At 35.2% G+C, this 72,089-nt stretch overlaps 6 protein-coding genes across 6 annotated transcripts; 4 read left to right on the top strand and 2 right to left on the bottom strand.

Annotated features, from left to right (window-relative positions):
- Window positions 1-31,267: 31,267 nt before the first annotated feature.
- LOC109158331 (glycerophosphodiester phosphodiesterase GDPD1, chloroplastic-like) lies at window positions 31,268-33,917 on the top strand. Its single transcript, XM_019306272.1, has 5 exons — window positions 31,268-31,523; window positions 31,620-31,804; window positions 32,458-32,517; window positions 32,625-33,202; window positions 33,510-33,917. The coding sequence occupies exons 1-5, from the start codon at window positions 31,442-31,444 to the stop codon at window positions 33,730-33,732; spliced, it is 1,128 nt and encodes a 375-aa protein (XP_019161817.1). The 5' UTR covers window positions 31,268-31,441; the 3' UTR covers window positions 33,733-33,917.
- Window positions 33,918-36,335: 2,418 nt separating this feature from the next.
- On the top strand, window positions 36,336-38,139 carry LOC109158070. Its single transcript, XM_019305888.1, has 3 exons — window positions 36,336-37,184; window positions 37,578-38,067; window positions 38,123-38,139. Exons 1-3 carry the CDS (start codon window positions 36,336-36,338, stop codon window positions 38,137-38,139), a joined length of 1,356 nt encoding a protein of 451 aa, XP_019161433.1.
- Window positions 38,140-40,934: 2,795 nt separating this feature from the next.
- LOC109158069 (protein FAR1-RELATED SEQUENCE 9-like) lies at window positions 40,935-42,508 on the bottom strand. Its single transcript, XM_019305887.1, has 2 exons — window positions 42,427-42,508; window positions 40,935-42,042 (listed from the first exon to the last, which is right to left on the bottom strand). Exons 1-2 carry the CDS (start codon window positions 42,486-42,488, stop codon window positions 40,935-40,937), a joined length of 1,170 nt encoding a protein of 389 aa, XP_019161432.1. The 5' UTR covers window positions 42,489-42,508.
- A 3,637-nt stretch (window positions 42,509-46,145) lies between these two features.
- LOC109157956 lies at window positions 46,146-50,189 on the top strand. Its single transcript, XM_019305755.1, has 7 exons — window positions 46,146-46,558; window positions 46,724-46,886; window positions 47,515-47,715; window positions 48,329-48,574; window positions 48,970-49,117; window positions 49,234-49,468; window positions 49,558-50,189. Exons 1-7 carry the CDS (start codon window positions 46,228-46,230, stop codon window positions 49,896-49,898), a joined length of 1,665 nt encoding a protein of 554 aa, XP_019161300.1. The 5' UTR covers window positions 46,146-46,227; the 3' UTR covers window positions 49,899-50,189.
- Window positions 50,190-51,222: 1,033 nt separating this feature from the next.
- Window positions 51,223-52,026, bottom strand: LOC109158068 (fasciclin-like arabinogalactan protein 17). Its single transcript, XM_019305886.1, has one exon. The coding sequence runs from the start codon at window positions 52,024-52,026 to the stop codon at window positions 51,223-51,225; it is 804 nt and encodes a 267-aa protein (XP_019161431.1).
- A 5,073-nt stretch (window positions 52,027-57,099) lies between these two features.
- On the top strand, window positions 57,100-62,478 carry LOC109158312 (protein ABC transporter 1, mitochondrial). The gene is made up of 8 exons (XM_019306238.1): window positions 57,100-57,888; window positions 58,439-58,664; window positions 59,400-59,552; window positions 59,955-60,113; window positions 60,230-60,389; window positions 60,560-60,669; window positions 61,001-61,117; window positions 61,907-62,478. The coding sequence occupies exons 1-8, from the start codon at window positions 57,380-57,382 to the stop codon at window positions 62,312-62,314; spliced, it is 1,842 nt and encodes a 613-aa protein (XP_019161783.1). The 5' UTR covers window positions 57,100-57,379; the 3' UTR covers window positions 62,315-62,478.
- Window positions 62,479-72,089: the final 9,611 nt, after the last annotated feature.

Raw genomic sequence — 72,089 nt, 5'->3', positions numbered from 1 at the left:
TTAACTTACACTTTGGTAAATCCATATCAGAATTGAAGCACTGATTTGCACTTGTAAATAAGATTAAAGCTGCTGCATGCTAATGACTAACAGAAATGAAATAAAGTTCCTAACTTTGATCATATAATATAATCCCTTTTCATCATCTACGTAGTATACCTAATGATCAGATTATATTCCATGCATGAATGATCATTCAGAGATGAAGGGATAGATCAATACTGTCGTTGTCATCCATGTTGTGCGGAACAGATCCATTGGCGGCCATGGCGGAACTGCTGGGACCCAGAACAAGGCCTTCGAGATCGCAAGGTGGAGGAGGAGGAACGGCGGCGGCGGCGGCGGCAAAATAGTGGTCGCCCAGGGAGTGGAAGGCGGTGGCGGTGGCGGTGGGATGGAGGAGAAGCGGTGTTTGGAGCCAGTAATAGCTGCTGGCGGCCGGGTTGGAGTAACTAGGAACCGATGGCGGCGCAGTTGGGGGGACGACGAGACAAGAGGAGGAGGAGGAGGCGGCGGCGGCGGCGGCCGGGTACAAGCTACGACGGGTGGCAGCTCTTTCCCGCTTGTGGGCGTTCTGGTGGCCGCCGAGAGCCTGGGAAGTGTAGAACTTGCGGGAGCAGTAGAGGCAAGGGAACGTTCTAGAAGAAGAAGAAGACGACGACGGTCGTCGAGGAGGCGTCGTCTCCTTCATAAACGGATTGGGCTGTGTAGTGTCGCCGCCGTCCGCGGCGTCTTCCGGCAGATCGGCGCCAAAATGGTGATGGACTCCGCCGCGTAGCGCCGCCGCAGCCGGAAGAGGAGGCGGAGGCGAGTGATGACGATGATCATTGATGGAGATCGAAGGCGGGGAAGATTGGATGCTCCAGAAGTCATAAAGCATCCCAAGATTGTTTGGGTCTTGATCCGCCATTGTTGTAATAAGCTAAGTTTATATAAATGTATTGAGTTAGAAAGCAAGAGAAAAAGACATTGAAGAGAGATTTGGTAGCTAGAGGAGAGTGGATCGGAGTTATATATGGATAATGAAACAGAGCTGCATATATATATATATATATATATGTGTGTGTGTGCGCGAGATTTTTGTATGTATATACAGCTCTGTAAAAAAGAAAAAAAAAAAAAAGTGGTAAGCTAAATGCCAAAAAGTACCCTCTCTCTCTGTCTCTCTGTGATTTGTGTCTCCATTTGAGGATAGGAGGAGGTGGAGTAGTGGTGGAAGTTACATACTTCAACACCATGTTTATATATTACCGACACCTGTCATCTCCTCCCCAGGCCACTTCCTAAGCTTTGGATTCTAGCTTGTGTGTGTTATATATTAATATATATACTCTCCTATAATCTGATATTTATACAACAAATTTCACCTTTTTACTTTTTATATTTTTAATCATTATATCCTAAGTTTTATTTTAACTTTTGTAACATTACATCATTAATTTTTATTTACTTGCCACAATTAGTCATCTATTTAAATTTTTATCATTTCACAATTTAATAAAGATGACTAACATGTAATTTTATTATTTGAGTCTTATGGCAACATGTAATTTCTCTTCCTCTCTTGTAAACTTTTTTAATTGAGTGATTAAATTATATATTGTTCATATTTATTAAATAATTAAATAACAAAGTTTTAAAATGAGACTAATTATGATAAACAAATGAAAATTAAAGATGTAATGTGACGAAATTAAAAAAATAATAATAAAACTAAATGTAATAATATTAATAACTAAAAATACAATTTGCTCAAAGTAAAATTTACTCATATTTAAAATAATTTTTCATTTCTTCTTTCAGTTTTCTTCCATAAAAAACCACGTATCTTTTTTTTTTCTTTCTTTCTTTTTTTCTCTTTCTCCAAACCCAAAGTTACGATGCTCAGCTCCTCAGAGTAAATGACTGATACTATTTTGTCACAAGTAATCTTTGTTTTGCGTACCACTATGAAATGAGTCATCAAATTATAGTAATTTAATTGAATGGAGGGAAATTGATAGACAAAATTAGAATTTATGAAAAACTATATTCTAAAAAATTCTACACAAACATCATCCAACAGCATATATGGGCAAAGATAATAAAATTATTGTCCTCACAAGTTTAGCTTACTGGTTCAGTAGGTAATATTTGGGAGAAAAAAATGATGTTTAAACTTCGACAGCGACAATATAGTGATTATGCCCAATTCAAAGTGGGCAGATCTCTCGCGAGCACCGATATGTAGTCATGTCTGTTGAATCATTAAATCACCGTGATTTGAGTTAGAATTCAACTTTTTGGGAGAAGAAAATTAAATGCTCTATGGGGTCAAAGTGTGGGGATCTTTGGAGTTGAAATTCAACCTTTTGGGAGAAGAAAGGAGAATAAAATTAGAAGGAAAAATATTACATGTAACAGATTATTCGATAAAAATGTAATTTGTCCATGCATAGAGTTATTATATTGGTATTACCGGTGTGGTGAGTAAAATTGTTATACTAATGGTATACATTTAAAATATTATGTTTTGTAATTAACATGTTATATATATATATGTAGTTAGCATGTTATGTATTTTAATTTATTTACAGATATATAATTGTTTATTGTAGATATAAGTACACATATAATCTGATGATTATTTTGAACTAAAATTTATAACTAATGTAAGGTAAACACTGCTTCATCATGCCATAATTTGGGTGTGAGTAGTACGTAGAATATTCCTTTTTCTCCGTCAGATAGACAGAGACAGATAGATTTAGCGTCGCAAGATCGAATGGCAAAGCTATTAGCTATACATGTCTTAATTCTTAAAAGAATCACACTATTATTATCTTTGATTTGATGAATCAGATCAAACTCCCCTCAGTTACGTTGGTGACATGGCTACCTACCTACCTTAGATGGTTGCGTCATCCTTCCATCGTCACCGTTCACGCAATCACGCAGCCCTGCATGCATATTCATTTTTATACAAATATATTAATATATGGTCACACTTGTGTGAGACGTGTCAGGTCGGGTTACACTCCGGCCCGCTGAGAGGATGTAAATCATGGTAACTGGTAAGGATGATCATGAACCGGTGATCGAGACTCGATCCCTGATCGTTCTTTCCAACTTTCACCTCTATGACCAGTTGAGCTGCCCATGCGGACATGCAAATGTCATACTTATTTGTACAAATGTCATATTTATATGCTCAAATTTAATATTAATCAGAAATAAAGTGTTGGTTAGAAAATACATGTCATCATAAGTGAGAGGGTTAATTGCATAGTTGGACTTAAGGTGTGTTTGGAACCTCATAAAATAATTTCTGGAAATCATTTTTCGAGTTTCAGTACGATGGTGGAAAAATTGAAGTCAACGGAAAATGATTTACGGTCAAAGGGAAAAAAGCTTGATTTTTATGAAAAATGATTTCTCCTTTTTTGGGGAAGTTATTTTTCGGATCCAACCGCTTCTTCTTTCTAGCTTCTTCCGAGAATGCTTCCTCAGCTTTCTTTCGTCATCCTTTGCTTTAATTTATATATACCTTAACTATTTTCGTCGGAAACCAGTAGAAACCAATACTCTTTTTTTTTTTTTTAATATTTTGTTTGTTATTTAGGAATTAATAGCTCAACAGTACAAAACATAGTTGTTGTCAAATCTTTTTTAGTTAACAACAATTAAAATTTTAATTATACAATTCTACTTATTTTTCAGAAAATGAACCAAACACACAAAGACAAATATACACAATTTACATACTAAATGTTCATATACCTTTAAAAAAATTTCACAATTTGTAGTGATCCTATATTGTTTTCATAAATTTTCAAAATTAGAAACACAATTTATATTCTAGATATTCACAATTTCAATACTAAAAATACACAATTTAGGACCAGGGTGCACCTTTCAAGGTGAACCCTAGTCCATGGTATAACAACTAACATTTATCAATGTCTAATTAAATATGAATCAGGTCAAACCGAACCAAACAATAAAAACCTTGGTCTGGCCCAACTCAGATCCCAAAAAGATAATAAACTTTTCTTCAATTCTTTAGTTTAGAATTGTTATATTTATCAAAATTTATTTACAAATTTTTATATTATATATTATTAATCTTTATAACTATTATAAAGTTTATTTATAATTTTATTTTATTATAAATACTTATTATCATCATCATTAAAATAATTAATATTCTATAATGAATAACTTTGCAATAAAATTATGTTCATTTTTTTTATTAAAAAATAAATAAATAAATCTTCTGGCCATACACCAAAAAATAGAAGAGTAACACTTGTGTGAGACTGTCTCACAGGTCTCACTCTGTGAGACGCGTCGGATCTTTAATTAATGGGTCACAATTTTAATTAATAGGTCGGATCTTTGACCTCATTAATCAACGATCCGACTCGTCTCATGTATTATGACCCGTGAAACGGTCTCACACAAGTTTTTATCAAAATATAAATTTTTCCATAAACTGTTCATTTTCAGATATTTATGTATTTTCGAACCAAAATTAAATGATTAAATAAATATACACAAGTATAAGTAAACGACTAAAAATAATATTATTTTTTTAAAAAAAAATCAAAATTTCCTTGTTCAATCGCCCACAAAACCTCTATAGCGCAACCTGACAAGATAGTGAAGGGTTAAAAATATTAGAGTTAAATACCCAATTTGATTCCTTGACTACTAAAATTTTATCACTTTTATCATCAATTTCTAAACCAAATTGGTCCTAATTAGGGTTATTTTGGTTTGAATAAAAGACTATTTTACATAAAAATTACACAATTGAAGATGAAATTGAACAGATTTACAAGAAGATAACTAAAGAGGTAAAATCTTAATGATCGAGAGACCAAATCAGGTATTAACTCAAAAATATTATTATTATGAGTATATTTATAAGTAGAGAAATGATGAAAACATCTGGCCTACCTGGTGAATGCATGATTTATGATTTTCCATGCATCAAGTACCCTAATACCTGTTTTTTGTTTTAAAGTACCCTAATAGGTTAATACCTACCTACCCCAAAACCCCTGCATGCCTTTCCTTTAATGGCACCTATTACTGTGCACTGCAACCCCTATCCCACTGCTTCCCAATTCAGTTCCTCTAATCAGAATCCCACTGCAACCTCAGTCCTCAGCTCTCTTTCTCCATCCTCAGCCTCTACGAGTTTTTTTTTTTTTTTTTTTTTTTTTTTTTTTTTAATATTACAAATCTACAATCTAACCCTAATTATAATATATGCTCAACATGATAATGACAACATTCTTAATTGAGATAGGACTCGAACCTATGGCCTTCCATTTCGAATGAAAAATGTCTCTACAAGTTAAACAACTTCACATCTCTATTGCCCATATCTCAATATAAATCATATTAAGCAGCAGCAACACCAACAACAACAACAACTATATATATATATATATATATATATATATATATATTCCAATCTGGTGAGAACAAGGTGTTAGGTGAGAATGTGCGGTCAAATTTACACCATTGAATGTTTGATTTTGCACGATCATGATTATATCTGTAAAATTCATTATATATAACCAATCAGAAAATCCCTATAGGCTATAACCTTATTCAACAGCTCTAAACCCGGCCATTAGCTTTAGCCAAAATGAAGATATATGATCATATAAGTAACTTAGTATCCCAATGAATCAAACGTAACACTTCATTGATTTTTCATAGAGAGAAAAAGATCAATTGACTAAATGAATATTGACATTTTTTTTCTCTCCTCACTTAATCTTTAATTTAGCTAATAGATCTTTTTCTGATCTATTTAATAATGAATAACAAATTTACCTATGAATTGAAAGTGTTAATGAAATAGTGTGAGTCGATTTCAATTTAATCAGAAGTTTCGGATTGGAGCCCTAAGTGCAGGGCCGTTTCAATAAAAATTGGGGTCCTGCGCAATATCTTAATTTGAGACCTTTTTTCAAGTAATTTCTATATATAAATAATATTTGTTCAAAAAATTGTATCAAAATATAAATATTGTATAAAATATACATCTAAAATTTCATTTAAAAATGACATGTGTTGTGCACATTTGGACGCAAAATCATCCACTAAACTTTTGATATCAAACTTCCTCCAAAAACTCATTTTCAATGGAGATTAAAGCTATTCTATTGAGTCTCTCTTGCAACACACTCAATCATAATTAAGATTTCAACAATTTCAATTTTCAAAAACTCCTTTCTGCAGAGACAACAGTTATTGGGATAGTCAATAATATTCGATATGGAATAGTAGCATTTGGAAAACAACACATATGTTTCAATGACTTCAATATACTCACGGTCTCTATCTTTTCTTTCAATAAAATCTCTCTAAGCAATTTTAGCTCAATATACAATTCATTTCCATCAATATCACCACATTGTTCATCTCTCTTAAGAGCTGCTAATTGATGTTTGGGAATCGAATTAAAAAATAAAAATAATGGTAATTGCTAATTAGCAGAAGTTCCCGGTCGAAGATGCTTAATTGTTATTTGAGATTTTGAATTGAGAATTGTCATTCTTAATTAACAAGGGTACTTGTCAAATGAGATTTAGGAATTAGAAACCGCCAAAAGTAGGAAACGGAATCAAAGGATTATGATTTTTATTTTTTTTTTTTTGGATTTTTAAAGCAATTGCCAATTGGGCTCAATTTCACCTTATCACAAATTGGTTCAATCTTCTTGCACTTAGTCTGAAATTATGTACATTATATATACATATAATTTTTTGTTTTTTGAATATGGGACCCCCAAAAATTGGGGGCCCTGTACGGTCACACATGTTAGACATGCTCAGAACCAGCCCTGCCTATGTGTAATAAGATTAGTCTAATTAACTAGTTGAGGAAATATGTAATTAGACTATAAAAATTGAAATATTAAAATGTAATTAATTAGTTGGATATCAATACAATTGGAGTAGACACCAATTCTTTTGCCAATAGTTATGCCATGGTGCATGTAGTACCTTGAACTCAAGTCATCCCTAAAAAAATTTTCCCTATTTTTTCAACTTAAATATATTTTTTCCCCTTTTTCCCTTTGTGCACAAATAAAGTTAATGCATAACAAATATATATCATTAAAAAAATTTAATTGAACTAAGGACCTTGTTGTCCAATGGTATTTGGTTGCTCCCTTAAGTGGGAGGTGAATAGGTTTGAGCTTGAGTGGAGGTGTTTAGTAATTTGGGTATCGCGCACAAATTGCCAACAATTCCTCTCCTTCTTTCTCGTTGGGGCTCACAAAAACCTTACCTTTGCATGAGATCAAAATTGCTTCGTCTCTCCTCCTCTATCATCCACCTCACCTTGGACCGCACAAAAAAAAATAACAAAAAGTCACTAGTGTGGATACTCTTATGCAAGGTGGACTTTAGTCCACATACAAATTGTAACTTTGGGGCTTGGGCTTGCATCTAGTAATTAATCTCTTTGCTGGAGAGTTTTTTGAATGAATAGTTAACTTAGATCGCAAATTATTCTGTGGATCCGGGTCCACCTTGGTTTAAATGTTTACAATTTACATACAGAATAAGGGTCAAATAGGCCACTGAACTGCACACCAAAGTGCAATTAGGCTATCAAACTCAAAAACAATGCAATTGAGTCCCTGAGCAACACAAAATCATGCAATTAGGTCCAAAATGACCTCTTTACCTGAAATGTCGGTTACTAATTTTAAAAATATATTCTAAATATATTTTTAAATTAATTAATTAATTAAATTTAAAATTTAAAAAAAAACCTAGATCTGCGAGAGACGAATCGTCTCCGGCAGTCTTCGTCTCCATGGCCAGAGATAAAGGCTTCGTCTCCATGGCCAGGAAGACGAACCTGCATCTCCTGGCCATGGAGACGAAGGTCTTCGTCTCCGGCCATGGAGATGAAGACTGCCGGAGACGATTAGTCTCCGACAATTTTAGTTTTTTTTTTTAAAAAAAAATTAATTATTTTATTTAAAATTATATTTAAAATTTATTTTTAAAATTGGTAACCGTCACGTCAGCACAATTTTAGGTCAACAAGTCATTTTAGACCTAATTGCATAATTTTGTGTTGTTCAGTGACCCAATTGCATTATTTTTGAGTTCGATGGCCTAATTGCACTTTGGTGTGCAGGTCAGTGACTTATTTGACCCTTATTCCTTTACATACTAATGTTCACAATTTACTTTTTAAAAATTCACAATTTGTATAGTAAGAACACACAATGTTAACATATATGTAATTGATTACCTTGTATTGTATTCACAAGTTCATTTCAAATAATGCAGTCACACAATATTAACAAGATTTGATAACATTCTACAGTTGTTATGTATTTTGACATAGAAACGCAATTTATATTCTAGAAGTTCATAATTTCAATACTAAAAATATACAAATTATACGTCATTTATGACCAAGGTTCACCTTGCAAGGTGAACCCTGTCCATGGTAACAACTCAACTTAAATCGATTGTTATATCGTGCACCAGGGCGTACAATGCATTGTGCGCCCTAAAAATCCACTGTTTCGTATGTACATAATTGTATAGTAGAATACACATAAACTTCTAACATAATACACATAATCTAACATACTACATAATATACATAAACTTTTAACATAATACAGATAAACTTTTAACATAATACACATGAATTCTTAACATAATACACATAGACTTTTAGGGCGCACAATGCAATGTGCATCCTGGTGCACGGTATAACAATTGTTATGTTATGCAACCGTGTGCACCATGCATGGTTCACACGGTTGCGAATGACGCTGTTTCACTATGGTGGAGTAACAGTGCCGTTAGTGGCACCGTTTAACTCCACGAATCAAATTTTCTTTTTAAATTCCAATATGTCATAAGCCAAAACAAAGTACCGGTAACCAGTGTGAATATACAGTTCACTAATTCTGGATATATAGTTCATTAATTCTGGATATATAGTTCACTAATTCTGGATATATAGTTCATTAATTTCGGATATATAGTTCACTAATTCTGAATTTATAGTTCATTAATTTTGAATATATAGTTCATTAATTCTGAATATATAGTTCATTCATTCTGAATACACAGACGTAGCGAACTGCCATAAGCTAAAACAGAGTACTAGTAACCGGTGTAGATATATAATTTCTTAATTCTGGATATATAGTTTATTAATTCTAGATATATGAAAAATGATATTTTTTAAAAAGTCGAATGACGTCGTTTTTAATCAAAACGACACGGTTGTTGCAACCGTGGTATAACAATCGTTATACCCTACACCACGGCGCACATAGCACTGTGCGCCGCGCGCCTCCTAAAACGACGTCGTTTTGGGAGGCGCGGTAGGAAGTTGCTAGGATTATGTGTATTTGTTCACAAAGTTATGTGTATTTGTTCATACAGTTATGTGTATTGGTTCATACAGTTATGTACATTTTTTATACAATTATGTACATTCTTTTTATACAATTATGTACATCCGAATCAGAAAATTTGTGTGTATTATGTTAAGAGTTGATGTGTATTATGTTAAAAGTTTATGTTTATTATGTATTATGTTAGATTATGTGTATTATCTTTTAAAAAGAGTATGTATATTTTGTTATATAATTATGTACATTTATGTATACAATTATGTGTATTCTAGTATAACATTATGTACATTCTTGAACAGCGGGTTTTTTTTTAAAGAAAAAACTACTGCCATTCACTGGGGCGGGAATTTTCAAAAATAAAAAAAGATTAAAACGACGTCGTTTTGCATCTGGGCGCATAGTGTAACGCGCGCCGTGGTGTAGGATATAAATTGCCGTGGTATAATTTGCCAACTTAAATACTATGGGCCAACCAATGTGATGGGCCAATCTCTATTACGGAGTATAACTTTTCCGTACATGATTTGCCTTCAATTAGGTTTTGATGTTTAACTGATTGAGACTAATAAAATATTTGAAAGTGATGTATTATTCAAGGAATAAGGTTCAAATTGGCCACTGAACGTAACTTGAAAATGCAATTAGGCCACTGAACGAAAAAAAAAGTGCAATTAGGCCATTGAACACTCAAAAAATGTGCAATTAGGCCACTGAACTCTCCAAACGTATGCAATTTTACCGGATAGCAGGTTACCATCAATTTTAGCAGGTTACCTGCTTACGTGGCAGCTTAGTTGGCATTTTTAATAATTTTTAATAATTAATTTTAATAATAAATTTTATAAAAAATTGGAAAAAATTAAATAAAAAATAAAATAAAGTCGTTTTTATTTTAAAAAAAAAAATTTTAATAAAAAGTTATTATTAAAAATTAATTAAAATTTATTAAAAATGCCAACTCAGCTGCCACGTAAGCAGATAATCTGCTAAAATTGAGGGTAACCTGCTATCAGGTGAAATTGCACATTTTTGGAGTGTTCAATGGCCTAATTGCACTTTTTTTTTCGTTCAGTGGCCTAATTGCATTTTCAGGTTACGTTCAGTGACCAATTTGAACCTTATTCCGTTATTTAATTTTGCAACCACTATTATAAGATGTAAAAGAGGTAAATTTTAATAAAATAATCACAAAACTCAAATAATCGTGGTCATTAGTACAATCCACCTAAATAATGCATTTAAATTGTGGTCATCCATTCTAGTCTCAACATATCGACACATGTTACTTTTAAAACATCATGTCAAGAATATTTTTTTTCTTTCTTTTTTACATATTTCAATTTACCCGACATCTAATTTTATCACAATAGTTTATTTAATTTGTATTTTAATTTTAAACTTCATCAACTTGAAAATGTGAAAATTTTAATTTAATTTATTCAAATTCAAAGTAGGGTTACACTAAGAATCAATGTGTACAAATTTCTGTATAAAAAATAATATGATTCTTCAATGAATCGTCTTGAACACTCCATTATATATATATACTAGTTTTTTACGCGCATTGCGCGATTGGGATAATGCTCAATGTTTTTTTTTTTTTTAAATAAGTACTTTAAAGTATATCAATGCAAGATTATATTGGAATTGTTCATGCATAGATAATTGTCAAGATTGATTATAATTGTATAGGTATGGTTGAAACCAAATACGGGATATAAGGGAGAGCAAATAAAAATTATGGCATAAAATATTAAATCTATATATATATAAAAGTAAAATCCTCCTTCCCAAATTTTCCCCCCAAAACTTAGGGGCATTTGTGTAATTTCTAAATTTAATTAATTAAAAAAATTATATACAAATCATATAAGAATATAGAAAAGGAATATTTAATTATGGTAGCAATATTATGGTAGACTGATTTTATTATGGTCAATATTATGGTAGCAATAATATGGTAGAGTGTAATATACAGTCTCTTTTAGATTCCCTTTTTCTTTTAATTACGGTAGAGTCATTTTATTATGGTAAAAATATGCACTAATTATTTATGGTAATATTATTATGCTAATATTAAATCATTATATATTTACACCAATAATAACACAATAATTTACTATTTAAATCCATCATTGTGCTAAACTCAAAGCTGTAAGCTTCTAATGTACTCTCCATTGGAATAACATCATATTTAGAATTCTCCGTGTTGTTCGTCCTCCAGAGACAAGAGGTTCATTCTTAAATTTTTTTTTTAAATATAATCGTAATCTTAATATTTTGTATTTCTAAAATTTTAGTTGATGCATATTGATTTTTTTACAATTTCAGGGAACTTTTATACATATGCATATTCCTCGAGTGTATGTTGAAAAGTGGTTCAACAAATTTAAAGAAGGTAAAGTTTATCGAATTCATAGATTTATAGTGGTTTATAATGAGTATAGAAACAAAACTACTAATCACAGATATATGTTGAAGTTTTGTGACAGAACTACTGTGGGAATATTGAAAGATGCAGATTTTCCAACACATGATTATGACCGAGAAGATTATGATTTTTCTGAAGAGATAGTCTATTGCTTACTTACATTGTTTTGTTTTTTTGTATAACTTTATTGAGATTTTAAATTTTTCTAACTTTCACGATTCTCTGGATGGACAGGTGCATGAACCTTCGATTGAAAATTCAGATTCTACCAAAGGAGATTCAAATAATGAGGAGTCTGTTTAGAGATGAATAATGAAGAATATGTCAACACTTTAATCTATTAACATCATGCTTTAGTTATGTTATTCGTTTTTGATATTTCTCAGTTTTTAAAATATTCTTAATATATTCTTAGTCTAATTTATTCTTAATTTACTCCTAACGTAATTTACTTCTTTTATATGTTTGGAATCCACTTTTATAACATTCGATGTTCACAGTAGTCTGAGACTAATTCAGTACATACAAAAATCAACTTCGAATTTGTTGCCGTGTTTAAATTATCAAAATTTAAAAGTGGATCAAATGCTCTAATTAACATTCTCTAATGATGATAATTTATTTTTCTAGGTGAGAGTCAGACAAATAATTAAGACAATTATTTAAAGAAGGTAGGTACGTTGTAAATAAATTATAAATGAAGAAATTTATATATTTTGATCTTGGAAATAGTACGTGTTTCTAGGTGGGATTCAAACAAATAATTAAGGTGAAGACATATGTCAAAAACAATATAATTAATTATGGTAATACTTCACGATCCAAAAAAAAAAACAATATTTATAATTACAAATTCACTCCGAAATTTGAAAATTAAATTAAATTAAATGGGTTAGAAATTTAATTTTAAGTATGTAGTTCCGGATAAATTTAAATAAGTCAATTGAATAAAAATATTTAGACTAAGAAATAATTAATATGATAATTGAAATTATAGAAGAATATGACAGAATATAAACTAATTAATGAATTAGGTATTAAATTTTACCTTTCTTGAATTAATGTGAAAAATACATGAAATATTGGTCAAAGTAATATTACTAATAATTAATTTTAACGTGTAATTCATGGAATATTGCAGTTCATGAAATATTGTGGTAAAATTATAAATTTTAATTATGGTAGGCTAATTAAAATTACGGTCAAAATATACACTAATTAAGAATAATTAATTATGGTAATAGAAATTCTACAAGTATATGACAGTACATGGAATATTAATAAATTAGCTATTAAATTTTACCTTTTTTGAATTAACGTGTAATCCTTAAATATTGCAGTACATGGAATATTATTGCTGTAAAATATTAAATTTTAATTATATATAGATGGTAATCCTTAATTACCATCTATATTACGTATGGTATTAAATAATTTTAATTAGGTATTGCCATGCATATTAGGTATGATTATTTAATTTACTGTGTACACCTATGTATGCAAATCATATATATACATACTTTTTTTGAATTAACATATAAAATTAATTAGATATTAACATTTAAAATCAGATTTAATTAGATATTACCATCTATATTAGGTATGGTATTAAATAATTTTAATTAGGTATTACCATGCATAGTAGGTATTATTATTTAATTTGTCGTGTATACCGATGTATGCTAATCATATACATACCTTTTTTGAATTAACGTATAAAATCAATTAGGTATTAACGTTTAAAATCAAATTTAATTAGATATTACCATCTATATTAGGTATGATATTAAATAATTTTAATTAGGTATTACCATGCATATTAGGTATGATTATTTAATTTACCGTGTACTGTGTACACCTATGTATGCTAATCATATACATACCTTTTATGAATTAACGTATAAAATCAATTAGGTATTAATGTTTAAAATCAAATTTAATTGTATATTATCATCTATATTAGATATGGTATTAAATAATTTTAATTATGTATTACCGTTCATATTAGGTGTGAATATTTAATTTATCGTGTACTGTGTACACCTATGTATGCTAATCATATACATATATTTTTTGAATTAACGTATAAAATCAATTATGTATTAACGTTAAAATCAAATTTAATTGGATATTACCATCTATATTATAGATGGTATTAAATAATTCTAATTACATATTACCATTCATATTAGGTATGATTATTTAATAGATTAATATTTGATGCACTGGCACTGTATAATATCTATGCACTGGTGATTAACCACAAAGTGACACCTCATTAAAAAGCAATTACAAAGTTAAGGAAGCCTTTTTTGTAAATGAATCATAACATTTAATTAAATATATTTTAACTAAAATTAAACATAATGTAACCTTCTTTTTTTTTTTTTTTTTAACGCAACCATTAAAACTTTCACTGTATTGCAACTCCCACAAAGCTTCATGTGGTTATAGAAATCAACAAAGTGTATTTAAAATACTATATTTAATTGAACTCCTAAATTTTACTTCCAATTTTTACTCATTAGACATTTTTCTTAGGAAGAACAAGATGAAAATAACTTATCATAAAAATGAGGGAATAGAGATTTAGAGTCTATGTAGTAAAACTATTTAATTTTAATTTACGCTTTACTTTCTAAGCTTCTTCCTGGTATTTTTGCTCCAACATCATCTTTGTTATTTTGATTTCAAATCTATTAAAGGACATCAATGGTTAAAGCATTATTAACAATTACACAAAATAAAAATAAATATACAAAGGTTGCAAACATGGCTGCATTGCTTCAGTGGGAATCACAATTATGTATATTTGTTTTCATAATAATTATCCAAAAGTGGCCAAGTTTTTTTTTTTTTTTCTTTTTTTACATCCAAAAGTGGCCAAGGTTTAATTTATCAAAGATGCAGAGTTTTGATGAGAGGTTTTTACAAGACGAAGGAGAGGTTCTGTTAACTTGGGTTTAATTAATAAATATATTTAATTTCAAATTATGATTTATTTGTGAATAAATGTTTCCTTATTTTTAATTTATAATTGTTGTTGAATGATGTGTCACTTTGTAGTTAACCGTCGGTGTAAATTTATATTAATAAATGATTATTATAAATTTATATTAATACAATGTAATAGAGTCAGTAGCATTAAAAAATGATTATTAAGACAAGTATAATTTATTTTATATTGTGGATACATTACTTTTAATAATTTTGATTTAATAATATTATACCTTAATTATAAAAATTCTACCTAATAATTTTAGTATTAAATATCATACAATAATTACCATAAACAATGTTTAATAATTGACAAATTCTATTAGGCAATAAAAATTACTATTATAAAATCTTTTGTAATATGGTCACATTATTTTTAATCATTTCGGTTTAATAATATTATATCTTATGTATAAAAATTCAAAATAATACTTTTAGTACTATTGAATATTGATTGACTAACAATTATCTTAATTATTAAGGCAATTAATAGATATTTAGATTTAAAAAGTTTTCAAATATACGAATTATACATAGTAACATGGAATCAATTAGTAAGACAATTATATTAGGTAATCTAATTAATAATTTACTTTTTAAATTATATCTCTTTTTTTTTTTTTAATAATGAATATTTTCTTAAAATTTTGACGAGTTTAACAAATAATCAAATTACAATAACAACAACAACAATAATAATAACAACAATAACAACAACAACAACACAACAACAACAACAATAATAGTAATAATAATAATAATAATAATAATAATAATAATAATAATAATAATAATAATAATAATAATAATAATAATAATAATAATAATAATAATCCAAACAAAACTATATACAAAATAAAATTAAAATTAACAAAAAAAAAAAAAAAAAAAGAGAGCAATGTAAATGATGTGGGATCATTTTGATCCCACATTGAAAATGTTTGAAAAGAGAGAGCTCCTCTATATAAGAGGAGCAATGATCCTCTTATAAACATAATTGCGTGCCCATCAATGTGGGCAAGTATTGAGAAGTCAAAAGGTTCTTATTTAAGAAGCTTTAACTTTGTCTTCTTATTTTAATTTTTTTTTTTTTATTATTAGTGGGGGTTGTGGACGATTAACCCAAAATGTATGTGTTGTATTAGTTTTTAGTAGTTTAGAGCAAATTACAAAGTTATTATATAATATATTTTGGTGTTTTGGTTAAAGTTAAAATGTTAAAATGACGAATTTATTAAAATTTTGGCGAATTTATCAATAATCAAATTACAAAAAAAAAAAAGAAATAATAATAATAATAATAATAATAATAATAATAATAATCCAAACAAAACGATATACAAAATAAAATTAAAATTAATAAGAAGAAGACAAAAGGGAGCGACCTCCCTTTGTAAATGATGTTGGACCATTTTGATCCCACATTGAAAATGTTTGGAAAGAGGAGCTCTTGAGCAATGCTCCTCTTACAAACATAATTGTTTGACCATCAATGTGGGCAAGTATTGAGAAGTCCAAAGGCTCCTATTTTATTTTTGAGTACTATTGACCCGGCAAATTATGCCGTGAAATCGTGTCCACCTTGCATGATAGACATGGTTCCAAAATTGTTCATAATTATGAATATATAGTTCTATAATTATGAACATAGTGTTGTGAACATAATTATGAACATATTGTTATGTAATTATGAATATAGAGATTCAATAATTGTGAATATGAAGTTCCAAAATTATGAATATATAGCTTTATAATTATGAATATATAGTTCAGTAATTATGAACATATAGTTTTGTAATTGTGAATATAGAGTTCAATAATTATGAATATGAAGTTCAAAGATTATGAATATATAGCTTTATAATTATGAACATATAGTTCAGTAATTATTAACATAGAATTGTGTCCACATTGCAAGGTAGACACGGTTCCACAGCATAACTATTCGATTGCCCTGTTACATATAATATTTGTTCATATAAACTTTCTCAACCAATTGAAGCCCAACGAGTCAAAAGGCTCTTATTTAATAAACCTTATCTTAGTGGCTTCTTATTTTAGTTTTTTTAATTTTTTTTTTAATTTATTAGGGGATTTGGAAAAAATTAACCCAAAATGTATATGTATTGTTTTAGTTTTTAGCAGTTTGGAGCAAATTGCTAAGTTATTAAATAATATTTTTGGTCTTTTGATTAAATATAAAATGTTAAACATGCGAATTTCTTAAAATTATGTCGAATTTGCCAAATAATCAAATTACAACAACAACAACAACAACAACAACAACAACAATAATAATAATAATAATAATAATCATCATCATCATCATCATCCAAACAAAACTATATACAAAATAAAATTAAAATTAACAAAAAAAAAAAAGAAGAAGAAGAAGAAGAAGAAGAAGAAGAAGAAGAAGAATAAGACAAAGAGGAGCCACGGGCTCCCTTTGTAAATGATATGAGATTATTTTGATCGCACATTGAAAATGTTTGAAAAGGTGAGCTCTTGAGCTCCTCTATATAAGAGTTACAAACATAATTGTTTGCCCATCAATGTTGCAAGTATTGAGAAGCTAAAAGGTTCTTATTTAAGAAACTTTAGCTTTGTCTTCTTATTTTAGTTTTTATTTATTTATTCATTATTTATTATTTATTATTAGTGGGGGTTGGGAAAGATTAACCAAAAATGTATGTGTTGTTTTAGTTTTTAGCAATTTAGAGCAAATTACTGTGTTATTAAATAATATTTTTGGTGTTTTGACTGAAGATAAATTGTTAAAATGACGAATTTGTGGAAATTTGGTAAATTTGTCAATATCTCAATAAATTTGTTAAAAGAGGTTTCAATAATGTGTAAATATAATCGGTGATATTAAGTTTTTTCTTTAAATGAAAAAATTGCTATATATCTAGATAAAAATATATCTTCCAACTGAGTTGTTAGAGAACGAGCATATTTTGCCTAATTTATAAAAATACTAAATAATGATAAATAAAATATTCAAAGTTATAGCACTGTATGCTTACATCTAGACACTAGCTATTAATTTGAGCAATTATTTACAAAAATTCAAGCAATGATAACATCAAAATATATAAACGATCCAAACAATATCTTTAATTGCACTATATAATATTTGATGTTCTAATTTAAATAATTATATATCGATCCATATATTTTTAATATATTACAACAAATTCATTCCGTGCATCGCACGGGTGCAAATACTAGTATATACTAATATTGAAGAGCTAACTGCTCATTGCCAAACAAGGATATTGCGAAATAATTTCTCACTTTAATTTGTTGTGCGATTTGAATACTCTTTTTGTCAATAAATCGCCAAGTAGTTACCATAAATTAATTAAGAGAAATATTTTCATTAGTTATATTGTCTTTATTTTTCTCAAATGTAAAAATTTTTACATTCAAATTCATCAATTGATTATATTCACTACATTGTCTATTATCTTTTTTGTGCATTATTTTTCTAATTAAATATCAAAGTTATAATACAAAATAATGCTATATATTTATTTACCAAGTATTTTATTAATACTATGAAAAAATTAAAAAAATATATAATTAATTAAAGCCAACCATATTAACTACTTGAGAGATTTTGGACAAAGAGAGTATTCAAATCACACAACAAATTGAAGTGAGAACTACCTTGCAATGTCCTTGTTTGACAATCAGTAGTTAGCGGATTATATTAGCGGATTTGACCAACGAATTTATTTAATTATTAACATTGGGTAGAAAAAATGACCGTCAAATTATTAAATCAAATGAATGGTTCAAATTGTTCAGGTTTTAATTTTTTTTTTAATATTTTTCTAATTTATCCTTAATTATATGATTATCCATTTAACTTTTCCGTTAAATACCGTTAATTTACCGTTAGTCTAATTCTAATATTAACGTTTAATATAGAATTATAATTATACCATTAATCTAATTCTAATATTAAAGTCTTAAAAGAACTTAACCACAAATCCTAATGTCGAAATCTCCTCAAACAATATTAGTATATATTTAATATTTTATGCCCTAATTTTTATTTGTTCTCCCTTATGTCCCATATTTGGTTTCAATCATACCTATACAATTATTTTATTGACAATTATAATCAATCTTGACTATATTATCTTGCATTTGTAAACTTAGAATTACCTATTTAACCCGCACGGGCTTAGCTCAATGGTTTAGTGGGCAGTATTTAGGAGAAGAGACCAAAGTTTGAACCTCGGCGGCGGCAGTGCGGGAATTATGTCCAAAGTGGGTAGATTCCTTGTTCGCACCGGCATTTGGTCCTGTCTGCTGAACCATTGAGTCACCGTGATTTACAACTTCCCACAATGCTCTGTCGGGTCGGAGTGTGGGGGGCCCTTGGGGTTGGGGACTCAACCTTTGCGAGAAGAATTACCTATTTAAATACGCAAATTCAACCTTCAATTATCTATGCATGAACAATTTCAATATAATCTTGCCTTAATATACTTTAAAGTACTTATTTAAAAAAAAAACATTGGGCATTATCCCAATCGCGCAATGCGCGTAAAAAACTAGTATATATATATATATATATATATATATATATATATATATATATATATATATATATATATATATATATATATATATATTACCCTTATATTTTATGCGAGTTAAGTTACTTCATCTAAAACCCAGACTATGTGGTCTAATGGTATTTAGGTTGAATTTTTATTTAGAAGATTATGAGTTCGAGCCTCAGTGGAGGTGTTATTGGTTTTTTGTGTTTCAGTAGGTTGAGAAAGTATCTGTAATAGAGCCAGTTCCTTTTAAAAAAAAAAAGTTATTCCATCTAGAACCCGGATCATTTAGTTCCATCCGGAATTTTACCTTTTTTTTTTTTTTTTTTTTTTAAGAATATCTGGAAATTTACTTCAAATATTGAAGTTGATGAAATTAAATAAGGTGTGAAGAGAGGGATTTGGATGCTTGCACAAACTTATCCTTAGCTTCTAGATATGGATGACACAATTTTAATTCCAAGCTGGCAGCTATTTTAGAAAAAGGAATTATCTTATTAAAAAAATTATATGTCAACGCGGTATATCATGGTTATCTAGAAATAGCTTTAAAAATGTTAGATTTTATTTTAAAAATAATTGTGATGGTGAATTAAAATTTTTGTAAAATTTAAGGTGTTTTTTAGTACTTCTGATGATGTTATAGTGTAGTATTTGTTTATAACACAATACTAATTTCTATTTGAGAGAGTCATTTTGTGTCACTAGATCATAAGGTTATTGGCTAAAATTTAAGGTCTTAATGATTTCCTTAAGTAGAATTATTTAACTCTAATTCCAAAATATGTACAACTTTTTTTTTTTTTTTAACAAATGAACTAAATGAATGGAATTAATTAAGTTAGATGGTTGAAAATTTTTATTAAAAATGTACACCATAATTGACAAATAAATTTAAAGTAAGGTTGAAGTTGGTATTTTGGTCTAAAAAATGATTTTCCTCTTAACTATACTACTTAGAAGAGATAAATCATATATCTACCATGGGGATCATAATCTCTTTATAATAGTAAATTATTAATATTTTTAATTCAACCCCTTATCAAATTTGAAATATTCTTCATGGTATCTATATAATAAATTCTCATGATAATTATACTTTTGATCAAAAAACTATATTGTAAATATACCACTTTGATTTGAATAATTAATAATGGTTTAACACATTTAATTATTTATACACTCTACTTAATTAGATCTCTAACAAACACTGGCAATGACATGTCAAATATACTTATATAGAGACTAATATGCATGTGTGCTGACTATATAGCGATAATCATACATGCTAGTGTGAAGATGGCATAACCTCAAATGGGTGTTAAGTCCTCCAGATAGAAAAGAGAGAATAAACAAGAGAAGATGGAGAGAAGGAGACTAATAAAAAAAGGTTGAGAAATAATAATCACTAGAGTGGGTGACGATTAATCTAATATATTATGACGGTGTTTGCTAAGTAGTTAGTGTATCAACCAATTTTAGCTTATTTGATCACTATTAGCTGTTTGACATGGTTAAACAATCAACATAAATGTTTAAAAAAAAATTAGTTAGACCATGAGATGTCCTGAGCAGGCCTTAACTGTAAGAGAAAGCATTAAGCCCGTACCATACTTAAACTAATCTCCATTCACACTGGGTCAGCCCAATTAAGAGGCAATGAGCATGCCTTAACTGTAAGAGGCATCATTAACCCTGTACCATACTCACTAATACCCAGGCAATGAGTAGGCCTTAATTGTAGGAGGCATCATTAACCCCGTGCCATACTCAGACTATAGTGAAATTACCAATTTGGTCCTCAACTATTTTTTTTTTTGACCAATTAAGTCCTCAACTTTAAAAATCGTAACCAATTTGGTCTTCCATTAGTTTTGTTGTTAGACTTCCGTAACTTGAGACTAAATTGGTAATTTTTCTATTGTCAAGGGCCCATTTCAGTAATTAACTTTAGGTGTGGGCAATTCGATTCTGTTTTCCCGAACTAAACCGTACCGAACATTAAAGTAATTAAGCGTACCGAACGATTAAAAACTAATTGAAAATACTGTTTGATTTCATTTAAAATATAATGATAATAATAATAATGATAATAATAATAATAATAATAATAATAATAATAATAATAATAATAATATTAATAAAAGAAATACAGTCCGGTTGAACGGTAAAGGAGGCATCAAGGGACTTGGATTTACTTCTTTATTATTATAATAATAATAATAATTATTATTATTATTATTATTATATTTTAAATAAAATCAAACAGTATTTCCTTTCGATTTTTAACCAAATCGTTCGGTACGGTTAATTATTTCAATGTTCGGTATGGTTCGATTCGGGAAAACCGGACCAAATTGCCACCGTTAAAGTTAATTACTGAAATGGTCCCTTGACTATAGCAAAATTATCAATTTGGTCCCAAGTTAACGGAAGTCTAACGGCAAAACTAACGGAGGATCAAATTGGTTAAAAAAATTTAAATTGAGGGACTTAATTGATAGAAAAAAATAATCGAGGACCAAATTAGTAATCTTGCTATAGTCAAAGGACCATTTTGATAATTAACTCTATATTATTAATCAAATAACTACTAATACAAAAATATACGGAGATTATTTATTCAATTAGGCTCTCCTAGTGGCCCTTTAGAATATGTATTATTAGTATTTGGTCATGTCTGCTGAGCCATTAAGTTATCGTGTATTACATCTTTCTAAATATTTTGTCGGGTTAGAGCGTAAGGACCTTTAAATTTTGAGATTTAATTTTTGGGAATAATATGTATTATTAGACAAAGTTCCAAGGGAACCAATTCAAATTGCAGAGATATGTATGCTGATCGGTCTAGCTCGGTATTATTAAAAAAATAAAGGATTTGGCTTCTTTGAAAATTGATTTTTTCCTATTGACATAACCAACGTAAGACAGTTGTAAGAGATTGAGGGCGGAGTTTCAGTAATCCTCTAGAAAACGAACATTCCTTCAAAGTGAAAGTTGAATACGACCGTCTCTAAATTCAGGGCTGTCCATATTTCTGAGCCGTGAGCTAGGGCCTAGGGAATAGGATTTTTGACACTACACCATATACAAAACCGAAAAAAACAAAATATTGGTGCGTCCGTGAAAATGGTTTCGTTATAATTAATCGCCAAATCAATTAGGATGGTAATTTGTTCCGTCCTACATGAAAACGGGAATAAGAAAAGTTTTTGAAGAATATAAGGGATAGAGAATATGTGTAATTTTTCATCGGTGACGAGGACAAAAATACTCTTAGTCTAGTCATGTTCACTGTTTATGGTTTGGTTCCAGTTCCGAACCGACGATTTTTGGTTCCATAATTGGTACCGGAATTGGAACCCTGTATAAAGGTTCAACATCTGGTTCTGATTTGAACCGAATTATGTTTTGTTTTGTTTTTTTGTTTTTTGTTTTTTTTTTTAATAAATTTTATTTTGTATTTTTAAAATTATCCAAATTAAAGAATTAATATTTGAGGAAATTTCAATTTTGGTCCTGTTAATTTCAGTCCCCAACTTTTAAAAGTGTCAATTTGGTACCTTGATTATGTAATTTTTGTCAATTTTGGTCACTTCGGCCAAATTGCCGCCCAATTCCGCCGGAAAATTTTAATTGTTAAAATAATGAGGGTGTTTTGATCATTTCACGTCTCTTTTCTTCTTCCCGGGTGAGTCTATCCCTTCCTCCCCCGTTTCCGGCGAATGCAATGAACTAAGATGATGGGGAAATGATGCTTGATGATATTAAAGATAGGGTTTACAAGGAGAAAGAACGCCGGAAACGAGAGTGGAAGGGATGGACTCGCCAGAGAAGAAGAAAAGAGATGTGAAATGACCAAAATATCCTCATTATTTTAATTATTAAAATTTTCTGACAAAATTTGACCGACAATTTGGCCGAAGTGACGAAAATTATATAGTTAAGGTACTAAATTAACACTTTTGAAAGTCAGAGACTAAAATTAACAAGAACCCTATAGTCATATGACCAAAATTGAAATTTCCTCATTAATATTTTTTTTGAGAATTTTCCATTCTGAAAAAAATAATTGTTATAATTAAACTTTAAAATGTTATTTAATTAAAATGTTATATAAAATTTAAACTTTAATCAAATAATAGTCAAACTTTAATCTAAAAACAAATAATAATTAAAAAAAAAATTTATGGTTTGGAACTGGAACCTTATAGGTTTTGGTTCTTACCCGGAACAATCAATATGATTTTGGTTTTAACAGTGCACAGTTAAGTTCAAACTTGGCATTTTAAATAGAACCGTGGTTATCCCTATTCCCGTCCAACCCTGCCCCCGAATAATTATTATAATATATATATATATATATATATATATATATATATATATATATATATATATATATATATATATATATATGTATGTATGTATATATAAGTATTTTAATTTTTAAAATTTGGTATTAAGTTTTTTAAGTTTTTTTTATTAACAATTGTACTAATTTAAGACTTTGACTATGAGTTGACTGAGGACGAGGAATCCTCGCTCCCGCCTAATTCCCAGCGAAGACAGGGATGAGGGTATTTCAATTTCTTGACGGAGACGACGACGAGAATGGGAGTCACGGGGATGAGGATGGGGAGTGTACTCCTCACCCCCACCCCACCCCATGGCCATACCTAAAACCAATTGTCATTAATAATGTCGAGTTACATCTTATAATAATTACTTTATATAAGATTTATATAGTTTTACGTATATTTTGATCAAATAAGTTTACCTTTTTTTTGAAAGGTACCTTTATTTTTATTCATCGGACATTTTATAATTATGCGATGCGCATATTTATAACTAGTTTTATTATAAACATAAATAATATGGTAATAATTAATTTTATATTCATCAAATCATATCCCTCTTCTTTTTTTTTTCTTTTTTTTCTTTTTTTTTTTTCCAAATATAGGACTTTTACAAAGTATAACCATGATGGGTTAAAATAGCATTTTAAAAGTATTTTTATGTAATAAAATTAAATTATGATTTTAATATTGAGTTCAAATATTCGTTCATTGCGAGTGAAAAATGACGACTACTAATCTACTATTGCTACTTGAGCCAGAGGAAGTCCAGTGGATGAGCTTGCTTAATTAGCTTGATCGACTGTGACACCTCCATAACCATTCGATCTTCTGCTCAATTTTCTAACTTTTGCCAAAGCTTTGACCGATTGACTGATCATATCCTAAATTGACTGATCATATCCTAAACAATTCCAATTCGATCACCAGATGGTAATCCAAACATAAGGACACGACTTCAAGCTGTCGATTAATCAGGACACGATTTCAAACTGTCGATTAATCTAGAAGAAAAAAACACAATCGATGCCAAATTTGTTCACAAGAATTAACACTCGTACTTATAGCGTGCAGTGTTGTAAACTAATGCTCAAAGCAATGCAGAAGAAGAGAAAATGAGAGGAAAAGATTTCATTATATTCATTCAACATTTCTATATATTACAACAATATATGTATATAATATACATTTGTAACAAAAAATAATAATGGTAGACATATTTGACCGTTACGACCGTTACATAATCAAGCCGTAATGTCCACAATCAATAATATTTATATAAAATAATAATAATAATAATAATATATTCTAAATTATATAATAAATTTATGAATAAATTCAAAAATATATAATAAAAAAAACAAAACCAAGCAAAGAAAAAAAAAAACTAGAGAGAAGATATATCATATTCTAACTAATGAGAGCAAGAATCACATATAGTTTACATCCTCCCAAATGTTTTGTCGGGCAGGGTGTGTGGACCCTTGGGGTTGGAGATTCAACATTTTGAGAGAAGAAGTATAATATAACAGCCTGCATGGGCAACTCAGTTGGTCACATGGTTGAAGTTTGGGAAGAATGATCAGCGATAGAGGCTCATCAGCGACAGTGTGTGAACAACCTCTCAAAGTGAGAGTGACTCCTTGTACGTAGTAAGCAAATAGCCTCAGTGTTAAGCTGAATTACCATGATTTACATCTTTTCAGATGTCATGATTTAATAATAATAATAATAATAATAATAATAATAATAATAATAATAATAATAATAATAATAATAATAATAATAATAATAAAAGCCTACCAATATTAAAAAATGCCATGTCAAGGCCAACTCGATCAGTAGGCTATCCAATGGTAACTTGAACACAATTAAATGAAAATTAAGACAGATTAGTGAATGTTTTGATTAAAAAATCTATTGCCTTAAAACTATTTAAAAAGTATCTATTAAAGGTAATATTATAACAATCTAATTAATCTACCATATTTATTAGTCATTTAATTAATTTTATTCCAAAATAATTGGTTAAGATATTTGAATTACTTCCTTTTTTTTCATTATAAACATAAATAGCATGGTAATAATTAATTTTATGTTCATTAAATTGTACGGAGTATCTCTCTTTTCAAATATAGGACTTTTACAAGTATATCTATTATTATGGGTTAAAAATAGCATATTAAAATTATTTTTGTTGATAAATAATTATTTTTTATTTAATAAAATAAATTAGTATTGTGTAAATATATTAATTATTTTAATTGAAATTCGGAAATATAAGTTTAGATTGATTAAATGATGTATAAGTCTATATTTATTAATGTAAATGTGCTAGTTTATTAAAATTGAAAGCTTATATTGTTCATTTCAAAAAGTCAAAAGTGTTAGTTGGGATCACCCAATGAGCCCAATAGTACGATCATTAAGGGTTTAGACCATGAATTTTAAACCTAACAAAAAAAAAATGATAAGTCCGACAACCCGATAAAACTAACTTGAAACTGAACAAGCTAGCTCGATTTACATCCCTAATGAAAATTAAGGTCCTGTTTGGTAACATATAGTTAGCTTATAGGCTAATTTTGACTTATTGCCCACTATTATATGCTTATAACCACTATTAACTATTGACGTGGTCGGTCACAGAGCATACCATTACACAAGATTCACATGAAGATAGATCGTAATTTATAACATCATGTTAAAACTATTTGAGAATCATTTTTTTTAACACTCATGATTCTTTATAAGGTGTCAAATGCCATCATGTCATTACACTACATAATAGTTGTAATTTAAGAAGTATTTATTAAAGGTAATAATATAACAATCTAATTAATCATAACATAACACATTTATTAGTCATTTAATTACTTTTATTTCGAAATTATTGGCTTACATAATTGAATTACTTCCTTTTTTTCATTACAAACAAAAATAATATGATAATAACTATTTTATATTCATCAAATTGTATCTCCTTTTTCGAATATATGACTTTTGCAAGTATAACTATGGGTTAAAAATAGCATTTAAAATACTTTTTATTGATAAATATTTTATAAATAAATTTAAATTATGATTGTAAAATTGCGCTCAAACCTTCACTCGTTGCACGTAAAATTGACTAGTAATAATAGTAATAGTAATAGTGTGATTTACATACTTCCACATGCTCTATCGGGTCGGAGTGTGGGGGCCCTTAGGGTTGGGGATTCAGCCTTTTGGGGTAAGTAATAGTAATAGTAATAGTAAGAAAAAATAGTAGTAATAATAATAATAATAATAATAATAATAATAATAATAATAATAATAATAATAATAATAATAATAATAATAATAATAATAATAATAATAATAAGGAATAAGGGTCAAATATGCCACTCAATTGCACACTAAAATACAATTAGGTCATCAACTCAAAAACAATGCAACTGAGCCCCTGAACAATATCAAAATCATGTAATTAGATCCAAAATGACCTATTTACCTGAAGTAGCGGTTACTAATTTTAAAAATAATATTTTAAAATAATTTTAAATAAAATAATTAATTAAAAAAAACACACTGGCCGGAGACGAAGACCTTCGTCTCCTAGCCATGGAGATGAAGGTCCATGGCCGGAGACCACCGGCCATGGAGGAGACGAAGAGACCTTCGTCTCTGACCTTGGAAACATAACGAATCCGGCCAGAGACGAATCATCTCCGGCAGGTCGATTTTAATTTTTTTAATTAATTATTTTATTTAACATTATTTTAAAATTGGTAAATGCCACATCATCATATTTTAAAGGTAAACAGGTCATTTTAGGTCTAATTGCATAATTTTGTGTGTGTTCAGGAATCCAATTGAATTGTTTTTGAGTTCGATGTCCTAATTGAATTTTGGTGTGCATTTGAGTGACCTATTTGACCCTTATTCCGTAATAATAATAATAATAATAATAATAATAATAATAATAATAATAATAATAATAATAATAATAATAATAATAATAATAATTATTATTATTATTATTATTATTATTATTATTATTATTATTATTATTATTATTATTATAAAATCCTACCAATATTAAAAAATGTCATGTAAGGCCAACTCAATAGGCTATCGCATATTATTCCGTGCAAGTGTGCAATCGTGGTGCACACGGTTGCAAAAACGGCATCGTTTTAATTAAAAACGACGCCATCCGACTTTAAAGAAAAAAAAAACATTTTAGATTGTCGTTAGCAGTGTTATGATGCGCATAATTTGAACTATATATCCAGAATTAATGAACTATATATCCAGAATTAATGAACTGTATATCCACACCGGTTACTGGTACTCTGTTTTGGCTTATGGCAGTTCGATGTGTCTGTGTATTCAGAATTAATGAATTATATATTCAAAATTAATGAACTATAAATTTAGAATTAGTGAACTTATATATCCAGAATTAATGAACTATATATCTAGAATTAGTGAACTATATATCCAGAATTAATAAACTATATATCTAGAATTAGTGAACTATATATCCGCATCGATTACTGGTACTCTGTTTTGGCTTATGACAGATTGAAGTAAAAAAATAAAATAAAATTTAATTGGTGGAGTTAAACGGTGCCACTAATGACATTGTTACTTAACCATAGTAAAACGACCTCGTTTGTAACGGTGCACACGATTGCACAACATAACGATTGGTAGGCTATCTAATGGTAGGTTGAACACAATTAAATGAAAATAAAAGCCTACCGATATTTAAAAATGCCATGTCAAGGCCAACTCAGTAGGCTATCTAATGGTAGGTAATAGGTTGAACACAATTATAAATAAATGAAATAAAAGCCTGCCAATATTTAAAAAAAAAAAAAATGCCATGTCAAGGCCAACTCAGTAGGCTATCTAATTGTAGGTTGAACACAATTAAATGAAAATTAAGACAGATTAGTTATTTTGATTAAAAAAATTATTGCCTTAAACTATTTAAAAAGTATATTTATTAAAGGTAATATTATGCAATCTAATTAATCTACCATATTTATTCGTCATTTAATTAATTTTATTCCAAAATTATTGTTAAGATATTAGTATTACTTCCTTTTTTTCATTATAAACAAATAATATGGTAATAATTAATTTTATGTTCATTAAATAGTATCTATCTTTTAACAGCAAAAAAAAAAAAGTATCTCTCTTTTCGAATATAGGACTTTTACAAGTATATCTCTTATGGGTTAAAAATAGCATAGTAACATTATTTTTCTTGATAAATGATTAAACTTTTTTATTTAATAAATTAAATTATGATTTCAATATTGTGTAAATATATTAATTATTTTTAATTGAAATTCAAAAAATATAAGTGTAGATTTATTGAATGACGTATAAGTCTATATTTATTAATATAAATGTATTAGTTTATTAAAATTTAAAGTTTATAGTTTTAATTTTAAAATGTTAAAAAAATTTAGTTGGGAATTGGGATCATCCAATGAGCCCAACAGTACGATCATTTAGGATTTAGACCATGAATTTTAAACCTAACCAAAATTAAAATGAAAATTCGATAGAACTAACTTGAAATCAAACGAGCTGCACGATTTACATTCCTAATGAAAATTAAAGTCATGTCTGGTAACAAAATTAGCTTATCACTCAATTTGATTTATTTGATCATTATTAGTTATTTGACTTGGTTAAATAATCAATATAAGTGTTTGATTAATTATCTTTTTTGATATTCTTTTTAAGAAAGTCATTTTGTATGTAATATATATGTTATTAGCTAACAACTAATTTACCAACATTTTTTTACAATGAGTTAATGCTATCCACTAGTCAGACTCACTAATCCAATTAGCTAACAACTATGAGTTAACGGTCCTATTTGGTAAAATAGTTAGCCTATAGGTCAATTTAACTTACTTGACCACTATTAGCTGTTTGATTTGGTTAAAAAAAATCAATATAAGTGTTTGGTTAATTAGCTTTTTGTAACTCCAAAATGCTAAAATTCAAAAAGCTGTTCAAAGTAAATTTTTTAATTACCTTTTTGAGAAAATAAATTATACCAAACAACTATCAGATAACAACTAATTTACCAAACACATTTCTACAATAAGCTAATGTTATACACTCTAATTAACCCAATCAGTTAAAAATTAACCGTTATTTACCAAACATGGCTGTTGACGTCTATTTATCAGACACCCCCATGTCACATTATTGAATGTTTTTACTAAAAAAAAAAGAAGGGAAAATAACACATTTTCCCACTGAGTTATATACTTATAGCACTTTTTCCTCCTGATTTATTTATGTAAGCACATTAGTCCCCGTCAATTATTCCAAAAGAACGATTCCCCCCCCCCCCCCCCCTCCCCCCGATATATTAAATTGACATTCCTACCCTTAAAGTAAACATTTTATTTATTTTTCTTCTCCAACAAATTATTGCTTATACGTAAGGATGACCAACCGGCAGGGCCGGATTTTAGGCTGTGCAAGCTGGGCTACCGCACAGGGCCCCCAATTTTAGAGGGGTCCCAAATTTTATAGGTCCAATATTTAATTTTTACCTAGCTAGTTTAGAAATAAAAATTAAAAATTTTCAATTAAACTTAAAAAGTTCTATAAAGAGATGGTAAGAATGTGTATTTGTTGTATTTTAACTTGGGGTCAAAGGTTCGAAACTTACATGTATTGATTTTAAAAATTGTGATTTTGGTAGGGCCACATTTATTTACCAGAACAGGGCCACCAAAACTTAAAATACGGCCCTGCCAACCGGACACTATAGCAATCGAATTGAAAGTTTCCGGTTATGATTCAGATCCAGAATCCAATATTTAGATTTCAGTTTATTGAAATTATGAATCGAAAAAATTGAATCCTGAACCGTGAACCGGCGGTTCCGGATCCGGTTCGCGATTTTGAATCGTCTTTATTTTAACATTTTATTTTTATTTTTAAAATAGTTTAAATTCAACAATAAATGTTTTTTTTTTCAGTTCGGAACATGAACCGGTTTTTCCGATTCTCCATTTTAATAAACAATATCAAGTTTCGATTCTAAATTGTAATTGAAATATTTTAGTTTAGTTGCTATAATGTCTGTTCGGTTTGAATCGAATCGTGGTCATAATTTGTTGGAGAAGAAAAATAAGTGAAATGTTTATTTTATGGGTAAATATGTCCATTTAACATTTTAGAGAAAAAATAATCATTAAATAATTCAGAAAAAAAAAGTGCTATAGGAAAAAAATGTCATTTTTCCAAAATAAAATGTAAAACAAAATTAAGAAGTTAGGTGTAAGGTAAGGTTGCCTAAAATACGGTGTTTTCGAAAGCTGACGCGGTTACAACTAATAATATAGAAAGAGACGATAATATTGATTATTGACCCATGATATGGCATTGCATCGGCGAAGAATATCCAAAAGCATATTACTGTACGAATTCATAGGAGGAATATTCTTGGCATAGATCCCGTTCCATTTGGTTCCTCCTCCTTTCCCGGCTCATTGTTTAAATCTCCCCCAAACGCAACCTACCTTGTCTCATTCCCATTCCCATTCCCATTCCCAATTCTATTTCTCAAATCTCTCTCTCTCTCTGCAATTCTGCATTGTAATTATATTATTATTAAACCTCTGTGAGTTGTTGTAGAAGAAGCATGGCGCTCAAGGCGGTTCATGTCTCCGACGTTCCTAATGCCTCCTCCTCGCCTCTCTATTCCGCCGCCGCCTTCTCACAAAGTAAGTCCGGCTGTCTCTCTACTTCCGACGTCGTTTTCATATGCAATGTGTTTTTGTATTGATCGATACAATTTGTTGCTTTTTCTTCTGGATCAGGCGTTGAAATGGTGGGGAAAGTGGCGTACAAGCCGCCCAAGTTTCTGGTGGTCGGGCACAGAGGGAGCGGGATGAATGTTTTGCAGTCGTCGGATCGGAGATTGACGGCTGTCAAGGAGAACTCCATTGTTTCTTTCAATGCTGCCGCCAAATACCCCGTGGATTTCATAGAGTTTGATGTTCAGGTACTCTCCCTCTCTCTCTCATCATATCTTTCATGCTTCCACTTTTGCAGTTTTTTGGTTCATTTTTAGTTATTTAATTTTGTGTTGTTGGTTGTTTCTTCCCGGTAGTGATTGAGGTTGAGATCTCCAGCTATAGTTGATCTCCAGGCATAGAGTCTCATTTGTCTGATTAGCTAACAATTTTAAACCATGTTTGATTAATAGATGTTAGTTGATTGAATCAGTAACTAGTTGAAAACGTAATGTTTTGGTAAATTAGTTCTTAGCTGATAGATATCATTACATACAAATAACTTTTCAAAGTTGATCGACCAAATTGTCCTGAGCAATTTTTTAAATTTTAACATTTGGAATTAATAAGTTGTCATAACAAAAAAACTAATTAATCAAACATTCATATTAATTGTTTAACTTCAAACCGATAATAATGATAAAATAAGTAAATAAACAACTAACTATGTTACTAAGGATCTTAATAAATTTAGTCTACAGGACTTTTTTTTTTTTTGAGTCCTAGTCTACAGGACTTAATTAAAGCCTTAAATATAATATATATATATATTATTCAGAAAATCCAAAATGGTGGGGTTATATTGATTAAGTTCCTGATTTCGTCTTTTTCTTCAAAGACTATAAATTGTCTGTTTTTGTAGGTGACAAAAGACGGCTGCCCTGTCATTTTCCACGATGACTTCATACTTTCCCAGCAAAATGTAAGCTTTTTCCCTTATTTTTGTTCCCGGAAAAGTGACATAATTATTAGAGATTGTGAGAGGAAATAAACTTTGGGACTGAAGAATTTGGTGTTTTATAACTTCAGGGCGTTACAGTTGAGAAGAGGGTAACGGATTTGAGCCTGGGAGAATTCCTCAGCTACGGCCCTCAAAAGGGAACCGACAAGACAGGGAAACCACTTCTTAGGAAAACCAAAGACGGCGGCGGTGTTTACATGTGGGCGGTCGAAACCGACGACGCGTTATGCACTCTCCAAGAAGCCTTCGAGGGAGTGAACTGTGTTCTGGGCTTCAACATTGAGCTCAAGTTCGACGATTACGTAGTTTACCAACAAGACCACCTCGTCCGTGTTCTTCGCGACGTGTTGGAGGTTGTGATTGCTCATGCCAAGGATCGGCCTATCATCTTTTCGTCTTTCCACCCCGACGCGGCCCTGCTTGTCAAGAAACTTCAGAGTGTTTATCCAGTCTTTTTCCTCACCAACGGGGGCACCGAGGTGTACGATGATCCTAGGAGGAACTCCTTGGAGGCGGCCATGAAAGTGTGTTTGGAAGGTGGCCTGGAAGGGATTGTTTCTGAAGTAAAAGCCATATTTAGAAACCCGGCGGCGGTTAACAAGATCAAGGAGTCTGATCTCTCACTCCTCACATATGGCAAGCTCAAGTGAGTACAACTATATATATATATATATATATATATATATATATATATATATATATATATATACTAAACCCCTATAGCTCCCGGGCCCGGACATAGCTCAGTGGCCAAAAGTTTGAGTCCAGTTGTATTGCTACCCTGACTGATTAGCATAACGAGTCAATGTCACCCTTAGGGTTTAAACTTATGACCTTTCATTTGAGAGTCACAGTTATGCTGTTTGACTGCAAGATCTTTGGTCTGCTGTATAGTTTATGTATTTTTTTTTTTTTTGAATTCGGTGGTCTAATTGGATCTGTGTTTGTTTCAGCAATGTGGTGGAAGCGGTGTATATGCAGCACATGATGGGCATTGATGGAGTGATTGTGGATTTTGTTGAGGAAATAGGAGGGGCTGTTTGGGAGATGTTGAAGCCATCGAAGGAGGAGGAAGAAGAAGAATTAATGAAAGGGGAGGCAGTTCAAAAGCCCAAATTCTCACAGAGGGAGTTGACATTTTTGCTTAAACTCATACCTCAATTGATACAACAATAACATTATTAGCCGACGCCCAAAGGTTGTATATAAGATGTTTGATTTGAAGATGAGTCATTCAGTACATGGAAGTATGTATGTATGTATTACCGGTTAGGGATTAATTGAAGGGCATTCTCATCTGTTTCTGCTCTATAATGGATGACGTTGTACTTTATATACATGGTGGAAACCATATTCTCAAACAATCAGTGCTCAATTTTTTATTTATTACTTTTGTATAATTGGGTCACTAAACTTAAAAGTGTATAATTAATTAATTAAGCTATTAAACAAGTAAAATATCTACAATTGAGATATTTGTTCAATATTTGTAGATAGAATCAGGCCATATGCCCATATGACTTACATTTTTTTTTTGAATGTTACTGCCCATATGCCCATATGACTTACATAGTATGTATTAAGAGTTGTTATTTACTATGCCATAAGAGAAAAGATTGAAATAATTTCAATTCAAATTGCATTAAATGAAATTACAAAAATGTCTTAATTGTACATATTTTGATTGTTTGATGGTTCGATACTTCGATTATACACTTTTTAAGTTTAGTGAGCTAATTGTAATAAGAGTAAATACCCAAAATGGTCCTTCGACTATAGCTAAATTCACAAATTGGTATTTGACTTTCAATTTCAACCAATTAAGTCCTTAACTTTGTAATTTTAACACAATTTGGTCATCTATCTATTTGACCGTTTGTTGACTGCGATTTTTGAGGATATATATGTAATTTTATGGTCCATCATCGGGTTTTTAAGGTTCTGGTTGCATTTCCAGACCGCACTGTTACATTTGAATCCACTGCGGAAAGCAATCTACCAAATCCGGTCGCCTTTCTTCATCCTCCCTTTGGATTCAATATAGTTGAGTTCGTACCAAAGCGAAGAAGACGACGTGTTTCCGAACCAGTGCAACATCATCTCGGAGGCCTCCACGTGCTCCGACGAGAGCTGAAGGTTCTTCTGGAGATCGTCAATCACGGTCAACAAACGGTCAAATAGATGGAGGACCAAATCGTGTCAAAATTACAAAGTTAAGGACTTAATTGGTTGAAATTGAAAGTTGATGACCAATTTGTGAATTTAGCTATAGTCGAGGGACCATTTTGGGTATTTACTCTTGTAATAATTGTACTTTTTATTTATTTATTAGTATTATTATTATTATTATTATTATTATTATTATTATTATTATTATTATTATTATATTTATAATTTATAATTATAATATAATATTAAAGTGGGGCTCATTTTAAAAAAGTGAGAGAGATTTGCAATGATGTAGAATAAATAGTGGAGAATTTGCAAATGTGATGATGTGAAAGTGTGACTCATTTTAGAAAGTGAAAGGGATTTGCAGTGATAAGGATAGCATTAGGGAGTACTGATAAGAGAATGTGTGTTATCTTTGGGTTAGAGTTGTCAAAATGGGCTTAGTCTGCTAAGTTAGCCCGTTGACTCCACCAAAAGGCAATCGTTATGCTGTGCATCCGGTTGCACCGTACTTGGTGCATCCGGATCCACACGGCGTCGTTTAGGGAGTAACGGTGCCGTTAGTGGCACCGTTTCACTCCACCAATCAGATATATATATATATATATATTTTAAAATAAAACAATGCTCCTTCGTTTCTTCTCCACTGCATTTCACTTCCCGCACTCCATTCCTTCTCCAACACGATACCCTCCGTAAACGCTTCAATCATCTCCATTTCCTTACCATTTCTTTAGAATTTTCTAGCTTTCAAACACACTCGTCGTCGCTATTGTCGCCGGCGTCCGATCATCGCGAATTCAACAGCATTTTCTCTGTAAACCAGAGCTCATCATCATCCTATAACAGGTATAAATGCATTTTACGTTGATACATAATGCATTTACACAAAACAAGCATTCATTTTGAGTATATATTTATGAAATTTTAAACTAGGGTTTTATACTGTTTAATCTTGTATGAATGTATAGTTATTTGATTATTAACGTGCATGGTTATGATTATGGGTTTATGAGTATATTTATAAGTTTATGGAACTGTAGTTTTACAATTTTGGAAGTATAGTTGTACATTTATGGAATTGTAGACATACAGTTTTGGGTGTAGTACTCTGTTAACCTTACTCTGTGCACCAAACTGCATTCATGCCTTCTTAACATAATTTGCTTTGTGCGTATACTTATGGAATTGTAGTTTTACAATTTTGGAAATATAGTTGTGCGTTTATGGAATTGTAGTTATAGAGTTTTGGATGTAGTACTCTGTGAACCTTACTCTGTGCACCAAACTGCATCAATGCCTTTTTAGCATAATTTGCCTTGTAGGTATGCTTATGGAATTGTAATTGTACAATTTTGGAAGTATAATTGTGCGTTTATGGAATTATAGTTATACAGTTTTGGATGTATTACTCTGTGAACCTTACTCTGTGCACCAAATTGCATTCAAATCCTTTTTAGCATAACTTGCCTTGTGGTATACTTATGAGATTATGGAATTGTAGTTTTACAATTCTGGAAGTATAGTTGTGTGTTTATGGAATTGTAGTTATGAAGTTTTGGATATAGTACTCTGTTAACCTCACTTGATGTTTTTTATTTGCAGAAATGGATCAGTCAGGTGTGGCAGATGATTCTACACTTGGTCAATTTGTGAAGTCTGTAAAAAAGAGAACAACCAGAGCAGTATTGAGCTCACAAGCTGCTGAACTCACCCCTGCCCAGGAAGATCAAGCAGAGCCTTCGACAAGGCAACAACCAGCAGCTGTAAAAAGAAAGAGGGCACCACCACAAAAGCGAGAGAGAGTACGGGACCCTGATGTGAACTACTTCAGTACACGAATGGGTCCCAAGCAAATGTATGACCTTGTCCAGCGTCTAACACATGACCAAAAGGATGCTGTGATTGATATGGGTTTTGGAGGGCTGCTGCACCTACAATTTTCAAGCAATTACTCACAACTTGTTGAGTATCTCCTGCAAAGGTTTGATGTTTTCAAATCAGACTTCATATTGGATGGTGACCATCTACATGTCGGTGAAGAGGATGTTGAATACATCTTGGGACTCCCCCGGGGGAAGAGAGATGTTGAGGAAGGTACAAAGAGTGAGGAAAATTCTACAGCTGCATATAATAAGGTCCTGACTGAGTGGAGGAAAAGATGGAATGTCAGGTCAGGGTCACCCATAACAACAAAGATGCCTGATGAAATAATCAGGAGAGGTGACCATGGAGATGCCTTCAAGAGAGACTTTGTGGTGTTTGCTGTCTCATCTCTGCTCCGGGGAAATACTGGAAGATATGCCAACTATCGAGTTATCAAGTCATTGCTCAACATCCGGTCAATCTCAAGACTTAATTGGTGCAAGTACACGTACAATTCTTTAATTGATTCGTATGACATTTACAAAGACTCTCCTACCAGATCCTTTGGAGGTCCAATGGTATTCATCCTGGTAATATCCCATTATACATAAAATGTTCTAATTATGTAATTATATTCATGCAATTATGGAATCATAGATATGCAATTCTGTATGTGTGGTTATGCCCTTATGGATGTGTAGTTTTGTAATTGTGGAATTGTGGTTTTCCAATTATGGAATAATAGTTTTACAATTATGGAATTATAGTTAATCAATTATAGATGTGTAGTTTATGGATTATGGAATTATAGTCATCCAATTATGGAATTATAGTTATGCAATTATGGAATTATAGATATGTAATTCTGGATATCTAGTTTTATAATTATGGAATTATAGTTATGCAATTATGGAATTATAGATATGCAATTCTGAATATGTAGTTATTCAATTCCTTAACATACTCTTCTGTACTTCTTGAAGCTCTTCTACTTTGACCGAGTACAGTTCAGAGGCATGACCGTCAACCGCACATTCCCAGCAATAAAAGCTTGGACAAAAAGCCTTGTACGCAAGCGAGTATCGGCTGAGATAAAATCAGGGGGTTTTGGTAAGGGCAAAGTTATCCCTCGATTTCAGAGACCTACTGCCATTGCATCTACATCATCACCCCGACCTGCACCTCCTCCTACTGCAATACCAAGGCCAGTGTCCAGCCCTACTGCTACACCAACTATTCCAGCTCCATCTGTGCCTCTGACAAATGTTGACCGAGTAACAAATGTGCTTCAACGGCTTACAGCAGATGTCCTTGAGTTCGGTCAGGTCATGTCTGACATTGGCAAGCAAGGGGCCCCGGTTGAAATCATGAAGAGGGCTTTTTCAGGAATATCAACAATGCTGAGTGCTGCAAGCACAATTCAACCGACTCCTAGCCCAACTGCCTCGCAATTGGATGACATCTTCTTCGGAAGTGAGAGCTTCACATCAGCAGTTGATTCTCTGGTAGCAGCTTTTGAAAAAACAAGAAAGAAAATGGAAATAGAAGTCCCATCATTTGAGCTACTTGGACGCTCTACACCAACCCCACCACCATCTCAACAGCAGCCTTTGGACACCTTGGTGGATAACATTGTGAGGAGTGCAGGAGTATCAACCTCAACAGAGAAGGAAGCAACTCCATTACTAATCAGAGTGCCATTCGAAAAGTCCACCACTCCTACTACCCCTGCTGCCCAAACTGCTGCTGAGATTGATGAATTTGATAAGTAGGTTACTGCTTTCTTATGCAGATTTAGACTATAAATATGGTTTTCAATTCATCAATAATTATGAATATTAAGTTTGATTAATATGAATATATTCTTATTCAACTAGTGACGTTGATTTCTTTACAATTATGGATATGTATTTCTCAAATTATGGACATATAGTTTATAGATTATAGAAATGTAGTTATACAATTCTGGAATTATACTTGTGGGGTTATGAACTGCCTCTGTTTTTTTCTGGACAACAGGGCTATGGATGAAAGTGAATCTGATGTTGAGGATGTTACTGTGAGAAAGAGACCTGTGCGCAAATTCAGGAACATCCCGCTTCATTTGAGGTCACCATATTGGAATAAGAACAAAGGCTCCATCAATAATGCAACTCCCAAAGAAAAGGTTTTTTCAAACTACGCATTTTTGGAAGCCTCAAGTGAGCACCCGGGAGGGTATGTTTCCATCCACCAATTTTACTTAAATTTTATTCATTAATTTATGTTCTTATATTTATTTATTTACTGTATTGTAGAGAGACATTGTTCAAATATGGTGATTACTACTTCACAAGGGATGATTTTGCAACTATGTGCAACGGTGAGCTACTGAGCAGCTTCCTAGATGTCTGGTCCCTACGTTTTACATTGCTGAACATGCCCCGTGCGGTTGGGGAGACAAAGCGGGTCTACTTCTCCACCCTAGTACATGTAAGTGTTCACAAATTATGAATATATAGTTTTTAGATTATGGATATGTAGTTATTCAGTTCTGGATGTGTACCTGTGAACCCCTGGTTTTATAATTTTGTAATTCTGGAATTATAGTTATGCAATTATAGAACTATACTTATGCAATTATGGAATTGGTTATATGCAATTATGGAATTATTGATATGAAATTATGGAATTATAGTTATCCAATTATGGAACTATAGTTGTACAATTCTGGAAATGTATATATATATAACTCTGTATGTATAACTTTAACATTTTCAACAAATATTATTTGGATTATGACTACTCATTCCTGCATTTGTATGTGCAGCTTCAAATTGATCCCAATGATCAGTGGATGAAGGATCTCCCAACTCACATAAAAATGAAGAATTTCAATGAGAGATTGAGCTATGAAATAACCAGCTTCGGGAACCTAGACATCAGTGATGCAGATCTGGTAAGTTCTATTACCCATGTCCAATTTGACTTTATCATGTCCAAAAAAATACTAACATTGCTTTAACTTTGAATTGGAATTAGATATTTTTCGCAGTTCATCGCCATGGTCACTACTTCTTGGTCTGCTTCAATATGAAAGAACATAAAGTACAGGTCATTGACAACAAGGAGTTACCAGCTGGTGTTTCGGAGAAGGACAAATATGGCAACTGCCCACACTTATTGGTAATTTTGATAAAAAAAAACTTGACATTCTTACCATTACCTATCTATTGACATAAAAGCATTATCAACACTAAACTAACTTTTCTGACCAGATTGAAGCATTCAGTGGTTACCTTAAGGCCGAGTGCCACTCCTTGTATGTGAAATTGCAAAAAGTTGATATAAAGTACCTTAAGTTGGACTGGGCAAACACTGAAAACGTCACTGATTGCGGGATCTATGTACTCCGTCATATGGAGACATTCCGAGGGACTCTACAAGACTGGCAGCCAGGATTCAAGAAAAATATGCGCTTGAATGTAAGACTACCATACATATTATAGTTTCAAAATACATTAAAAAATAAATAAAACTGCGAATGACTAATTACTTAATGTTCTTTGTTTATAGGCAAGCTTCATGTGTGAATTGCGAGCGAAATATGCTGCGAACCTCATAAAGTGGAGAATGAATGAAGTCAGGGGGGAGGTTCTGCAAGCGGCCAAAAGAGTTTCGAAGAAGAATTGAATGAATATTCTTCAACATGTTGACTGAATTCTAAACAATTAGAAAGTTTTTGTGAACTACATTGACAATGTGACTTGTATTTTGTGAATGTAGATGCATGATGTTAATAGCTAAATAACAATTTACATCTGATCTATGCACCTCTTTCTCTTTTCTCTTCTTTTCTTTTCTTTACTTTTTTTTTTTTTTGTTTTTGTTTTCATGTATCAAATCTATAATTGCATGACTACTATAAATCCAGAATTGCAAAACTATAGTTCCATAATTGCATAACTATAATTCCATAATTTCATAATTATAATTCCATAATTGTATATAAACAATTCCACAATTGCATAACTATAGTTCCATAATTGCGTAACAATAATACCATAATTGCAAAACTATACATCCATACTTGCATAACTATACACCACAATTTCATAACTACAAATTCCATCACAATGGGGACTACACATGCATAAATGCATAACTATATTTTCATAATTGAATGACTATAATTTCATAATTGCATACCTTTCATAATTGCATGACTACAATTCCATAATTGTATAACTATAATTCCATAATTTCATAACTACAGTTCCAAAATTGCAAAACTACATATCCAGAATTACAAAACTAAAACTGTATAATTGCATAAAATCAATGATAACAACTTGTATTTCTCAATCTACACCTACATTGTCATCTAAACCCTTACTAAACTGAACAAAATCTGAACTTGAAGAACTTGGATGTACAAGGTATCCATCCCCAGCAAGCTTGGATATGTTTTCCAACACTAAAGACTGAACAGCACCCTTTGTACTCAATGCAGCTTTATTTGCAGCACTCCTTCTCCCCCTTGCAAGACTGTACTTCTTTTCAATAACACCACTCCTCCTTTTGTTACGCTCACCTTTCAATCTCTGACTTGAAGGATTTTGAACACCACCACTTGAAGATGAAACACCACACTCTTCAATATGCACATGCCCAACCTCGGCTTCAACCTTTTTCTTTACATCATCAACAGCCTCGTCACACAGTTTCCTCGCTACGCTGCTATCTTGACTAGACACAACTAATCTTTGAAATTTTCTACTAATATCGAACACCCAAATTGATGGAGGAACACCAACATTATAAACCATAGAATCAATGTTGACATTCCTACCATCAATAACCTTTTTAGTCCATCTTTTAAGTATATATTTGTCGGGAATACTAGAAACACAATGTACGTGAAGAATGCGTATACAATGACAACATAGAATTCCCAACTCAGACATCAACTTGCAACTACAAGAAATGTCCAAGTTGGCTGCGTTAAAACTAACCTCATGCCTTATAATATCTATATCTGGCCGCCACACGTGATACTTCTGTTGACGGCCATCATTCAACACCATCTCTTGATGACACGCACTGCCTTTCATGAATTGTTCCTCAAACAGAAAATATATCTCAATTGTGTATACCTCTCTAGCATGTGAAAGAAGTTTCACATGCTCCATCATCATAGCGGGTACCCCTTGAGCACACCGAAAGTCTTCACCGTTCTCTTTACTTCTCCATTCAGAAATTACGCTTACAAACGATGAATAGAAATCACAAAGACCCGCTGTCTTGGACAACCTTCTAGAAATCGAATGATTTGTAGTTTCACTCCTTTGTGATGATAGAATGCCCCCAGAAAAATAGTCCTTGTTAAATGCTGGACACCACTTCTCCCTACAGTCATATAGCTTTTCTAACCAAGTATTCTTGTGACATTTATAGTCAGTCACCAACCTGAAAATGGTAAGACAAAATCCCAAATGATTATGAAGCAGAATATTAACAAGCAGCATCACCACATCTAACACATACTCAGAATTTCTATTGCTCTATATACATAATTGGAATACTATATGTCCATAATTGATAGACTATATATCCATAATCCATACTACTACATTTCCAGACACCACCAGTAAGTTCAACTGCTATATATCCATAATCGGTATACTATATATCCATAATCGGAATACTATATATCCATAATCCATATACTACATTTCCAGACACCACCACTGCTATATATCCATAATCGAAATACTATATATCCATAATTGATGCACTATACATCCATAATTACAAACGTAATGCAATAAAAACGATTAATTACTAACATACCTTGTCCAATAGAATTGAAATTCAGCTTCGGTCTCTGTGTATTTCAACACGTAGTTAAACATATCCAAGAAATCCTTATTGCTCCTTAACGTCTTGATATGCTTCTTTGAATTCTCACCGATATGCCATATGCAAAGACGATGACGTGATGCTGGAAACACTTTAGATATAGCAGCAGCCATAGCTGCACATTGATCTGTCATAATAGTCTGTGGAGACTTGCCACCCATTGATCTTGAAAACACTTTAAACAACCACACAAACGATTCTATCCTCTCGTTCATCAAAAACCCGCATCCAAACATTACATTCATGCAATGGTGATTCATCCCTACGAAAGGGGCACAAATCATATCGTATTTGTTTGTGCGATATGTCGTATCATGCACTAACAAGTCCCCAAACACCTCGTAATCTCGTCTCATTTGACCATCCCTCCAAAAAAAACTGCACAACCTTGCATCCAAGTCAAGTTCAAAATCAAAGAAAAAATCAGTCTCGGTAGACTGCCTCCTCCTAAAAATTTCAATTAAAGAGTTAGAATCCGTTCCATCCAATCGCTTGACAGTATCCGCAGCCATTGAATTATAAGCATCTCTACTGGTGAAACCAACTAAAGGGGACCCCCCCGATTGGTGTTTTAGGAACCTAATACCATCTGTCAATGCAACACCACTGTCCTTCAAACCTTGTAAATATAAGAGCTGATTATCTCCGACACTCCTATGTGAACGAAGTAGATGACTCTTGTTGAACACACATAACTCGTGATTGTGCACTTTCTCGTGTTTCGTAACTGTCCACAACCCATCATCACCCACGTCAAATTGAACAAACGCTCCACACCCTGTCCTTGTGTCAATTTTGGAATAAGCCTTAACCCCACTGTTAGCCTTGTAACCAGCCTTAGAACAACAAAATTTCTTCATTTGAATTGTGTTCGAAGATCCCTTGTATCGTTGATGACCCTTCCTCACACTAAAACCAAGTCTATATGCATAACTGTTATACACCTCAAAAGCCTCATCAGCATTACTTACTACCAAACCAACCAAATCTTGATCAACTGCAAATATAACACAATAATAACCATTTCCATTAACACATAATTCCTAACCATAATTTGCTAATTAAAAGGTAAACCACTATGAATAAACCTGGAATTGATGAAGATCCATCAACATCTACATCTACTTGATCTGAACTCACTGAACCATCCACAATGCCTTCACTAACTACATTATATAGACATGGTGAACATTAATTCAAACAGTTCATCAAACAGAAAAAACAGAGTGTCTACAGATTCTGTATATATAGTTATATGATTATGGAAATATAGCTATACAATTCTGGATACACAGTCGCAACAAACTGCCAAAACAGAGTACCCCTAATTCTGAATATATAGACATGCAATTCTGGAAATATAGTTATGAAATTATGGAATTATTGTTTTCAAATTCTGAAATTGTTGTTACACAATTATGGAAATTACTTACGTGATTTTGCACAACTATTTGCAGATTCTAGACACAAACATCACTGCTAATCACATAATCATACAAAAAACCAAAAGGAACGATTGCAAAAACAATAACAAGATCACCTTGAATCGAATGCCAATCATCAACTGCGGAATTCGTCTGCTCTGTTCCATCCTCCATCTATCAATCACTTTGTAATTCCCGATTTCGATTTGCGATTGCGATTTGCGAATGCGATTGAGATTGCGATCGCGATTCCGGTGATATCGAATGCCAATACCACAGCGAACAACTGCCAACGATCGAGTTTGAAACTTGGAAACAAACTCAAAAGGAATTTGGAAGTAAACGCCGTTAACGGAATTTTTTTTTTTTTTATAAAACCCCGCGTCATTAGGCTAAAACGACGTCGTGTGGATCTGTATGCACCATGCATGGTGCATACAGATCCACAGCATAATTTGCCACCAAAAGGGTAATGCAGGATTTGATATTTTAGGCTCGTTTTATTAACGGATTTTTTAGCCCACCCCCGCCTAATCCATGGGCTTGGCAAGGCCTGTCAAGCCCGTCAAAGTACTAAATTAAAAAATATTAAAATAAATAAATGTTACAAATGTACAAAACAAAAACTTTTAAGATAATCCTTCAATTTCCTTATATTTAGACTATCTTTATTTAAAATTTAGAGTTTAGACTATATAAAATGACTGTAGCGTGTGTGTGTGTGTGTGTGTGTATTACAAATTATAAGTTTCCAAAATTACAAAGTTAATATTTTGACGGCTCCTGCCTAATCCTGTGGGTCTAAGGCGGGGTAGGGTGAGACGGCCTTCCTTAGGCCCATATTATTGGCGAGTTTTTAGCATGTCCCGCCATAGGGTGGGTTTTGGTGAGTCCTGGCCTGCCGACCCTCTTTGACAATTTTACTTTTGATAGAAAATGTAATATTTTAAAATTATAATTAGGAATTGAATAGTTATGAAAAAAAAATATAATATTAATGAGAGATCCCTACTTTGAGTTAATAGACGATTTCAACAACAATAAAAACTTTAAAAATTAGTTATTATAAAATTTACATCTAAATATATAAGAAGATTACATATATAAAACAATATATTCATGTCTAAAATAATAAACAATAAACAATTAATACTCTCTTAGTTAAAACAACTAAGTAAACTAACTTAATAAACAATAAACAATTAATACTCTCTTAGTTAAAACAACTATGTTATTCGTTAATTACCAAACACACTTAATATATCAATTATGTGAGTGAATGAATTCATAAGTAAGAGGTAATCATTAATAATTTTTTTAAAATTATGCTTGTGAATTAATTCATAAATAAGAGATAATCATTAATAATTTTTTTAAATGACAAGAAAAATATACTTTTACTATTTAAGCAGTCAAAAAAAAAAAGAAAAATACTTTTACTGTTCAAATATGTACACTTGGTAAATTTTGTTTCTGTATAATTGTGACGAACTCAATCAAGAATGTGTTACAAAAATCAAACTCATAACATTTTGGTATAAGAATTATACTTCACTCACTTGATCACCCATTCGGAAAATCTTTAATAACTTTTGGCACTTACAAAAAACAAACATAGTGTTGTAGGATACAATAACTTGGGAGTCCAAGTGGAGATAAACTCAATTACTTCCATTATAGAGATCTTCTAGAGGCCTTATATCATGTCTAAAGGTCTTATATCAAGTCTAAATATTTTAAGGCATTGTTTGGTAACATAGTTAGCTTCTAAGTCAATTTTGACTTATTTAACTACTATTATTTGTTTGACTTGGTTAAACAATAAATATGAGTGTTTGATTTATTAATTTTTTGTAACAACTTATTGATCCTAAAATGCTAAAATTCAAAAAATTGTTCAAAATAACTTGAGAAAGTCATTTTGCATGTAATCAGCTATTAACTAACAACTAATTTACCAAACATTTTTATACAATCAATACTATCAATTAGTCAAAACTCACTAACCTAATTTCCTAACCGTTATTGGCTAACATTTATTTACCAAACATCCCAAAATTCTCCCTCCACCCACCCACCATAATCTCGTTTTTGAAATTTAGATTAAGAATATGTTAATAAAAATTAAACTTATGATATTCTAGTATAAGAATTCGTTCCACTCGCCCGACCAAAAGTCATTAATAAATTTGACACTTGAAAAATGGTGAGGAAGTATGAATTAATTTTTGAGTAGTATGAGGAGCTGACCCACCCTACCCCTGCCCCAGGATCAGCAGCAGAAGAAGAAGAGCTAACTAGCTAGCTCATGCGGCCGAAGGAAATGAGACTCGCCGTCGGAGTCGGAGTCGGATCTCGGCGACGGCAGTTGGCCATGCACCACTTCCTCATAGCCACTGCTATTTTCACATTCCTTGGCTTGTTAATCCTCACCTTAAGGTCCGTCGATCTATCCACCGACTTACCGATCAATGCCGCCGCCGCCACCGACATCCATGAAGACCAGGCAGAGGAAGGAACACCGGGGCTAAACAAAACATGTGCGACGGTTGAAGAGATGGGGGAGGTCTTTAGCAGAGGGATTCGCGAGGAAAGCCTCAGAGTCAGGAAAATCATCCATGACCACTTCGCCATAAATGGTATGTCGAGCCAGGATTCATTTAATTTCATTTATTTCGGCAATTAAGTTCCAAAAATATAATTGTAGATAGATAGATAGATAGATTTTGGTATGGATTAATGCAATTTGAGAAGTCGGATGTATAAATTGCGCAACTAATAGTGGCCTAATTTGAAAACCTGAGGTGCTGCGAGAGTGAGAGAACTTGCGCCGGAAGAGTTCTGCAGACATGGTTTTGTATTGGGCAAAGCTTCAGAAGCAGGGTTTGGGAACGAAATGTACAAGATCTTAACTGGAGCTGCTCTTAGCGTCATGTTGAACCGCTCCCTGATAATTGGCCAAACCAGGCATATCGGTTATCTCTCAATCCTTTCGTCTTTCGATCTGTTTCACTTGCATTGTTATTTTCGATCTGGTTTTTCTGGGTTTAGTCCTAAGCTACATTTTGTGCTTAATTAGGTCATGGACTTTGATGGTTTTTACTCAATTGAATCATTTGTTGAGATAGCTTAGTAATTTCACCTCTATTAATTAATATCCAATTTAGTCCCCGCCTAGGCAGACTATAATGAATTTTTTTTTTTTTTTTTTTTTTTTTTGATTTAGTCCTTGATTCTAACAGCTGAGGACTCAATTGGGTAAAACCATAAAAGTCAAGGACCTAATTAAGCACAAAAATTATTTAGGAATAAAATGAGAAAAACTACTATATTTGATGACTAAATTGAGTATTAACTCTTATTTCCTATTTGTTCCTCAACTTACCTTTCCTTTCCTTTCCTTTCTCTGATATTAAGTTCTGGCTAAGTTCTTATGCGCCCCTGTGATTATTAGATAAGCTCCTTTCAGGAGGGTAATGAAACTATAAACCCAACATTGGAATCCAGCTACACTAGTAACAAAACCTCTATAAATGGTGTATTATAGTAATATGACTAGATATTTACAGTTTTATTTTTGTGTTTGCAACTTCAGGCGCAAGTACCCTTTTGGGCAATTCATTTCTTACTCCAATGTTACCTTCACCTTGAATGAAATCAAGCATCTGTGGCGACAGAATGGTTGTTTGACAAAATACCAACGGCATCTTGTGATGAGAATAGACGATTTCCAGAAGCCTGCACGAAGCAATGTTCTCTGTAGCAATTGGAAGGAATGGGAACAACCTATTATATGGTAATATTCGCATCTAATTTCTCCTCTACCTTCCAACGAAAATATAACAAGATGAGAGAAACAACATATGCGAACTAACTAGGGCACTGCGTAATTCACCCAACAACCTAGATTTCTCACAAATTTAATGAAAAGATGTTTACTACTTGAAGACCTCTTGAGAACCTTTCCTCCAAATATTGGGAATCCAAGGATAGTGATGGCTTCCATGAGAATCAAGTTTTGATATATCTTAAAAACTCATGATTAATCTCACACAAGTGGAATAATTTAGCAAAAGGCTAAAATTTTATTCAAGAAAAATATTTTATAGGCATTCCCAAATTTTCTACTATTGCTAGGATTAGCTACTTCTTTAAAACTAGAAAGAATAAAATAAATAATTAAATGACTCAATCTTTGTTTTCTTGGATGCAATTAATTAATTCTTGACTTTGCTTCATTGTGCTTCGATATAGAATTACTGTTTTCAGCCATGTTCTTGATCCATGTAGTTTGAATAAATAGGTGTCCTGCATTTTCTTCACTTTTGATTGATCTTGTCATTCATGTAGCTTGAATAAATATAAATGAAATCGTTGTAAGAATATTCATTTGACTTCATCTGCATCAGGTTTCAGAACACAACAGATGCTGTCGCTGCTCAGTTTTTCTTAAAGAATATACACAATGAGATGAGAATGGCTGCGTCTGATCTATTTGGGAAGCCAGAGGATCTTCATTATCGACCAAATGTATTTGGTGAATTAATGAGATTTCTCATATCTCCCTCAGAAGTTGTGGAACAGGCAGTGAATTCAGTCCTTAAAGGCAGTCCCAACCCCGATATAGCCCTTCACATGCGGATGCTCGTGAACAGGTAGAGTAGTATAATCATTTGTTAATGTGTGGCCATTGTTTAGTGACAGGATTTATTTAAATTTGAATGTTAGAAAGAATTCCTTGCATCTGTTATTAGTGGCCTACTTCAGCAGATGACTTTTATTATTATTATTATTATATTATATTATTTATTTTTATTATTATTATTTGTTCCAATTTTCGGCAAGTAATGTTGCCAGGACATGCATGCTGCTCCTTTACTGGGAATAAAGGAACATATTTGATACACAGTGAAGATGGTTTGTATTGAATATATAGTTATGTGCTGGTTTTATCATTCTTGTTTTACTAGAGTATGATAAAGTTTTATCTACAATGATTACTAGTTGCTTAGTAGATTGATTTTATGTGGGCACTTGTATGCTTATTTAGGTCTTTCAGAGCAGTTCAGGCAGCACTGGAGTGCACAAGAAAAGCTGCTGATAATCTTAAGCTGCTATCGAGACCCAGAATCATTGTAGTTTCAGATACACCTCCTCTGGTGAAAGAAATTGCTTCGTACTTGAATGAGTTTGCAGAGGCAAGTTATTTTACATTTTTACCCTGATAGTCGTAAATCTCAAGTTGACTTTAGTATCATACTTTGTCTTCGTAATGGAACTATGATTGCTGAAGTATTTTATTTGTTGTTGCTAGGTTCTTAACTTCGACTACGAACGTTTTGAAGGAAACATATCTGCTGGCGGCATAGACTTGGGTAATAGTTTAAACTTTAGAACAGCAGATTGGGGTCCAGCACCCAGGTGGGTTGCCTTCATAGATTTCTTTCTTGCTTCACGGGCAAAATATGCGGTTGTATCTGGGGCTCACAGGCGTGTTGGGACTACCTATGCTCAGCTGATTGCAGCACTTGCGGCAGCTAATAGCATTGGTAACTCAAATCAGTTAATTTATTCTCTGTGAAATTATTTTCTTCACTGTGTTTGGTTTAGTTATTTATTTGTTCTTGCTTTTTGTTAGATGATACTTCCGATGCAGCAGCTTCAAGCTTCACCTTCCTAAGTAGCTTTCAAAGTAGCTTGCTCTCAGATGGATTGAGGAACCAGATCGGTTGGGGACATGTATGGAACAGATTTGCAGGTCCGTTGAGCTGCCGAAACCAATCAAACCAATGTGCCCACACACCAATTCTCCCTCCAGCTTGGTGGGATGGTCTATGGCAGTCACCAATTCCGCGGGATATCCACAAGATGGAAGTATTTGGCATCGAGCTATCTGGTTTTGGGACGTTCGATGAACAACACCTACACGCCTTCTGCAAGTCCAGGAAAAACTCCGTGGTAACACTTACACTAATATAGATTTTTATCTCCATTCTTTTCCACTCGTCTTCCCAGGCATCTCTTCATCTTGTTTGCCCCCAAGGTTGAAGGATGCCTTATAGAAAATTGCTCAGGCACATGCATTGCCAAACAGTAAGAGATGTTCATATCTTGAAAAACGAAAATTTTGAAAATTTACATTTAGTAGTTTTAAATCTCCTCGGTAATCAATATGTGAGTATTAGTCTTAAGCATTTAGGGATATGTAGGTCAATTGAGACACATTTTACGATTAATCTTCTTCATCAATGGCAATTTGTTGGTTGAATATAATCTTGAGGCACGGGAGCTACCCCAAGAGGATTCGTCACTTGTGGGAATCAAACTCGGGTTATATCTTAAAATTCTTCTCCACAAAGAGAGCTCATTTGTCACTTGAGCTACCTCATTGGGTTAGGGCAAATTATTGTGTGAACCATGGTCCACACAATGTTATGCCATAACAAAAAGGTACATTATATTTGTACTGAATGTACATTATACAATATAATGTATACTCAGTATACAAATAATGTATATCCACTGAATATAATGTACATTATTTTTGTACTGAATGTACATTATTTTTATACTGAATGTACATTATTTTACAGTATATAAAATATGGTCCACACAATAATGATTGTTGGGTTAGTACTATATAGTTATTTATTATAAGTAGAAAAATTACAACATAATTTTTATCCAGTGTAACAATTTCAAACAAATGTAAGCAAATATCATATATATCATGTACTCCGTATCATTTTAGAAAATCTATTAATACAAAAAAAATTATTTACGTCCACAAACTTTTACGTTATTTAAACATGTAAAAAGTAAAAAAATAATCAAGATTACATGAAAAAGAGATGAGAGAACAAGGAGATAAAAAGAAATGAAATCTAAAAAAAAGGAGTAAAAGACAATTTTGGTCCTAGATTTATAGTGGCACGGACAATTTTAGTCCTTAATAAAAAAATCAGACAATTTATGGACACTCTTATTATGACGAGGACAATTTTGGTCCTCCGTCTATATTTCAGTTAGATGGCCGTCTAATATGAGGGCAATTGCGTCAATTCACTCTATCTTCTTCTCCAACCTTCACTTCTCTGTAACTTCATCTTAATTTTTTAAAATGAGAGTCACGGCACCAACCTGCAAATCTGCAATCAATTAATCTACAGCGAGCGGTCATGGATGTTCAACAGAGTGCAGTTTAACATAGGGATATCAGGGAGAAGACTTATCTAGGATTGCAGGGATGTCATTCCAGTTGATCTGAGGCATATGGGGTTTAACAGAGTGCGCCTGCGTGGACTCAATGCACAGCAAGGCGTCTGAGCCCTCGGCGGCGTTGCAGAAATAGAATAAACCGGCGACGGTGGCTACGAGGAGCACAATGGTGAGGAGCTTGTATAGATTCTCCGAAACCCATGCGGTAAAATCGAGGTTTTTGGTCTAGGGAATGCAAGAGATGGACCTCCGGTGCGTCGGTGGGGAGGACGGCAGAGATGGACCGCAAGCTCCGCCGCGTGTTGAAATCTTGTTGCACCGACTTGGGGATCAACACGCGCTCGATCCCGTGGATGATGCCGTCGGGGCGAACGACGTCGTCAAGGGAAACAACCTTCGCGCCGCTCACCTCCCTCTCCGACAGAACGAGATTCTCCCCGCCGGCGTCGCGGCACAGAGTTATATGATTCCGGCCGCCCCGCCGCGAGTTTTTCGGCCACTGTATGGACTCAATGCGAGTGGGAATCATGTGGAAGAGAAGCAGATTCTGCAGGGACCTGAGATTCCCAGGCTGAACCAAGAAGCACTTGAACTCCGGGTCCAAATCCCACTCCAAAGCCTCATTCTTGGGCGCAAAAATGGTGATATTGTGCCGGGAAACAGCTTCCTCAAGAGTCTGGAGAAGAAGCGCCTTCTCCACCAGCTCCGACAACTCCGTGTAGTGCGAATCCAAAAGGGCCACCAACACCGAGTTGGAATTGATCTGAGCGCCGGAGCTCAGATTTCTTGATGGGTTTTTGAGCAATGCTGTGCCACCCACTAACCCAAACACCAACAAAAACACACTAAAACACAACAGCTTGCTCAGGCCAAAGATCTGAACATCCATGGCCGCTCGCTGTAGATTAATTGATTGCAGATTTGCAGGTTGGTGCCGTGACTCTCATTTTAAAAAATTAAGATGAAGTTACAGAGAAGTGAAGGTTGGAGAAGAAGATAGAGTGAATTGACGCAATTGCCCTCATATTAGACGACCATCTAACTGAAATATAGACGGAGGACCAAAATTGTCCTCGTCATAATAAGAGTGTCCATAAATTGTCTGATTTTTTTTATTAAGGACTAAAATTGTCCGTGCCACTATAAATCTAGGACCAAAATTGTCTTTTACTCTAAAAAAAAGTTACTAGTCAAATTAGAACAGAGACTTATGGAGGATATTAAAAGAGATAATCTATATAATTAGTTGAATCAACCATGCAATTAACAACATTCAAGAGTAACCCAAAGGTGTAGTTCAACTGCTCAAGTGACAAATGAACTTATTTGTGGGAACGATCTTAGGAATAATTGAAGTTCGATTCTCATTGCAACAACTACGAAGAAATTGTAAGAAGTCTTGAAAAGTTAAATATTTGAAATTATCAATATCTTCAATGGATAATTATTTTTAGAGTAATGTTACATACTCCACTTTTATTTCCTTTTAATTATTTCTCGGCTAAAGTGTCATCCCGCACCATGAACCATAAGCGATTGTTCATGCCGCACCCTGATTTTTGATAAGTGCTATTTCGAGCCACGAACCATTAAATTTTGTTCACCTAAACTTTTTTACAGGTTGACATCAAGTTACAGGTTAAAATATGCTGATGTGGAGACTTTTTTTTTTTATATTAAAATATGACATGGCAGCTTTTTTTTTTTTTTTTTTTTTTTTTTTTTTTTTTTTTACGTTCTCAACATTTTTGACTTGCACCGTCTTCGCCGTCAGCTCCGACTATGACGACCCGCCGCCGCTCGACTCCACCTGCCCCGCCGTCCATCAAGCTACGTTACTGCTGCTTGTCGCTGCTAGAAGAAGAGGAAGGCCGCTGCTGACGTCCACCCAAATTGCCTACCTGCTACTTCTTCTACGCCTGCTACGCTGGAGTGTTGGAGGAAAGGACAACTCACCGGTAGACATGGGAGAAGAAACCACCCTACCGCTAAGCTTCGTCCAACCTTTTTTTTCCTTCCGAAAGCGGTGAAATTCTTGATCCTTGAGGAATTCTTGCAAGGTTTCGATCAGCTCCGGCAAAATTGAATGGACGCCGACGCCCATGGTTTTATACAAAGAATAAAATACTCTTTGATATTCTTATATACTCCAATGGAATTCTTGCTGAATTAAATTCATGCAAATAAAATAAGAGTTTTACATAGGCATGCATCTGATGTTCTGTCCGCAACTCTTTGATATTCTTATATACATAAGTATATATGTATGTATATGAATATTATTTCTGAGTTGTGACTGTTTAGTTGGTCAGCATAGCTTTAGTTGGAGTGTACAATGACTACGTGGTTGTTCGAAAGAAAATGAACCACGTTGTCTTCATCGGCGATGGCCCTACCAAGACCAAGATCACCGGGAACAAGAACTACGTTGATGACATTGGCTCCAGGTCTCCATCTTTTTGTCTCTGTGCACCCATTGCGGCGGCGACGTGATGGCGGTTCTGGCCCAGAAGGTGCACCGTTGTGTACAGTGTTCTTCAGTCGACATTATTTCCGGTCATCCCTCCACCGTAGATGATAATTTGCTGTCGTGCACCACCCAGGAGGCTTGTGAATAGCTTGAAAATCCTCCATTTTGCCTCCTTTTCTAGCACAACTATTGTTCTTCATCTCTCTCATGCACTCTTTCTTTCTCTCTCTCTCTCTCTCTCTATATATATATATATATATATATATATATATATATATATATATATATATATATATATATATATATATATATATATATATATATAGAGAGAGAGAGAGAGAGAGAGAGAGAGAGAGTGTGTGTGTGTTAGACAGGCAGTATAATGAACGAATTACGCAATTGCAGAGAAACACAGAATGAGGAAATGAGAAATGAGGAGTGAAGAAGCATACACTTTCGAATGACCAATGGTGTGAATCGGAGAATGAAGATCCACCAAAGAATGAAGGTTTCGTTCGGAGACGGAGGTAAATCGTAGCTGTTTTTGAAGAATCGTGTCATTGGAAAGGGGAAATATCCCTTGGTTGTAAACCTAAAGGAAACAATGGACGTTGATATGAAGATGGTCGCGAAACTTCCCGGCGACGGTCGCAGGAAGAAATAGATGGCGTTGAAGATCAGTGTTCGGATGACCTTCAGTCCACATCAGCACATGGTCCTTGAAATGCGTGTTAAATTTTAAAAATAAGTCCACATCAACGCATTACCGGTGCCATGTCATCAAGGAAACCAGAAAACCTGTAAAATAGTCTAGGCGAAATTTTTTTTATGGTTCATGGTTCGAATTAGCACTTATCAAAGTTCAGGGTGCGGTATGAATAATCACTTATGGTTCAGGGTGCGGGATGACACTTTAGCCTTATTTCTCTTATGATGTGACATCATCTTATTGATTTGATTATTAAATAATTTTCTTTATTAATTAGTGGTGCAATCAGTCAATGCATAAACACCTAATTAATGGAAACCACATTAAAAAGAGAAAATACGGGAGGAGAAATTTAATAAGGATAAGAAGTATTCTCCGCCTTTTAAATGTGGCTATAAATATAAACCAAAGTCTTAATGATACTTAAAAAGAGGTTAATAGTTTGGAAGCAACATTGAGGACAAAGATTGAAGTAAAAACCTTTCCAGAAATTTAAGAGAGTATCTACTATCAAGCACACTTCAACTTGATAGAGATAATTTTACTATGCATTTTTCTGTTTAGTAAAACCCCAATTTTCTAATCTATTTTACATAACAAAAATATAAGAGTAAATACCCAAAATAGTCCATCGACTGTAACATAATTCACAAATTGATCTTCGACTATTGATTGAATCCAATTAAGTCCCTAACTATTTAAAATTTACCCAATTAAGTCCTTTGTCAATTCTTCCGTCTAAAGCCTGTCAATTTGAAGGTCAAAAACATAATTTTATAAGATGCTCGGTTATATAGTAAACTATCCCTAAAATTAAGATCAAATACGTCGTCGTACTATTGTTTGTCGTCCCACCACATCGGTGCTCTTCAACTCCACCGCCTTCGCCATGTCGCCCACCTCCACATCCACCATTGTAGATACAGTTCCAAACTACAGACTATCAAAATTGGTCTTCAGAAACTTGTTTAAAATGAATGACTATCTTCACAGTGAAATTCGATTTAACAACGGAAATGAAAGGTTCACAATACAAGCACCTCAAGTTTAAATAATGCATTTCAAAGCATTGAAGAGAGAGAAAAAGGGGCCTTATCAGATTGGGATGCGAGTAATGTCACACTAGTGCTCCCCATTTTCTTGATCATATCGCTTTTGCAGTTCTGGGCACCCCTGGCTTATTGACAAAAACCATAAATTTTTTCATGTTTTGTTGAAGAGACACAAGCTTCGGACAACAATATAATTGAAAGAAAATTTGCGTTTTTTCTTGGGATGGTGCAGGGAGGCGACATCATAGGAAAGGACGGAGGCAATGGGGAAGAAGATAAGAGGAGTGGCAGACATAGAGGCTAAGATAGAGGTGGGCGATGTGGCAGAGGCGGCGAAAGAGGTGGAGTGGGAGAGCAGCGAGGTTGCAGGGTGGTTTTGGACGTTGACTTGATAATTAAATTACGCTTTTGACCTCAAAGTTGACAGGCTTTAGACGGAGAACCTAATTAGGTAAATTTTGAATAGTTGAGGACTTAATTGGATTCAATCAATAGTTGAGGATCAATTTCTGAATTATACTATAGTCAAGGGACTATTTTGGGTATTTACTCAAAATATAATTACTTGTAACATCACTACTCACCTAATTACCCCATAACGTAATTGTACTTATTATCATCGATATCTACTTTACTCACCATTATCACAAATTATTTATCTCTTTTTAATTTTAATTCTTTTTTTATACTTAGGTGATTTCAGATTTACTAGACTAATTCTAAGTTTACAGAATCTTACTTTTATAACCACTGTAAAGGTAAATTACGAGTCACGCATTCAATCCACCAGTAATATCTTAATTTTCATGTGTGCATAAAAAAAATGTATAGAGTAATTCAAAAACTCCATGACATCAAATAAGACAACAATCACTATGCTAAGTTTTGGGACACATTGTTACTTTTATACAAAGAATGAAAAAAAAAAGCATATTATTAGTCATGTTTGGTAACATAGTTGACTTATAAGTCAATTTTAATTTATTTGACCACTATTAACAATTTGACTTAGTTAAACAATCAATATAAGTGTTAGTTAAACAATCAATATAAGTATTTGATTAATTAGTCTTTTTAACACATTATTACTCTAAGAGCATCCACACCAAAGAAGATTTCACGGTACAAGAAAATTTTATCTACATGGAAGAGAGAGAGAGTGTAGGTGAGAGGTTTTTGAGCTCCTCCAGCAAATGTTGGGGAGAATTCAGAATTTGTGGGTCCTACCACAATTTATACCGGTGGTGACAGCCTCGCGTGGCTATCACCAATGCGACGCGCCCCCTGGGCGCGTTTGACGCGCCTGACAATCATAAATATTCACTTTTTAAAAAAAAAATAAAATTCTGTTTTGCAATTTTTTTTTCCTTTTTTCTCTTTCCTCCCATCTTCTCTTTCCTAATCACTCTTACATTCCCCCCTCCCCCAATTCTCCCCAACCATTGTGGATGCTCTAAAATGCTAAAATTTAAAAAGTTGCGCAAAGTAGTTTTTTTGATCAATTTTTTAAAAAAGTCATTTTATGTTTAGTAAATATCTTTCTATAATTAATTAATGCTATCAATTAATCAAATTTACTGATCCAATCAGGTAATTATAGGCTCGGTTTGAGAGAGCTTATTTAAAAAATTATAGTTTATTTTAAGCTATTAATAAGCTCTCTGTTTGGTAATGTTTTCAAAATAAGCTAGTAGCGCAAACAATTTTATTTTAAACAAGGGTCCTAAAGTGTAACGGAACAGTTCGGTTCGTCCCCATTCTGTGGGAAAATCACAGCCACGTCGTCTAGCGACGGCTGCAGGAATAGGGCTCCGAGAGATCCTCTCCCAATAATTACTGGCATCCCCAATCCAAGCTTCATATTATTGAATTGAATTGAATTGAATTGGAAGCTGTGAATTGAATGATTTTGGTTAGCGTAGCATTGATCTTCTGTTTTTTCTTTCATTTGTGATTGCATGCTTCCATTCTCTTACTCAGCCCTAGCAGGAGTTGTTGTTGTTGGTGAAATATGAAGGTGAATGACATAGCTAGGGTGGTAAATGGGTTGTCTTTGGTGGCCAAAGAGGCTGCCCGCCGGCAACCGCTCAGTGACGGTACGGATTTGCAATCCCTAATCAAGACCGCCCTTCTATCCGCCACCGATCTAACCGGCCTCACCAAAGGCAGGTTTCGGCGTTTCGAAGATGTTGATCCTAATTCCAAACCTAATTCTAATGCTGTTAAACAAAGCGTCGTGCACTTCGTGGATTCTTCCCCTCAACCAGATCAAAGCCGGTGTTCTCCTGATTCTAATGATGTCATTGCCCAGGATTCGGAGGTTTCTGTGTCTCCGCCTCTAGAAGTGGCTGCCACATCCACCGACGCTGATCCTTGTTTGTCGTCTCAGAAGGATGAAGCCTCTACTCAACGGAATATCGCCGCTGGTGGAGCTGCGTCTCAAGAAGGAGTGATCAAGAGGCAACAAAGGAAACCTAGGGAGAGGAGGGTGCCTTCTACTCCTTTTTCTAGGGCGCTTGGGTGAGACTCCTCCTGTTCTGTACACCATTACCCACTGAATGGAGAATTGGGAGAGTTTGCCCGCACGGGCTTAGTTAACTATCTCAGTATACATTATTTGGGAGAAAAGATCAATTTTTCGGAATGCAGTTTGAGGTTTATGTTCAAAGTGGGCAGATCCCCGCACCGGTTAATGTGATTTAAATCATCTCACATGCTCTGTCGAGTGGTGTGGGCCCTTTAGTGTTAGGATTCAACCTCTAGGAGAGGAGAATTGGGAGACAAGGTGTGGGGCCTTTGGGATAGGGGATTCAACTTTTTGGAAGAAGAGAATTGGGAGAGTTTCCTCCTAATTAGTATTCAATTATAGTTCGACTCTCTAGATTAGTTCAAGTCCAATGTGGCCACCTAATATGATGCCAAAGTTCAAAAAGACGAAACTGAGTGACATCCCTTCAAAGAGCATTTTCTTTCTGTTATGAGACTTTGGGTTTTAAGCTTCTGAATGCACATTACTTGTTTTGAATTGAATCTGTCTTATATCTTGATCTTCTTTCTGTTTCCTTTGAAGGTTTGCAGGCCTTGGGGCTGGACTTGCATGGGGAACCCTTCAAGAGTCAGCAAAGAGAATTGTCTTTGGTTCCCCAAACGCACAGGACAATCAAAATGTTCTTTCTCCTTACCTATCCGAGAAAAATGCAGAGCGTTTGGCCCTTGCATTGTGCCGAATGCGTGGAGCAGCTCTTAAACTGGGGCAGATGTTGAGCATTCAAGATGAATCTTTTATACCTGCTCCGGTAAATATTCCAGTTCATACTTATATTGTAGTATGTATGGGAAATTGTGTGTATCTAGGATACCACTAAGGGAATTTCTGTTAGATACAAAATCTATTCAGGCAACAAGTACTCCCTGTGTCATGCATATATTTGCTTCAAAAGACCAAATGATCCCGATGCTGTTATTGAGATGGGTACTTGGAGTTCAAGAGTGGCATTTATTTCTTAAACTGCTACGCACAATTCAAACGCACAAGGGATGAAAATGTTACAGGGAAAACAGAGATGATTTTTCAGATTATCCTTTGTGGAAAGGAGGTGGCTGGGAAATGGATTCTAATAATGAATCAACTGCATAATTATGAATTATGAGCTCATATTAGCTTGGGTTCAAGTATTGGAATTTGTTTCATCCCCTATTAAAACAAATGGTGCTGAATACTTTGCAAGACTTCAAAGGGAAATCACTTGTTCAATATATCTTAAGTGAAAGATCCTTTTGATTCTATTTTCCCCTTTCTCTGGAAGGAATTTGACATGATGTATTGCTTGAGAAACCAATATGCAACTGATTTAATGCTATGGAGTTATATTGCTAGATTGAGAGGAGCAGTAGAAAATAATCATTTACTGGCCCTTTCCTTTTGAAGTAGCATCAAAATTTTTGCTGAAATTAAGCTTTTTTGCTGCACACTGTTATTGCCTTGGTGATATTATTACAGTACAATAATGGAATTTCTTGTGTGATGGCAGATCTTGGCTGCTTTGGAAATTGTTCGTCAGGGTGCAGATGTGATGCCAAGGAGCCAACTAAATCAAGTTCTGGACACTGAATTAGGCACTGATTGGTCATCTAAGCTGAAAAGTTTTGATTATGAACCAATGGCAGCTGCAAGTATCGGACAGGTTCCTTAGCCCATCTCTGAAACTCCTTTTAAAGCTATATTCCTCTTTTTGATTAATTCCACAATACTAGTACTTAGAAAGCTATTGTAATGGCTATACTTAGGCATGACCTTTTTCTAGTCTTAGATTGTAGTAGTCGGTAGTTGATTTGTTAGAATCTTCCATTTTCTAGCTACGTCCATTTTGTCATGGCTAATATATGTCCGGTAAATATACGAATGCCTCAACCCTCTTAACTCAATATTATTTTGCCATTTGGGATAATCCCATTAAATGAGTTCCCAAAATTGTTTATGGTTGCCCAAAGGCCAAAGCTAAAAGCACTTGGAAAATTCCTTCTACTGTTGAGGTATTGAAGATTGGAAAGGTATCTTTATATTCATTCTCTTACACAAATTTCAGGTACACAAGGCTGTCACAAAGGACGGTATGCTGGTTGCAATGAAAATACAATACCCTGGTGTTGCTGACAGCATTGAAAGCGATATTGAAAATGTAAAACGTCTTTTAACGTATACTAATCTTATCCCAGAAAAGATGTACCTTGACAATGCTATGAAGGTAACCAACATTTCTAATTCATGGAACTTTCATCTTTGACACTTTTGGAATTCTTGTCATTCTTCAGATCAGTTGTGTTCTTGAAAACCATAACTTTTCCTGTGCTTGTTCACTAGGTTGCAAAGGAGGAACTCTCTCGTGAATGTGACTATGAGCTGGAAGCAAAAAATCAGAAAACATTTTGTGATCTTCTACGTGGAGAAATTGGCTACTATGTTCCAGCTGTGATAGATGAGTTGTCAGGCAAAAGAGTATTAACTTCAGAACTTGTCCCAGGTAATTGCATATTGATTCATGGTTACTCTTCTTGTTAGTTGATAATGAGATTCCTGGCATTGAGATGAAACTAATTCCTACTTAGTAGGATTCCTTGGTCTTAGATTCGATATCAATCTGGTAGAATGCTTTTAATATTCCTGAGGTGGTTTCATCTACTTTTGCTGTAGGAATTCCAATTGATAAGGTAGCATTGCTTGACCAAGAAACTCGCAACCATGTTGGAAAAAAATTGCTTGAACTCACATTGAAAGAGCTGTTTATCTTTCGTTTCATGCAGGCAAGTTTTCCTTTGGGTATATACTGTCCAATTGGTCAACCTTTCTCCTTCATGTCTCAAAATGTAAAATAGATATCTGTTTGATTAGTTCTAGCTCTACAAGTGTATATTGAGCAATGAACCCTGTGTATTTATACCCTCATCCAATAGGCTTCAACTTAAGATAAATTTTGACTTTTATGATTTGCCATAAGTGAGAAAAAGTGGTAAGAGTAATAAGTCAAGTGTCAGACCACACTTATGGTGGATTGGTGGTATTTTTCACTCGAGTTAAGTTCTTTCTTGTCCTTGTATGCTTACCTGTGTTTCTTGTTGGAATAACTTGAAGCAGACAGATCCCAACTGGAGCAATTTTCTTTATGATGAGCCATCAAAATCAATCAATCTCATAGACTTTGGAGCAGCTCGGGACTACCCTAAGCATTTTGTTGATGATTATTTAAGAATGGTAAGATGCCCTTTATTTTGTCAGAAGTGTTCCTGCGACACAATCTATGATTTATTTCTAATTTTCTATACTTCCCTCGTATAATCAAACATTAAAGTTGCAAATATTTCTTGGAGTGAATTCCATTTTTGGTCCTACTGTTATAGGGGCGTTTCCAATTTTAGTCCACCTTAATTTTTTTTGCCACTTTATAACCACTATTATTGAATGTTCCACTTTTAGTCCCACCGTTAGTATTTCCATCAAGAGGCCGTATAATCTAGGGTATTTTGACCTTTCTTCTCATCCAAGACTATGTTTGACTAAAGAAATGAGAACATTAAACCTAAAACCTACGAAACCTCGTCGGCCATGTTGGAACGAACGAAACGATGTAGCTTTGGCTTCCCATTCTCGTTGTTCGAAGAGCCATCTTTGAATATCGGAGGAGGAGGACGATGCACCTGGATTAAAAGAGAAGAGACAAACATAAAAAGACCAAAATACCCTTTGATTATACGGCCTCTTGACGAAAATATTAACGGTGGACTAAAAGTGGAACACATTCAATAACAGTGGTTGTAAAGTGGCAAAAAAAATTAAAGTGGACTGAAATTGGTAACGCCCCTATAACAGTAGGACCAAAAATAGAATTCACTCTATTTCTTGCTATTGTTTGTTTACCTTTTGTTTTCTTGGGTTGTAATTTGTCTGCACTAATATTAGATTACAATTTGAATTGAGTAAGATTTAGACAACATTGTGTAGAAGATATGTACTGAGAGAGAGGCTCATGTTTCAACGAATCAGGTTCTTGCTTGTGCAAACAGCGATCGTGAAGCTGTGATTGAGATGTCGAAGAGGCTTGGGTTTCTGACAGGGGAAGAGTCGGATGTAATGATAGATACACACGTGCAGGCCGGTTTTGTTGTAGGATTGCCATTTTCAAAGATGGGAGGCTATGATTTTCGATCTAACAATATAATACAAAGCATTTCAAATCTCGGGGCTACTATGCTGAGGCACAGGCTAACACCTCCCCCAGAGGAAGCATATAGTCTCCACCGAAAGCTATCGGGCGCTTTCCTTGCTTGCATCAAGCTTGGTGCAGTTGTACCTTGTCGGGAACTTTTGCTTCAAGTACATGAGAACTATCGCTTTGGTGAAGATGATGATGGCAGTAGCGAAGTTTTGTCAAGTGGTTCAGCTTCGTGTTGAGAAATGAGAATTCTCTTGTTTCATTCTTCTCAACAAATAATTTTGATTCTCACATCTGTATTCTTTTTAAGTGGAATGTAGTACATGGAGTTTGGTTAATGGAGTTCGAAACAAAGAATGTGAATGAAAGTCATATATTGTTGTTTGGTGTAACAATTTCACCGGACATGTATCAAATTTGGTTTTTGATAATTAATATTTTTAATTTAGATGTATGATTATGTAATTTGTATCACATTTGGTTTATAAGTATTAATATTTTCAAATTAGGTGCATGACTATGTAATTTGTATTACTTTTTGGTTTTGCTGTTTAATTTTATGGTCAAGTTTTTTGTCAAATATTGTCGGAATTTCAACAGAAAAAATAATATGTTCTAATTAAAAGAGTATTTTTGGTTAACTATTACTCAAAAAATTATTAGTTGGCTGCAAATTAGATGGCAGGATCAAATGTGATACAAATTACAAAGTCATGAATCTAATTTGAAAATATTATAGTTAAGAACTAAATTTTGATCGATACAAATTACATAGTCATGCACCTAATTTGAAAAAGAGAAAATTTCAATTTTGGTCATATGACTATAGGGACTTTGTTAATTTTAGCACCTGACTTACATAATCAAGGTATTAAATTGACACTTTTAAAAGTCAGGTGTTGAAATTAACAAATCCCCTATAGTCATAGGACCAAAATTGAAATTTTTCTCTTTGAAAAATTAATTGTTAAGGGCCTAATTTGATACATGTACAATAGTCAAGGGATCAAAAGTGAATTTTTTCTTATTTGGTTGACAACATTTTAAAAACACACATATAGGATTTGATTATACATATAAGGGTTAATACTCAATTTGGTCCTGGTAGGGAATATCCCGACCGCCATAGCTTTACCACGACCGAAGTGCCTTTGTCTTTGTCTTTTTGTCTTTGCAAGTAGCAGGTCGGGCTTTTTATGAAGAACCCGGTCGGGAAGCGACCGGGAATTGCCCGAGCGGTAGTGTCGACCCTCGAGCGGTAGCCCTTTGGCGAGGGAGCTGATAAAGGACACGTGGCGGCTCTCTGTGGCGACAGATAGGGCACCCGGGAGGATGACACGTGGTGGCTACGTGGAGAGCATGTCGAACGACCGGATTTGTGTCTCCGGCGCAGCGGCTATAAATACCCACAGTAGCTACAGTGTGGAGGACTTTTGGACGATCGATAGATTGTTATTAGAGAATCCCGACCGCAGTAGTCGGCACTCAGAGCAACCAAGTAGATTGTACTTAGGGCCTCTACCGTGATCAATAAAGATATTTACTCGCTTTAGTTGGTCTCGGGTATTATTTAAATATTGCTTATGTAGAATTAGCAGTATCACTTTGGCGCCGTCTGTGGGGATCCGTACAAGAAAGCAACGTCTTGACGAGCACTCGGTTCCTTTGCAACGATGTATCCGTGGGCATACAACAATTTCGCCGACGATCAGGTGGATGCAGCGAGTTCATCCGATCACCACGCTACCCAACAGCAAGGTCAGACGGTGGACTTAAATCTTAATTTGTCACCACCACATCCATTCAACACATACCCGGCTGCCCAACAGCCGGTGAACTACATTCAACCGGGATATCCAACACCCGGTCAGCCGCATCAACAACAGCCGGTGATGTATCCCGGTCAGTATCCGTACCCGGTCCCACCTCCGCCGTATGGGTACTGGCCTGGCCAACCGATGTACTACACTCCCCCGGTTGGATATCCACCATATACGCCTGCGTACACGGCTCCAGCCGCCGCCCCTCCAGTTTACCCGACCGCACAGGTAGAGCCGCAGCGTCAGTCCGCTTCCCGGGCTCGACGCTCGGCTCGTTCGCGGTTGGGGTCGGGGGGTGATGATGCGATGGAGGCACCATGGCAGGCCCAGCAAGCGGCCGAGGTTCCCGCCCAAGCGGAGGACCCCGAGGAAGTTGCCCGAGCGGCAGCTTTTGATCGTGCAAAAAACCCGGCACCTTTCTTCCGATCGCCGCGAGTTCGTCAGGGAAGAAGTTAAAAAGATGGCGGCGATCGAGCACATCCGACCGGTAATCTATCCCGAGTGGGTAGCTAATATTGTTCTCGTTCCAAAGCCCCCAGCTTGGAGGATGTGCATAGACTTCACCGACCTCAATAAGGCCTGTCCGCTCGACCCGTATCCTCTACCGAGTATCCACCAGATGGTCGACGAGACGGCCGGGGCCGAGTTGATGAGCTTCATGGATGCATTTAAGGGTTATCATAAAATCATGATGCACCATGAATATGAGAGCAAGACAGCCTTCGTGACCCCGGATGGGCTGTATTGTTACCGAGTGATGCCGTTCGGCCTCCGTAACGCAGGAGCGACCTATCAGAGAATGGTCAATATGCTTTTTGCCGATCTGTTGGGCCGAACGATGGAAGCTTACGTTGATGATATGCTGGTCAAGAGTCGGGACCGATCCGACCACACTCGGGATCTCCGGGAGTGCTTCCAGATCATGAGGAAGTACCAGTTGCGGCTGAACCCGACCAAGTGTACATTTGCGGTTCAGACCGGCAAGTTCCTCGGCTATATGATGACTAAGAGAGGAATTGAGCCCAACCCGGCCAAGGTAAAAGCGATTCTGGACATACAATCACCTTCTACCGTTCGGGAAGTCCAGCAATTGACCGGTCGGTTGGCAGCACTCAGCCGATTCCTCTCCAAGTTAGCCGAGCGCGCTTTACCTTTCTTCAAGGTATTACGGAAAGTTAATGGATTCGTCTGGGACGAAGAGTGCCGAGCGGCTTTTGATGAGTTGAAGGAGTATCTCAAGTCACCAATCGTGCTCTCAAAGCCCGAGCTCGAAGAAGAGCTAGACGTATACCTCGCCGTCTCCGATCGTGCAGTAAGCGCAGTATTGTGCCGAACCGATCCCGAAGGGGTCCAGCGACCGGTGTACTATGTAAGCCACGCGCTACATGGTCCCGAGCTCCGGTACTCCCGGTTAGAGAAGGTCGTCTACGCCTTGTACATTGCCACGAAGAAGTTGGCTCCCTACTTCCAGGGTCGAGCAATTCGCGTGTTGACCGATCAACCGATCGGGCCAGTCCTCCGAACTGCTTCATCATCTGGTCGCCTAGTCAAGTGGGCGTTGATTTTGACCCAGTACGCGATCGAATACCGACCGAGACCAGCTATCAAAGGTCAGGCCCTTGCTGATTTCTTGGTCGAGTGCATCGCCCGGGATACCCGACCCCCCGAGGTTGCGGATCCTGAGGCTGAGTGGTGGTCGTTGGCTACTGACGGGTCGAGTAGCAAGAAAGGAGCAGGAGGAGGAGTGGTGGTCACGAGCCCGGAAGGATTCAAAGTCTATTTCGCTCTTATGTATCAGTTCCATCCGACCAATAATGAAGCCGAATACGAAGCCTTTGTCAATGGCTTACAGTGCGCTCGGAATTTGGGAGCTGAATACATTCGAGCACAAACAGATTCCGCGCTTGTGGTCGGGCAGGTCCTCGGAGATTACGAAGTCATTGGAGAACGTCTACAGCTATACCGAGACCTAGCCATGGAAAAGCTCGCACAATTCCGGGGGTATACCGTCCGACACATACCCCGATTGGATAACGCCGATGCAGATATCTTGTCAAAGTTGGCTCAAGACGCCCCGGAACATATGTCGAAGATAACACGAATTTTGGTGATCCCGAGACATAGCATCCATCGCCTACCGGTCAATCCGATCCAACCGGTAGAAGACAATTGGATCACCGATCTAAAAGAGTTCCTCGAGCACGGTCGACTCCCAGACGACCCCCAGCGTGCTCGAAAGGCCAAACTTAGAGCCCCGAGGTTCCAAGTCTTAGACGGTTGTCTCTACAGGCGATCGTACGGAGGTCCTCTTATGCGTTTCTTGACCGCATTTGAGGCCGATCTGGTCATGAAGGAATTGCATTCGGGAATTTGCTCTTCACATCAAGGAGGCCGATCGTTAGCCCGTCGTATCATGCTGATCGGGTACTATTGGCCGTCCCTTCAGCTAGATTGTGAAAAGTTAGCTCGAGAATGTGAGACGTGCCAACTGTTTGCCCGGATGCCTGGACGACCGGCAACTTTCTATCAGCCGGTCACGACTGCAATTCCCTTCGCTAGGTGGGGGGTAGACATCTTGGGCCCCTTCCCTCAGCTCTCCGGTCGGAGAAAGTTCGTGATTGTCGCCATCGATTACTTTTCCAAGTGGATAGAAGCCGAGCCCTTAGCCACGATCACATCTCAACAGTGTGCTCGGTTCCTTTGGCGCAATGTGATTTCCCGCTTTGGTGTGCCCGTGCATCTCATCAGCGAAAACGGCCGCCAATTCGTAAGCCAGTATTTCCAAAGCTTCTTGGCCACGATCGGGACGACCCACGTCCGGTCGTCGGTGGCTTACCCGCAGGGAAACGGACAAGTGGAGAATGCTAACCGGACAATTTTGGAAGGTTTAAAAAAGAAGCTACACTCGGCTGGTCGTAGTTGGGCCGATGAGTTGCCATATGTGTTGTGGACTTATCGGACGACCCCGAGGGAAGCTACTTTGGAGACCCCTTTCGCCCTGGTTTATGGAGCAGAAGCCTGACTCCCGATCGAGGCCTGGATCCCGACCGATCGAGAAAGAACCTACAATGCGGAGGAGAACGAACATGCGATGGTCGTGGATCTCGACGGGGTCGAGGAAAAAAGAGAGCTAGCCGCTCGGCGTATGACCGAGTATCAGAAGCGGGTCAAGAGTTCGAAGGATGTTCGGGTCAACCCTCGTTATTTCCAGATGGGAGATTACGTTCTACGACGAAGGGAGGCCAGTCAGCCTTTGGAAGGCGGAAAGCTAGCTCAAAACTGGGAAGGGCCGTACATCATCAGCGCTATCATACGGCCGGGTACATACCGACTGGAGACGACAACCGGTCGGATAATCGAGGGGACTTGGAATTCTGAGAACCTCGTTATGTTTATGCACTAGCCTATTTTTTGTAATCTTTGGACGAAGTGGGGGCTCGACCTACGAGTTGGTCCCGGTCGTCATTTGTAATTAAATTTATTATTGTAAATATTTATTAACCGCCTGTGAGCGGGAAGGTTTAATGTATATACGATCGGTGATTGCTCGACCGTTTGCATGCGGCGGCCCGGTCGGTTATTTTCTATACCTTTAGTGCATGCAGATCAAGTTACATCGACCGAGCGAGTTTATCGACCGGTCAAATATGCTCCTCTTCGGCGGACATTCGGGTCACGCCATTTGATCGGGGAAGCCAGGAGCGCTCAGCATAATTCCCCGATCCACTCAACTTCTTTCCACTATCGCACTCACTCGTGCCTCGAGAGCACAATAGTGTGGGGGCTGAGATAAGGAAGTATCTGTAGGCCCGTCGCTCGGGAAAACCCGACCGTGGGGGCTTGCCCATTTTCAAAATTTCATCAAGGCCAGGAGATCGGGTAAACCTGATCAGTTTGGCCAGTATGACGTCGACATAGGTCCGTCGTTCGGAGATATCCCGAACGTGGAAGCCTACCTATTCTCAAAATTTCGACAAGGTCTGAGGATCGGATAAACTCGGTCGGTTAGGCCAATGTGAAGTCGAAATCTTGGATGCACGACTAGGCCATAAGGCCACAAGGTCGGATATTGAGTGAGCGGAGTAGTGCACGACCGGGCTATACGACCGTGAGGTCGAGCATTTACGATCGGTATACGCGCGTTGAAAACAAAAATGTAAAGAAAAAAACGAAAGGCACAAGTTAAACACAAAAGAGATTGTTATTGATCAAAACGTGCCCAGTACAACTCGGGACCCGGCTCCCGATTAAGTGTTTACAAAAAGGAGAAATTAAAACCGGCAGGCTTCATTTCTTCGCGGCTTCGGTATCGGCAAGGTCGGCCGGCTTCTCAACAGCAGCTCCGCTCGGGCCGACGATCTCGATCTCGGGATCGTAGGGGTCCAGCCCGGGGTCGGGGACCTCAGTCGGGAGGGTGGTCAAGACCAGCTCGAGGTCTTCGCCCTCGAGTGCCTCCCTCATGTTGGCCTCCGTCCTTTCCCTCATATCCCTTTGGCCGCTGTTGTACACCCAATGACCGAAGGACCAGAAGAGCTCGTCCGCAACGGCGTTCTTTCGCATCTGCCGAATGAAAGCCATTCCGGGCTCGACCTCCCGAAAGAAGTGCTCGATCGCAGCGGTCGGGTCTGTGCTTTTCTTGGCCGCTTCTTCCCGAGCCTCCTTCTCCTTTTGCAACGCCTTCGACAAGGCGCTCCGGTCGGTCCGAGCCTTCTTCAGCGCCTCCTCGGCCTTCTTCAGCTCGCCGGACATCTCCTCCAGCTCCTTAAATCGCCGGTCGGCGACCTTCTTAAGCCTTATGGCCTCAGTGGCCAGGAGCGCTTGGCCGTGGAGGGCCGCCCCGATCCGAGATGCCTGCAAAGTATAGCATGTTAGCTCGATTGAGGGTCCTTAATACAAAAGTGAAAGAAGGAAGAATTCTTACCTCGGCCAGCTCACGACCGAGCCGTTCTGCCAGTTGGGTCGGGCTCAGCTTGCTCAAGTCTATCTCGATCGACGTCAGATTGCCGATCCGAGATAGTATGGAAGCATCAGCCATGGCAGACCCGACCGTCGGGGTCGGGCTCTTCTCCGTCCTCTGTCTCTTGCTCCCGGCCGCTTCCTCGACCGCTTTCTCCGCTGTTTGCCCTTTCGACCTGCTGGTCACTCGGGTGATCAAGGTCTCTGAGGCATCTAGGACCCCGCCCTCATCGGTTATGATCGGGATGGGGCCTAAGGGTCGGGCAACCAGGATGGAGTCCCCTCCCGAAGACCCAACAGTTGTCTTCTTTTTCCCCAAAGTTATCTTCGTTCGGGGAGGAGATTTTGGAGCTCCGTTGTTGAAGCGTTTTGGCGCCATATCTGCAAAAGAAATAACTACGTTAGCTCGGGAGTAGTTTCGTTGTTCGGGGAGTTACGAGCGGGAAAGCTAGTTAAGGTTAAACCTGTTTTCTTCCTTTTACCCCGAGCAGGAGGACCTGCTACCACCACGCCCATCGGTACGGGCTTGTACTTCTCTTCCAGATCGTATACCGGGGCCGGTAACTGGGCGGCCTCGAGGCACTCTGCCGACCGAAAGATCTTATATTCGTGGATCTCGCTTGAGATCCGAGTGGCAGCCTCCCGAAGAGCCGGGGTCTCGACCGGCATGACTTGTTTCCTAAAATGGGTTCTCCAGACTCTGTCGGTCGGGAGGATCCATGGGTCGTATTTGACCGAGAATATCCTCTTCTTCCACCCTTTGTTATTCCCGGGCAGGCCTGCGATCGAGCATCTTCCCTCTCGGGATTGCACCATCAGGAATCCACCTCCGTAGTTGCCCGAGAGGATCTTTACCTGATAGATGTAATTGAAGAGCTCCATCGTACAGGTCACTTGGTGCCGAGCACAAATCTGGGGAAAGCACGCTATGATGCGGTGCGAGTTCGGGCAGATTTGGGCTGGCATGACCTGGTAGTAGCCCAGAAAAGCGGTCAGGATGGCGGGGAACGGGAAGACGACCGGGGCTAGTAGGGAGTCATAATGCATCCCGATCCATTTGCCCCGGTGACGCTCGATAACATTCCCGAGCCGCCGACTTGTGTCGAATTCCACTCGACCGCTTAGTCTTTCTGCGATCCGCGCAGCTTCCCCGTGCGTCAATTCGCTCATTTGTTGGGCAACGCTCTCGCTGTTCAAATATTCGAACCCGTCGTCTTTGTCGGTTGTTGGTTCAGTAAGCTCTTCCTCAACCGGCTCGGTTTCACCCTTTTGGGGAGTGGTTTCTGGGTGATCCCCTATCACCCGGGTGGGTGTTTCCCTAGCGACATCGGTTCGGAGAACTCGCCCGCTCGTGGAGGTCTCCTCGCGGCTACTTTCTGAGCTTCCCGACCCTGAGGAATCGCTGGAGCTCGAGAGCCTTCCGAGTCCGACATGTGGAGCCTTCCCCAGTCGTTGAACGACCTCAGGAGAATAGGACATGATCTCTATCTCCTCGTCGCTAATCTGCTCGAAACCGTGGTCGTAGTCTGCGACCGAGACGTTTTGGCTATCCGAGTCCGACATGTGGTTCTACCTAAAGGTCGGTCGGGGTTAGTACAGGGTTCGGGAAGTTAGTTCGAAGTTAGTTCTACCCTATTCCTACGCAAAGTTAAGAACGAAGAAAAAGATAAGGAATTAAGAGCTTACCGGTTGATGATACTTGGAAGAAAACTTGAAGCTTGGTTTGCTAGATTGGTTCGCTGAACTGCTGCTCGGGACTCTCTGAGGGTACCGATTGCTTCAGTGGATTGAGGTCGGGCTTTTTATGAAGAACCTGGTCGGGAAGCGACCGGGAATTGCCCGAGCGGTAGCCCTTTGGCGAGGGAGCTGATAAAAGACACGTGGCGGCTCTCTGTGGCGACAGATAGGGCACCCGGGAGGATGACACGTGGTGGCTACGTGGAGAGCATGCCGAACGACCGGATTTGTGTCTCCGGCGCAGCGGCTATAAATACCCACAGTAGCTACAGTGTGGAGGACTTTTGGACGATCGATAGGTTGTTATTAGAGAATCCCGACCGCAGTCAGTCGGCACTCAGAGCAACCAAGTAGATTGTACTTAGGGTCTCTACCGTGATCAATAAAGATATTTACTCGCTTTAGTTGGTCTCGGGTATTATTTAAATATTGCTTATGTAGAATTAGCAGTATCAGGTCCCTTGATTATTAGGATTTCACTACTTTGGTTCTTGACTGCCAAACTTGCTCAATTTCATTTCTAACTATGCGATTGTTAACCAAAATTGTCCTAATCAGAACTATTTTAGTTTTAAAATGACTATTTTATTTAAGTAAAAATTACATAATTGTGGATGTTATTGAGCAAGTTTGGAAGTCGATAACCAAAATAGTGAAATCCTAATAGTTGAGAGACCAAATCAAGTATTAACTCTCCCTATAATTAAAAACTCATTATATAATTTAAATCAAGTATCATTCCACTAATTTATGCTTATCTATCTTCATTTCATCGCTTTCTCACTATATATGATTAGTGCTTTTAGATTTTTGTTTTGATTTTTCATTTAGAGTTAATTCAATTTTTTGTCCTAGATTTATATGTGACAATTCACTTTTAGTCCTTTTTTATTAGAACATCCTCATTTGGTCTTAGTATTATTGTAGCATGACCATTTTTAGTCATCCATCTTCAAAATTGTTGAAATATCGTTAAATACAAAAAAAATTTTAATCTTATATATATATAAAGTATGTTGAATCGCTATATTTTTTATGTTTATTTTTTTTTTTGAAAACATTCATAATTAAAGACCCAAATGTCCTTGTATTTAAGGATATTTAAACTATTTTGTTGATAAAGGATGAAAAATGGTTATGTCACGATAATACTAGGACCAAAAGTGGATATTCTAATAAAAAATGACTAAAAGTGGTCTGTCACCTATAAATCTAGGACATAAAATAGAATGAACTCTTTCATTTATATTGGTGCTTTGGATGCCATCATATTAGAATCAATTGTGCGTAACAGCCCTGCGAGATCAGACAAGGAAAGAAAATGGGGGAAAGAAGGTTGCAGAAGAAAAAGGGAAAATTGCAGAAGAAAGGAAAGATTTGTAGAAAAGAAAAGGGGGAGAGAAGTTAGAGAGAACATAGAGAGTAAAAAAATAGTAAATCATATTCATTTCCAAAATAGTAATTCATATTCATTTCCAAAATAGTAATTCATATTCATTCC

Source organism: Ipomoea nil, unplaced genomic scaffold, assembly GCF_001879475.1.
Source record: "Ipomoea nil cultivar Tokyo-kokei standard unplaced genomic scaffold, Asagao_1.1 scaffold2805, whole genome shotgun sequence".
NCBI lineage: Eukaryota > Viridiplantae > Streptophyta > Magnoliopsida > Solanales > Convolvulaceae > Ipomoea > Ipomoea nil.
This window is presented reverse-complemented; position numbering and strand designations above follow the sequence as displayed.

Excerpts from the sequence above, each read along its gene's own strand:
- LOC109158331 (XM_019306272.1), top strand. The coding sequence starts at position 31,442 with ATGGCGCTCAAGGCGGTTCATGTCTCCGACGTTCCTAATGCCTCCTCC. Across the intron at positions 31,524-31,619 it reads CGCCGCCGCCTTCTCACAAA|GCGTTGAAATGGTGGGGAAA; the intron begins GTAAGTCCGGCT and ends CTTCTGGATCAG. Across the intron at positions 32,518-32,624 it reads TCATACTTTCCCAGCAAAAT|GGCGTTACAGTTGAGAAGAG; the intron begins GTAAGCTTTTTC and ends TTATAACTTCAG.
- LOC109158070 (XM_019305888.1), top strand. The coding sequence starts at position 36,336 with ATGGATCAGTCAGGTGTGGCAGATGATTCTACACTTGGTCAATTTGTG. Across the intron at positions 37,185-37,577 it reads GTCCAATGGTATTCATCCTG|CTCTTCTACTTTGACCGAGT; the intron begins GTAATATCCCAT and ends TACTTCTTGAAG.
- LOC109158069 (XM_019305887.1), bottom strand. The coding sequence starts at position 42,488 with ATGTTTAACTACGTGTTGAAATACACAGAGACCGAAGCTGAATTTCAA. Across the intron at positions 42,043-42,426 it reads TTTCAATTCTATTGGACAAG|GTTGGTGACTGACTATAAAT; the intron begins GTATGTTAGTAA and ends TACCATTTTCAG.
- LOC109157956 (XM_019305755.1), top strand. The coding sequence starts at position 46,228 with ATGCGGCCGAAGGAAATGAGACTCGCCGTCGGAGTCGGAGTCGGATCT. Across the intron at positions 49,118-49,233 it reads ACTTGAATGAGTTTGCAGAG|GTTCTTAACTTCGACTACGA; the intron begins GCAAGTTATTTT and ends TGTTGTTGCTAG. Across the intron at positions 49,469-49,557 it reads TGCGGCAGCTAATAGCATTG|ATGATACTTCCGATGCAGCA; the intron begins GTAACTCAAATC and ends GCTTTTTGTTAG.
- LOC109158068 (XM_019305886.1), bottom strand. The coding sequence starts at position 52,026 with ATGGATGTTCAGATCTTTGGCCTGAGCAAGCTGTTGTGTTTTAGTGTG.
- LOC109158312 (XM_019306238.1), top strand. The coding sequence starts at position 57,380 with ATGAAGGTGAATGACATAGCTAGGGTGGTAAATGGGTTGTCTTTGGTG. Across the intron at positions 57,889-58,438 it reads CCTTTTTCTAGGGCGCTTGG|GTTTGCAGGCCTTGGGGCTG; the intron begins GTGAGACTCCTC and ends TTTCCTTTGAAG. Across the intron at positions 60,114-60,229 it reads ACCTTGACAATGCTATGAAG|GTTGCAAAGGAGGAACTCTC; the intron begins GTAACCAACATT and ends CTTGTTCACTAG.